General features: G+C 41.6%; 2 protein-coding genes and 1 pseudogene across 4 annotated transcripts; all 3 read left to right on the forward strand.

Annotated features, from left to right (window-relative positions):
* The first annotated feature begins 279 nt into the window (after positions 1-279).
* On the forward strand, positions 280-34,665 carry LOC129856995 (carcinoembryonic antigen-related cell adhesion molecule 5-like). Of its 3 annotated transcripts, XM_055924831.1 has the most exons (10): positions 280-560; positions 1,155-1,478; positions 13,455-13,739; positions 14,246-14,512; positions 20,168-20,443; positions 26,200-26,454; positions 26,607-26,721; positions 33,081-33,165; positions 33,483-33,515; positions 33,670-34,665. In XM_055924831.1, exons 1-10 carry the CDS (start codon positions 515-517, stop codon positions 33,670-33,672), a joined length of 1,689 nt encoding a protein of 562 aa, XP_055780806.1. In that variant the 5' UTR covers positions 280-514; the 3' UTR covers positions 33,673-34,665. The 3 variants fall into 3 exon arrangements, 2 of the variants coding, with proteins under 2 accessions (XP_055780806.1, XP_055780808.1); XR_008759848.1 differs by lacking the exon at positions 33,670-34,665 and having other exon boundaries at positions 33,083-33,165; XM_055924833.1 differs by lacking the exon at positions 33,483-33,515.
* Positions 34,666-45,853: 11,188 nt separating this feature from the next.
* LOC129856787 (HEPACAM family member 2-like) lies at positions 45,854-47,803 on the forward strand. Its single transcript, XM_055924501.1, has 5 exons — positions 45,854-45,899; positions 46,161-46,481; positions 46,639-46,914; positions 47,114-47,362; positions 47,725-47,803. Exons 1-5 carry the CDS (start codon positions 45,854-45,856, stop codon positions 47,790-47,792), a joined length of 960 nt encoding a protein of 319 aa, XP_055780476.1. The 3' UTR covers positions 47,793-47,803.
* A 4,948-nt stretch (positions 47,804-52,751) lies between these two features.
* Positions 52,752-57,345, forward strand: LOC129856788 (carcinoembryonic antigen-related cell adhesion molecule 6-like; annotated as a pseudogene).
* Positions 57,346-72,089: the final 14,744 nt, after the last annotated feature.

Consider the following 72,089-nt stretch of genomic DNA (forward strand, 5'->3'; position numbering starts at 1 on the left):
AGATGTTCAATAGGGTTCAAGTCCGTGCTCTGGCTGGGCCCCTCAAGGACATTCAGGACAAAGAGTTTGAATTGTATTTTGTAACATATCATATGAAATGGGTGATGGACATCCACAAATTAATACATACCATTCAAAACATAACATATCATACTATATGGAGTGTCTCGGATTTACGTACAGAATAATACGAAATGCTCTGTGACCAGGTTGCAAGACCAAAGTCCACTATGTTAATCAGTCAAAGCCTGCAAAGCAGTAGAGTGCAACATTGTTAACAGGCTCATTAAATGGAAAACCCCACACAGTTAGTTTTAGTGGAAGTAGCGCAGTATGGTAATTTGTTCCTTCATGCAGCGATTTACCTCATGAAAATAGTTCCTCTCTATTTCTTCCTCATATCAGATTTTGGTGTTACTGTAGATCGTTTTTATTGAAGCCCTGTCTCCTACTTAATACTTATTTGTAGAGACAGAACTAGTCTGAATCACAGACATTTGTTACATCAGAAGAGATGGTGGCAGCTGCATTCATCTTTCTTACCATGGGAATACTCTCAGGTGAGACCTTATGCTCTCAATAAAATAAAGGCATACATACTGTAGGTAAACCCTAAAAGCACTAACTGGGGTCAATTTTGACACCAAGGAGTAAAACATTTCAATTTCTAAGCTCTTTGGATCCTTCTGAAATGTTAGGACCATGATTTCTGTGTTAATGTAATATATTCTTCTCTACTCCCATGACAGTAGGAATTGTTCTTCAATCAATAGCAGGTTCTTTGTCAATAGTCATAGACATGGTTTCAATTATGTTAATATCTATCTCCAAGGCCAATTGCTGTCACACCTTGTCCATAGACCACTTACATGGTAAAGAAACCAAATTTAATTTTGTCATTTGGGTAAACTATCCCTTTAAGGTGGTGACACATATTCCCATTAGTCCATCTTAATGTTTGCTTGCAAACAATATAGTTATTCTACTAGGCAGAGTGGCTTCTACAGTGACTTCCAAAATTGTCTTGGTAAAATAATGATTCTGTAAGAACTATAAAAAAAGAATTTGGAAACTTTCCACTAATATCTTTAGTCTGCTGAATTTTGTGTTTATTTTCTAAACATTATAATCAAGCCCAGTTGTTGTTTCATCAGGATATTGTGCTGGTCAAGATGTGTTTCCACCTGGACCTGTGAATGGAACATTGGGAGGAAATGTGATTTTCAAAACCACCATCAATCCAACCACACTTCTTACAATCATCTGGACTTTTGGTGAACCCCCTGTCACCGTTGTTGACTTTGTCAGTACTGCAGGTCCTGTGATCGGAGTGGGATATGTTGGTAGGATCAGTCTGGACAATAGCACTGCATCTCTGGAGCTCAGGAAACTGACCCGGATTGACAGTGGGACATACAGAGTGAACCTAAGAACCACTGCTTTTTCTCAGGCGGGATCTACTTCACTGATTGTCTATGGTGAGTTCCAAATGTTGCAGGGTAAGGTATGTACATAAAGTTACATTCACAAATGTTACGTTCACGAAGAGTGATACTGGGAGAACAATTGTCACAATGCGTGGATAACGGCACCGTCAGTGTTTTCTTTGATCAACTAGTCAAACTAGTTAAGACAATCTAAGCAAGACTTAGAACTTGTTCTCAACTTGCCTACCTGGTTAAATAAAGGTGAAATAAAAAAATAAAATAAAAGGCTGGCTGAGGTCCCTAAGGTTTAGACAGCGTATGAAAACAACCGCTCACTCATTTAGGTCAACTACCAGTTCAGGGTCAACACCTGGCGTTTTGAAATGGTTTTGAGCATTGTTGCAATATAGGCTGAACACAATGCTCTATAATTTGACCATTTACATTACAAATGGTATGTTCTCGGTTTTCCCCTTTTATGAGAGGATTGTTCTTAGGTTGTACCTGGGTTATCTACTTTGAGAATACATTTTTATTTACTTGAATTGCAGTTAATAATTTTTTTTAAATGTCAAGGTGTTTTCAGCACTGAAACATAGAATGTGACAGGCCAAAATATAATTTTGTATCAATTGGTAAACCTAAACAATTTTGCAATAGTGTGGTGCAATAAGAGGTCTTTCGATAGCTGGCTTGTCATCACTGGTTAGGTGGGGCTGTTGTGAACAAGGTATTGTAGCAGACGAATAGACAGGGATGTGAACCCAGATCACTGGCAGGATAGGAAAACACCCTACACATTTATGCCAATAGGGTGTCCTCAGTGGGAATTGTAATGTGGCTTATTAGCAAAGATCACTACAGTATCTTGTCCCCCAATCTAGAAGACATTGACAGATGAGTGTATTTGCTTATAATGTATGCAGTGTGCCAACAATGTGTATGCTGCTACCTCATGTGGCGGAGAGTGGAAAGAGTCAATATTGCAAATGGTGAGCCATGTACCTGGTTGGGGTAATTACTAGCATGCCTAAACCTGACAATGTCTTAACCTACATTTACCCTAACCTTAACCTTAACCACTTGCTAGCATGCCTAAACTAAATGTGTGCAAAAAGACATGTGCAAATACACAGTGAGTCTGCAAGGAATTATTTATCTATGCTCGAATCGTTATTATTATGTGCCTGTTCTTTTGTAGCGAGCAATAGTGTTTTGTAAATAAAGACCATGGTGTTCTGAGTAATTTTAGAATGAAGTGGCTGCAGATCCGAATTCTCTTGAACCCTCTTCTGACAGCTAAATGTCCGTGGCTTCTGCCCATGTTTGGAATTCTCTACTTTTTGCACACTCTGCTCTACTCATTTGGCTGCCCAGAGAACAGACTACTCATGGTAAATGTCAGAGATGAATGGTGCTCTTTAAATTAAGTTAGTTCAAAGCAGAATCAATGTCTGCAAGATCACATAATGATATTATTCTACATAACAGAACTGAATATATACTGAACCAAAATATAAACGCAACATGTAAAGTGTTGGTCCCGTATTTAATGAGTTGAAATAAAAGATCCCAGAAATGTTCAATACACACAAACTATTATTTCTCTCAAATGTTGTGCACTAATTTGATTACTTCCCTGTTAGTGAGCATTTCTCCTTAGCCAAGATAATAAATCCACCTGACAGGTGTGGCATATCAAGAAGATGATTAAGCAGCATGCTCGTTACACAGGAGCACCTTGTGCTGGGGGCTATGAAATGGCACTCTAAAATGTGCAATTTTGTCACACAACACAACGCCACAGATGCCTCAAGTTTTGAGAGAGTGTGCAATTGGCATGCTGATTGTAGGAATGTCCACCACAGCTGTTGAAAGATAATTGAATGTTAATTTCTCTACCATAAGCAGCCTCCAATGTCGTTTTAGAGAATTTGGCAGTATGTCCAACTGACCTCACAACCGCAGACTACCTGTAGCCACGCCAGCCCAGGACCTCCACATTCAGCTTCCTCACCTGCGGGATTGTCTGAGACCAGCCACCAGGGCAGCTGATGAAACTGTGGGTTTGCACAACTGAAGAAACTGTCAGTAACCGCCTCAGGGGAGCTCATCTGCGTGCTCTTAGTCCTCACCAGGGTCTTGACCTGACTGCAGATCCGCGTCATAACCGACTTCAGTGGGCAAATGCTTACCTTCGATGGTCTGCTGGCACACGGTGCTCTTCACGGATAAATCCCGGTTTCAACTGTACCGGGCAGATGGCAGACAGAGTATATGGCGTCGTGTGGGCAAGCAGTTTGCTGAGGTCAATGCTGTGAACAGAGTGCCCCATGTTGGCGGTAGGGTTATGATATGAACAGGCATAAGCTACAGACAACAAACACAATTTTATTTTATCAAAGGCAATTTGAATGCACAGTGATACAGTGATGAGATCCTGAGGCCCATTGTCGTGTGTCATGACGTTGCCTGTTTAGGTACATAAAACCCATCCCCCTCTCCCTGCCTCCCCCTTTCCTCCTTCAACCCATGCTGTGGTCACAGAGAGACGTGGTAAATTCCTGAGAATCTCCTCATGGCCAAACAGTATTAGAGAGAGGGTAAACTTTCAGGACAAAGGAAGTTTCTTCCACCTCACAGAACTTGAGGTATGAACAGATTTCATGTTCCGGGAAAAGTATAAAAGATCGGTGAAAAGTCCAGCTATTAACCGGTCCGTTCGTCACAATGTGGGAAACTCATGAGAGACTGTGGCTACATTACCATACCGCTGTTTGTATAATAACCTCAGATATGAGGCTTACATCTGTTTGTTGTACAAAATGAATGAGTGAGTATGATACTGTTTGTATAATTGTGTAATATGATTTTGGACTGTTTAATGAAGAAAAATACAAATCCCTTTTGATTTGAACTAAATCCAAGGACCGCCCCTGAGCCCAGTTAGGGTCAGACATCCTGGGACAGCCCCTTTCTGAAATTCCGTATAAAGACCCAACTCTGAGAAATGATCAACAGACCATGTTTTTCTCCATAGGAGGAGAACGAAGGTTAAGTACCATTGCTGAATCTTTAACCATACCACGTGGTTAAACTCTTAGACGAATAAGAACAAGTCTTTGATATTGACTACTAGTCTGCAGCTAGGAATTCGGTATCATTGAACGCGAAGAAAGACAACCGCCGAAACATCCATTCTATAATGAATGTCACTCTGAATTATCCACAATAACCGAGACAGAAGGAACTCCAAAATAACTAACTTTTCTCCAGCGGTGAAGACGACACACTGAGCGTAAATATATATATATTGATTGCAATTGTTCCCGAATGAGTGAGCGTTCATGTGTAAAGGATTAGCATGTCAATTGTTATAATTATGGACTCTGTAGTGACTTCCTAGTCGAACCCAATTTTCCCCTTTGTCTAACAAGCCGCCATGCCGGTCCAGCCCACTAGGGCATATTTCTCCCATCATTTCGTGTAACCATTTTAAGTTTGTTTGTTTGTTTGTGCATTTCTGTGAATTACTTAGTTAGTAATAAATAAATGATTTAAGACAATTGATGTATGGATGACTCATAGTGAAGACTGGGTTCGTGCAGATAACCAACAATTTACGACGTTTGGAATGAGACTAACGTGAGGTAAAATAAATAAATCATTCATCAGAAGACTACTGATCAGATATGAAAATATCTGAAAGGTTATATTGGGAAATTATAACTTTGTAATCTGACTACTTTCCCTGGTGCCCTCAAATTCATAGTTAATTAGTTACGTTATTAATCAGTTGATTGCGTAATAACTAATTACAGGAATCTTTGATGTAAACTATAAGTCTTCAATTTAATGATAGCAAAGACACGACACGTGCCATTCATCCGCCTCCATCACCTATTTTTTTCAGAATGATAATGTACGGCCCCGTGTCGATAGGATCCGATAGGAGGTTGCGTTTTATATTTTTGTTCATTATACTGTATATTTTAATGGAGACAATCTCAATAAGTGAAAATTCACAAATGATCCAGTGGATTGTTAATTTTGGGGTAAAAAAGTAGAGATGACAAAACATACTTGCTCCATGTCTCAGGCATATAGGCTAGGCAGAATGCTGTTTTGCTCAGTAGCAACGTGCGAAGTGGAAGAACTTTGCAGATGTTTCTGCATAGTAAACAATGCCATGCTGGTGGGTGGTAACATTCTTATGAAACCTGGCCCTGTAAAATAAACGTACACTGAAAAGTATTAGTATGTCGTACAATAGAGGAAACACATGGCATTGCCACGGAAAATTCCCCACTTCGGATTTACCACGTCAAGCCCAAGTATATCATAATTTGACGTATTGACTTTAATCCTTGTGCAAAATCAAGGGTAAGCTCTGGGCTTCGCTTTTTCAGTTGAAAAAGGGCAATTTACACTTCTGGGCCTTTAAAATATTTGAGGATGATTTTAGTGAATGGTCACATTTTTCTGTCATTTAGACACAACTCAACAGCGAGCCCCACTAGGCAAGATACAGTATGTGCTTTGATTGAAACACAACACAGGTATGCTCCAGTTTAATACCATCGGCTCTAAATTTAGATCACATAATTCAAAACAACACTGTACTTTAAAACAACACAGTACATAACTCAAAAATATTTAAATGCTTATATTCCCATTAAACTAATCAAGATCAAGTGGTTGGCATGCAGATGCTGCGTGGACGTTTCACTTGTAAAACGATTGACAGTGAGAAATGTGAAGGAAGAGTGACCACAAACATTTCTGCATAAACTAGAGGTAATGATATGCATACACTGAATGCAGTGGTGGTCAGGGCTGTTTATGATGAAGGAGCACCATTTTTTTTTTCAGGAACATGGCCTTATTTCTATTACAGCATGTTGGATGACTGTCATTCATATTTCATTCACCCAGTTAAAAGTAACATCGATAGGTTTACGCTACTATATGATACTCAAATGTTCCCTATATCCATCATGAGGTTGCTACAACCTAGCCTATGAATGAAAGTTTACAATGTAGATGCACACAGGTTGAGAGAAAAATTTGAGATGACAGACAGTGACATATTCAATACTGCCTTGCACAGTTTCGTCTGCATTTAACTTATCTAGTGTGTAATCATTAGTCCAACAGTTGCAAACGAGAGTTTCTATAGGACAAATTCAGGTATTTTTATCACAGTTTCATTTGCTTCCATTTAAGAAACGTTTTTCACACATAAACAGGGTTCACTTTCATAGCAGCCACGTTGTATTCTTTCTAGCCTCTATGCACTTTCCACCTCTCACTTGTTCCCTTCGTTTGTGGACTTCAATGAACAACACATCAGCTGTATGTGGCCAGGCGAAAAAACCTTTCCAAGACAAACCTTGTGAATTGATTGCCCCCCATCTATCGTCAGAGTTCATACTGCTAGGTGACCTAAATTGGGATATACTTAACACCCCGGTCGTCCTACAATCTGAACTAGATGCCCTCAATCTCACACAAATTATCAAGGAACCTATCAGGTACAACCCCAAGTCCGTAACCATGGGCACCCTCATATATATCATCCTGACCAACTTTCCCTCTAAAAACACCTCACTGTCTCAATGTTTGCGTCCGTTATGGGTCCGCGGTCAAACGACCACCCCCATCACTGTCAAATGCTTTCTAAAACACTTCTGCGAGCAGGCCTTTCTAATCGACCCGTCAGTAGAGGATGCCTGGTTGTTCTTTAAAAGTGCTTTCTTCACCATCTTAAATAAGCATGCCCCTTTCAAAAAATGGAGAACTAAGAACAGATATAGCCCTTGGTTCACTCCAGACTTGACTGCCCTTGACCAGCACAAAACACCCTGTGGCGTACTGCACTAGCTTCGAATAGTCCCCGCGATATGCAACTTTTCAGGGAAGTCAGGAACCGTTACACACAGTCAGTTAGGAAAGCAAAGGCTAGCTTTTCGAACAGAAATTTGCATCCTGCAGCACTAATTGCAAAAAGTTTTGGGACACCGTAACGTCCATGGAGAATAAGAGTACCTCCTCCTCCTGCCCACTGCACTGAGACTAGGAAACACTGTCACCACTGATAAATCCACGATAATCGAGAATATCAATAAGCATTTCTCTACGGCTGGCCATGCTTTCCACCTGGCTACCCCAACCCTGGCTAACAGCTCTGCACCCCCCACAGCAAGTGGCCCAAACCCCCACCCCCACTTCTCCTTCACCCAAATCCATACAGCTGATGTCCTGAAAGAGCTGCAAAATCTGGATCCCTACAAATCAGCTGGGCTAGACAATCTGGACCCTCTCTTCCTAAAATTATCCGCTGCCAATGTTGCAAACATTGTTGCAAACTACTAGTCTATTCAACCTCTCTTTCCTATCGTCTGAGATTCCTAAAGATTGAAAAGTGGCCGCGGTCATCCCCCTCTTCAAAGGGGGAGACACTCTAGACCCAAAATGTTACAGACCTATAGCCATCCTGCCCTGCCTTTCTAAAGTCTTTGAAAGCCAAGTGACAAACAGATCACCGACCATTTTGAATCCCACCGTACCTTCTTCGCTATGCAATCTGGTTTCCGAGCTGGTCACGGGCGCACCTCAGCCACGCTCAAATGATATCATAACCGCCATCGATAACAGACAGTACTGTGCAACCGTTTTCATCGACCTGGCCAAGGCTTTCGACTCTGTCAATAACCGTATTCTTATCGGCAGACTCAACAGCCTTGGATTCTCTAATGACTGCCTCCCCTAGTTCACTAACTCCTGCTCAGATAGAGTTCAGTGTGTCAAATCGGAGGGCCTGTTGTCCGGACCTCTGGCAGTCTCTATGGGGGTGCCACAGGGTTCAATTCTCGGGCCGACTCTTTTCTCTGTATATATCAATGATGTCGCTCTTGCTGCGGGTGACTCTTTGATCCACCTCTACGCAGACGACACCATTCTGTATACATCTGGCCCTTCTATGGACACTGTGTTAACAAACCTCCAAACAAGCTTCAATGCCATACAACACTCCTTCCGTGGCCTCCAACTGCTCTTAAATGCTAGTAAAACGAAATGCATGCTTTTCAACCGATTGCTGCCCGCACCAGCCTGCCCGACTAGCGTCACTACTCTGGACGGTTCTTACTTAGAATATGTGGACTCTAAACTATAAATAACTAGGTGTCTGGCTAGACTGTAAACTCTCCTTCCAGACTCATATTAAGCATCTCCAATCCAAAGTTAAATCTGGAATCGGCTTCCTTTATTACAACAAAGCCTCCTTCACTCATGCTGCCAAACATACCCTCGTAAAATTGACTATCCTACTGATCCTTGACTTCGGCGATGTCATTTACAAAATAGCCTCCAACACTTTACTCAACAAATTGGATGCAGCCTATCACAGTGCCATCCGTTTTTCCACCAAAGCCCCATATACTACCCACCACTGTGACCTGTATGCTCTCGTTGGCTGGTCCTCGCTACATATTCGTCACCAAACCCACTGGCTCCAGGTCATCTATAAGTCTTTGCTAGGTAAAGCTCTGCCTTATCTCAGCTCACTTGTCACCATAGCAACACCCACCCGTAGCAAGCGCTCCAGTAGGTATATTTCACTGGTCATCCCCGAAGCCAACACCTACTTTGGTCGCCTTTCCTTCCAGTTGTCTGCTGCCAATGACTGGAACAAATTGCAAAAATCACTGAAGTTGGAGACTTGTATTTCCCTCACTAACTTTAAGTGTCAGCTGTCAGAGCAGCTTACCGATCGCTGCAGCTGTACACAGCCTATCTCTAAATAGCCCATCCAACCAACTACCTACCTCATCCCTATATTTGTTTTTGTTTATCTGCTCTTTTGCACACCAGTATTTCTACTTGCACTTCCTCATCTGCACATATATCCCTTCAGTGTAAATTGCTAAATTGTAAGTACTTTGCCACTATTGGCCTGTTTATTGCCTTACCTCCTTACTTCATTTGCACACACTGTATACAGATTTTTCTATTGTGTTATTGACTGTACGTTTGTTTATCCCATGTGTAACTCTGTGCTTTTGTCGCACTGCTTAAAAGAAATCTTGGCCAGGTCGCAGTTGTAAATGAGAACTTGTTCTCAACTGGCTTACCTGGTTAAATAAAGGTGAAATAAATCAAATCAAATAACCGCTACACACAGCCTACATCGTTGTGCCCATATTAGCTAAAGTAACGTCCTAGTCAACATTAGCTAATATAACTAATACGTTAGTAAACCCGCTACAATCATGCAGTATCATTACAGTGTATAGTTAGTAAGCAGTTAGACCGGCAGGCCTCGGTGGCTTACCTTGACTTGGAAGAGTTCCAATGTTGTGTTGGATAGTCATAGCCAGCTAGCTAACATAGCATTCCTCTGTTTAAGCCAGGTGTTTGGGTAACTAAACTAGCCAGCTGCATTTGCTAGCAAGTCGGTGAAACTGAATGTGAAAAAAATGACACTCTCTCTCTTTCTCTTGCTTCTCCTCCATTTTTGAAGAAATGAATTTGTTGAAAACTGTTCAACTATTGTCTTTCTCTCTCTATGAGTCAGCTACTCTGCACATTTTATGCACTGCGGTGCTAGATAGCTGTAGCTTATGCTTTCAGTACTAGATTTATTCTCTGATCCTCCTGAAGTTGTCATAATTACTGTGTAAGTCTATGGAAGGGGGTGAGAACCAAGAGCCTCCTAGGTTTTGCATTGAAGTCAATGTACCAAGTGGAAGACGGAAGCTTGCTGTCCTCCAGCTACACCATAGTGCTACTTTACAGAGTGTTGTTGAGGCTACTGTAGACCTTCATTGCAAAACAGTGTGTTTTAATAAATTATTTGCTGACATGAAAATATTTTGTATAGTTTTGTCAAAAAACGATGACTTAAAAAAAAAATATTTTTATGAAATTCACTGAGGAGGTTAGTCCTCCTCTGAGGAGCCTACAATGACAGAATGTGATTTGGATCTTCAGCTGGGGAAAAGGCTTCCACGGAGCGGTTACCTTCGAATCCACAGACTGTGCCATTTTAGAACGCACAGTAAACCAATAGAAGCCACGGCAGGTTTTGTACCACCATGAGAACTTTACTGTGGCAATCTGGCAAAAAATGCTATGTTTACCTCCTGGTTGGTGTTGAATTTGGGTGAATCACCAGCAGAGTGTGTTTGGGGGTGCTTGGTACTTTCTTGTTCATACAAATGACTAGCAACATCTAGCCACGTTTTATGAGAGATATTGTGTGGCTAGCGGTGCTGTTTTCAGGTTACTGTTCAAATGTCACAAAATAGCATTTAAATAACCTTTTGGATTATAACCTAGAGTTGATTTAATGAACCGGTGCGTCAATATAATTAACATAATACAAAAATCCCTAACAAAATCTGTCAATTTAAGCTAGAGACACGTCTCAGTCCACCGCATCCGCCGATGTTGCACTTCCGCATCTGCTTTGAAAGGTGGCAGAGTGGTGTTTGTCAGACCATGACACATCCCGAAAATCGGTCTACTCACGAAAACGCATGTAGCATCTGACGGTTTGGCCTAAAAACTATTATGACCACTCTATGGAAAGGGTAGACTCTCCCGATGGTGTTCACCGTTTTAATCTATGACCCCCACAAGTGTCACGAGACTCATCTGAAGGTAACCAGTACCGGTTTTAAAATTCATTCTCTCAACCAACTTCAAGAGGTAGTCACCTGGAATGCATTTCAATTAACAGGTATGCCTTGTTAAAAGTTAATTTGTCTAATTTCTTTCCACCTTAATGCATTTCAGCCAATCTGTTGTGTTGTAAGAAAGTAGTGGTGGTATACACAAGATAACCCTATTTGGTAAAATACCAAGTCCATATTATGGCAAGAACAGCTCAAATAAGTGAACGGAAACGACATTCCATTATTACTCTAAGACATGAAGGTCAGTCAAAGAAAGTTTCTTCAAGTGGAGTCGCAAAAACCATCAAGCGCTATGATGAAACTGGCTCTCATGAGGACCGGCACAGGAAAGGAAGACCCAGAGTTTCCTCTGCTGCGAGGATAAGTTCATTAGAGTTACCAGCCTCAGAAATTGCAGCCCAAATAAATACTTCACAGAATTGAAGTAACAGACACATCTCAACATCAACTGTTCAGAGGAGACTGCGTGAATCAGGCCTTCATGGTCAAATTTCTGCAAAGAAACAACTACTAAAGGACACCAATAAGAAGAAGAGACTTGCTTTGGCCAAGAAACACGAACAATGAACATTAGACCGGTGGAAATCTGTCCTTTGGTCTGATGAGTCCAAATGTGAGATTTTTGGTTCCAACCGCCGTGTCTTTGTGAGACGCAGAGTAGGTGAACGGACAATCTCCGCATGTGTGGTTCCCACCATGAAGCATGTAGGAGGATGTGTGATGATGTGGGAGTGCTTTGCTGTTGACACTGTCTGTGATTTATTTAGAATTCAAGGCACACTTAACCAGCATGGCTACCACAGCATTCTGCAGCTATACGCCATCCCATCTGGTTAGCGCTTAGTGGCACTATCATTTGTTTTTCAAGGGGACAATGACCCAAAGCACACCTCCATGCTGTGTAAGGGCTATTTGACCAAGAAGGAGAGTGATGGAGTGCTGCATCAGATGACCTGGCCTCCACAATCTTTTTTTTTTAAGAAACCTTTTATTTAACTAGGCAAGTCAGTTTAGAACAAATTCTTATTTACAATGACGGCCTGGCCACATCTGCAGTCCTCATGCCTCCTTGCAGCATGCATAATGCACATTCATGCAGATGAGCAGGGACCCTGGGCATCTTTCTTTTGGTGTTTTTCAGAGTCCGTAGAAAGGCCTCTTTAGTGTCCTAAGTTTTCATAACTGTGACCTTAATTGCCTACCGTCTATAAGCTGTTAGTGTGTTAACGACCGTTCCACAGGTGCATGTTCATTAATTGTTTATGGTTCATTGAACAAGCATGGGGAACAGTGTTTAAACCCTTTACAATGAAGATCTGTGAAGTTATTTGGATTTTTATAAACTATCTTTGAAAGACAGGGTCCTGAAAAAGGGATGTTTCTTTTTTTGCTGAGTTTATACGATATAACGTCAGCTTACACTGCCAAAAATGCAAGGACAGAAAATTCATGTTTTTTCACATGATTTTTGACAAATCTGTCAAGACACCAGCCGTGATCAACCCGTGAATTAAATGTAATATACAGTAGCTATGATCCTACCTTATATCTTAATGTAATGACAAACAAATTGGCTGATTATTATCAATGATGTATCAACAGCTGTAACAAGTTGTCCAGTGTAGGAAATCCTCACTGGTACCCTAGTTTATATAGAAAGACGCCTAATTCAAAACAACGCTGTACTTAACTCAGGAAGATCAAAATGCTTATATTCCCATGAAACTAATCAATGTCAAATGGTTGGCATGCAGATTCTGCATGGATGTTTCACCGGTAAAACTTGAAGAATTATCATTCACAATTGACAGTGAGAAAGGTGAAGGGAGGGTGACCACAAGCATTTCTGTGTAAAGTAGAGGAAAAGAAACCTGCGCAGAGCGTGATGTGGATCTTCATCTCTGGGGAAGAGGTGGGCCGAAAAGTCCGGCCATTTTAGAAAGCACTGGAATGGAAGGTCAGTCCACCAATGCACTCTTTTCACCACCACGTTAAAATTAACTGCAGCTATCGGGCAAAAAATGCAATGTTTACCTCTGCCACCTTCTGGTTCGCGGGTGTTGAATTTTGGGTGACTCACCAGCAATGTGTGTTTGGGGGTGCTTGGCATTTCCTCATTCAAACAAATGACTGGCAACAGTATTTTATATATAGCCACATTTTATATGACAGCCAACAGTATTGTGAGGGTAGCAGTGCTGTTTTCAGGTTACTGTTACAATGTCACAATCATGGCTTTAGACACCTTGGAACACCTTGCTTTAGACACAGGCATTTGTACTGACACAAACACGTTGATAGATGTCATCTACTCTCTCACCCACAGAGACCATTTCAAACGTGACCCTGAGGGCCAACGTCATTGATCTAATGGAACTGAATGACACTGCCATTTTCTCCTGCTCTGTGTCCTCTGGCTCCTCCCCCTTCTCTTACCGCTGGCTGAATGGCAGCTCTGAGGTCACAGCCAGATATGGAATTCAGCTTGGTGATGGAGGCCGTACTCTCACCATAGCCAATGTGACCCGGTATGACCAGGGGCCATACAGGTGTATTGTGTCCAACCCCGTCAGCAGTAAACCCAGCCAGAATCTAACCCTCATCATCAGCTGTGAGTCGCTAACCAGCATGTCTAATATATCTGTATGCAGAGAAAGTAATTTATGTAAACGTTGTTTACCTTTCACCATGTACTTCGCATACAGTGCTGTAGTTATATCTTGCAGTACTTGTCTGCTTAAGAATAACTACACATATTGCTAATTAAATCAGATTCTTAGGTTACAATGTCATTGCCTGTTCTGCATATCACTAACACCTGCTTATGAAAGCAGTCCTGTGGCATGTCTTAATGTTTTATCACTTCTTCCTTTTGGCTCTAAGCTGTTGCTTATATTTCTATTGAATCCAGCTTGCCTACTGTATGTGTTGGGTGGCTAATTGCTGGTGATGGGACATTTTGAAGCTAGATAGATAGATGGATGGATAGATACACACACTAATGATAACATGACACATCTTAAATGGGTCTCTTGAACATGTTCTAAAAAGTATAATTACATCACGGTCAACCTCCCCTCTTTAATGCTGGTGTTGAACATGGACCATTCATTACAGATGGTCCAGAAAACACCACAATGAAGGTGACCCCTCTAGATGTACTGTATGGATCAGGGTCAAACCTCACCCTGTCCTGCTCAGCTGAGTCCAGTCCGTCTGCCCAGTTTCAGTGGCTTCTGAATGGAACACTGCTGTCCAATAACGGACCAGAACTCAGGCTGGAGAACATCCAGGCCAATCAGAGTGGTAGCTACAGCTGCTGGGCCCATAACACCAGAACCCTGAGGTACCAGATATCTGAGCCCTCTGACATCACTGTGCTGGGTAAGTGGTAGAGAGGAAATGGAGACAGTTATGAGAGGAAAGAGAGACTGACAAATACAACAGTTATACAACATCTTTAACCTCTTGACGCTAAAGGTCAGATTTCTTTTTTAAAATAACGTTCCCAAGGTAAACAGACTATTTCTCAGGTCCAGATCGTAGAATATGCATATAATTTACAGATTAGGATAGAAAACACTCCAAAGTTTCCAAAACTGTCAAAATATTGTCTGTGAGTATAACAAAACTGATTCTGCAGGCGAAAACCTGAGGAAATCTAACCCAGAAGTGATTTTTAATATTTTTTTTCATCTGTGTTTCCTTGCCCGTCTTTCTTCCATTTAAAGAGGTATCAACCAGATTCCTTTTCCAATGGCTTCCTCAGGCTGTGACCAGGCTTTAGGCATAGTTTCAGGCTTTTATTTTGAAAAATGAGCGTGATTTTTCAAAACTAGTCAGGTGTCCTTTAATTAGCTCTCCATTTTCTCTCTCTCTTTTATTGAATAGGTTACGGTCCGGTTGAAATATTATCGATTATGTTTGTTAAAAACAACCTGAGGATTGATTATAAAAAACATTTGACATGTTTCTACGAACATTACGGATACTTTTTGGAATTTGTCGAAACGGAACGAGGCTTTGGTTTTCTGAACATAACGCGCAACCCAAACGGCGTTTATTTTGTTATAAAATTAATATTTATCGAACAAAAATAACATTTATTGTGTAACTGGGAGTCTCGTGAGTGCAAACATCCGAAGATTATCAAAGGTAAGCCATTCATTTTATTGCTTTTCTGACTTTCGTGACCATGCTAATTTGGGGCTAGCTGTTCCAGCATTGATTGATACACTCACAAAAGCTTGGATTGCTTTCGCTGCAAAGCATATTTTCAAAATCTGACACGATAGGTGGATTAACAACAAGCTAAGCTGTGTTTTGGTATATTTCACTTGATTGTATGATTATAAATATTTTTAGTAATATTTTGCGCCCTGCAATTCAGCGGTTGTTTAGGAAAATGATCCCGCTAAAGGGATCCGTAGCGCAGAGAAGTTAATTGACCCTCTCATTCTCCTTAATTGCCATCCTCAAAATGTTACGGAAAGAGATTAACTGTATAGGAAGCTCTTGGGACAGGTCATCTGGATACTGGACTGATGCAAACAGATTATCATATTTAGCGGACAACAGTTCTTGAGGGCTTAAAAAAAAAGGTAGTTTGCCATTTTTTTTGCAAACTGGTAATCCACCGTTTGAGTTGTGTGGTTGCAGTATCAACAGTCCCTTATCTCTGGTATATCTTGTGTAGTGGAAATTCTAATCAAGTGAGAGAGACTGTAATTTCTTTAACCAATCAATCTTTATTTGATATCGATATAATTATTGCAATAATGGAGCTGGTCAAAGAACCCATGTAGGTGATTCATTGAGAGCCCAATGATCCGGGGTTGGGTCTTGCCTTATATAGCCCAACCTTGTTACATTTCCTTAATCAACCACAACTGTCTCAATGTGTCGAACCAACCGATATCTACTGGATGAGGTGGCCAAATATTCGGAGTCCTCTGTGTTTTCCTGTCAGTACTAAGAACTATTTGTTCTTAAAATAAAGGATAAGGAGAGACTATGATTGGAACAGAGACACCTCGTTACAAACATGCATGTTTCAGAGTACAGAGAGTGGGGTAAGAACACGAGATGTGGATTAGGTACAGAGTTATGTGAAAACAGCAATTTACACAACCAGAGTAACAGGATTGTACACACCTATAATTTATATAAACCTTGAAGTAATGCTAATACAAATGTTTTTTTCACATTCCCCTCAAGAGACTCCGTTTCCTCTTTAAAAATGGAAGGGTACGGCCTCCCGGGTGGCGCAGTGGTCTAAGGCACTGCATCGCAGCGCCAGCTGCGCCACCAGAGACTCTGGGTTTGCGCCCAGGCTCTGTCGCTAGGTTTCATCCTAGGTTCTGGCCTTTCTAGGGAGTTTTTCCTAGCCAGCGTGCTTCTACACCTGCATTGCTTGCTGTTTGGGGTTTTAGGCTGGGTGTCTGTACAGCACTTTGTGACATCAGCTGATGTATTTGATTGATTTGGAAACTGAATGATTTCCCTGACTACTTCTCTGATGAGGACACCAATCCTGCGCATAAAGACCCAGATGTAGAGCTCATGTTCCACTCTGTGTGCAAGAAGTGACCAAAGAGGGGACTCTGTCACTGGTGTAGGAAGGGCTCTAGGGGAGACAGACATTTTCATCATGCTGACCCCTATCACAGTGCACATTTGTGGCCTGCTGGAGGTCATTTTGCAGGGCTCTGGCAGTGCACCTCCTTGCACAAAGGCGGAGGTAGCGGTCTTGCTGCTGGGTTGTTGCCCTCCTACGGCCTCCTCCACGTCTCCTGATGTACTGGCCTGTCTCCTGGTAGCGCCTCCATGCTCTGGACACTACGCTGACAGACACAGCAAACCTTTTTGCCACAGCTCGCATTGATGTGCCATCCTGGATGAACTGCACTACCTGAGCCACTTGTGTGGGTTGTAGACTCCGTCTCATGCTACCACTAGAGTGAAAGCACCGCCAGCATTCAAAAGTGACCAAAACATCAGTCAGGAAGCATAGGAACTGAGAAGTGGTCTGTGGTCACCACCTGCAGAACCATTCCTTTATTGGGGGTGTCTTGCTAATTGCCTATAATTTCCAACTTTTGTCTATTCCATTTGCACAACAGCATGTGAAATTTATTGTCAATCAGTGTTGCTTCCTAAGTGGACAGTTTGATTTCACAGACGTGTGATTGACTTGGAGTTACATTGTGTTGTTTAACTGTTCCCTTTATTTTTTTGAGCAGTGTATATAGAAGTATGAAACTTCAACCAATTTGGAGTAGTTTCAACCATTACCATCATCGCTTTTTTTTCCATTTACAGGCAGGCATGTGAAAAAATATATATTTTCATATTTAACACATCAACTCACATTGACTCACATGACTCACAACAAACATCTGTCTGCAACAGGCACATTTCTAAGTATGCAACAGGTCAAATATCACTGTCTTCAGCAGTAAAGGGTAGCTGTCTGTGTCATTGTCCAAATCACACAGGACTATTGCTAAATTATAAACTGTTTCCTAATCATTAGTGTTTACCCAAACTATAAAATTAAGTAATTATAATTGGAAATTGTCAAACGTCTCTTACAGCCCGCTCTAGCCCAGCGGGCACCATATGCTTTCGCCAGCGGCTTATCTAATTGTCAGTCTCAAAGCTCAATCCTTCTATTCATTATTTAACCTTGTATTGAAACCTCAGCTTGTCCTCAGGGACAATGCAAATAGTCTGGGTAGCCATTAGATTAGCTGTTCAGGAGTCTTATGGCTTGGGGGTAAAAACTGTTGAGAAGCCTTTTAGTCCTAGACGTGGCACTCCGGTACCGCTTGCCATGCGATAGTAGAGAGAACAGTCTATGACTGGGGTGGCTGGGGTCTTTGACAATTTTTAGGGCGTTCCTCTGACACTGCCTGGTGTAGAGGACCTGGATGGCAGGCAGCTTAGCCCCAGTGATGTACTGGGCCGTACGCACTACCCTCTGTAGTGCCTTGCGGTCAGAGGCCGAGCAATCTTTCCCACAATTGTTATTTTTTTAACCTTTATTTAACTACTTACTTATCTTGCCAATGAAAAATGTGGGTAGAAGCTGTTAAGAAGACTTTTAGACCTAGACTTAGCGCTCAGGTACCACTTGCCGTGCGGTAGCAGAGCAAACAGTCTATGACTAGAGTGGCTGGAGTCTTTGACAATTTTTGGGCCTTCCTCTGACACCGCCTGGTATAGAGCTCCTGGATGGCAGGAAGCTTGTCCCCAGTGATGTACTGGGCAGTACGTTCTACCCTCTGTAGTACCATGTGGTCGAATGCCAAGCGGTTAGCATACCAAGCGGTGATGCAGCCAGTCAAGATGCTCTCGATGGTGCAGCTATAGAACTTGAGGATCTGAGGACCCATGCTAAGTCTTTTCAGCCTCCTGAAGGGGAAGAGGAGTTGTCATACCCTCTTCACGACTGTGTTGGTCTGACCATGATAGATCCTTAGTGATGTGGACAACGATGAACTTGAATCTCTCGACCCGCTCCGCAACAGGCCTGTTTCCTGTAGTCCACGATAAGCTCCTTTGTCTTGCCCACATTGAGGGAGAGGCTGTTGTCCTGGCATCACACTGTCAGGTCTCTGACCTCCCTATAGGCTGTCTCATCGTTGTTGGAGATCAGGCCTACCATCGGAAAATTTAATGATGGTGTTTGAGTCCTGCGCAACCACGCAATCGTGGGTAAACGGAGTACAGGAGGCCACTGAGCATGCACCCCTGAAGGTCCCCGTGTTGAGGGTCAGCGTGGCGGATGTGTTGTTGCCTACCCTTACCATATGGGGGAAGTCCAGGATCCAGTTGCAGAGGGAGGTGTTCACTTCCAGGATCCTTAGCTTAGTGTTGAACTTGGAGGGCACTATGGTGTTCAACGCTGAGCTGAAGTCAATGAACAACATTCTCATGTAGGTGTTATTTTTGTCCAGTTGGGAAAGGGCACTGTGGCGTGCAATATAGATTTGTGTCATCTTTGGATCTGTTGGGGCGGTATGCGAATTGGAATGGGTGTAGGGTTTCTTGAATGTTGATGTGAGCCATGACCTTAATGTTGTTGGGCACAGGGACTATGGTGGTCTGCTTGAAACATTTAGGTATTACAGACTGGGGCAGGTTGAAAATGTCATTGAAGACTCTTGTCAGCTGATCAGAGCATGCTTTGAGTATGTGTCCTGGTAATCCGTCTGGCCTTGCAGCCTTGTGAATGTTAACCTGTTTTAAAGGTCTTACTCACATCAGCTATGGAGAGCATGATCATACAGTTACCCGAAACAGCTGGTGCATCACACACAGTTCAGTGTTTCTTGCCTTAAAGAGAACATAGAAGGAATTTAGCTCGTCTGCTAGGCTTGCGTCAATGGCCAGCTCTCGGTTGGGTTTCCCTTTGTAATCCGTGATAGTTTGCAAGACCTGCCACCTCCGAACGTCAGAGCCGGTGTAGATTTTAGTCCTGTGTTGACGCTTTGACTGTTTGATGGTTTTTCGGAGGGCGTAGCATGTTTTCCTTCAAAGTGGCAGCTCTAGCCTTTAGCTCAGTGAGGATGAATCAAGATGTTGTCATAGCTTTGAGAGCTCTTCTGTAGCTATTACACTTCTAAACTTAATAATTCATATTTATGCAAATGTTTTATATACTATGTGTGGGCCTTTACTTACTTTATCGTACACAAAGTTTAACATGTTGCATTTTCATTTCACTTGTGCTTTGTGTTTACAGGCAAGTGTTACTGTTTGACAAAATAAAACAATCTACATTATAAACTGGGTGGTTCGAGCCCTAAATGCTGATTGGCTGACTGCCGTGGTATACCACGGGTATGACAAAACATGTATTTTTACTACTCTAATTACGTTGGTATGCAGTTTATAGTAACAATAGTGCACCTCGGGGGTTTGTGGTATGTGGCCTAAGAACATTCCTTAGCTGTGGTATATTGCTTAATTGTAATCTAGGCTACAATCTGTATTATCAATTCATATAATTTATATAACCATTTTCCTTCACAGAACCAATATCTGGTGCTAACATCACTACTACCCCAAACTCTTCAATCATCGAGGGAGGCTCTGTGAACTTAACCTGTGATGCTTCTGGCGCCATCATCACCAGAGAGTGGATGAAAGATGGTCACCCTCTGTCTGCTGGTGGCAACATAATCATCTCTGAGGATAAGAGCATGCTGTCCATAAACCCTGTGAAGAGAACAGACACTGGAGAATACCGGTGTAGAGTCAGCAACCCCATCAGCACCGCTAATGCTAAACACGGTCTCATTGTAAACTGTAAGTAGGCCTACTCTGCTATAAGCCTGGGGTTACAATTACAGTTTTTTAACCTTTTTTTGTTGCATTTAATATCTGACAGTCAGTGTAAATGCTGGATATGCAAGATATAATTTTTTTAATATATTTTTTATTTAAAAAAGAAACGTCCGCTCACCTTCAACTGCGTTTATTTTCAGCAAACTTAACATGTGTAAATATTTGTATGAACATAACAAGATTCAACAACAGACATAAACTGAACAAGGTCCACAGACATGTGACTAACGGAAATGGAATAATGTGTTCCTGAACAAAGGAAGGGGGGGTCAAAATCAAAAGTAACCGTCAGTATCTGGTGTGGCCACCAGCTGAATTAAGTACTCCTCCTCATGGACTGCACCAGATTTGCCATTTCTTGCTGTGAGATGTTACCCCACTCTTCCACCAAGGCACCTGCAAGTTCCTGGACATTTCTGGGGGGAATGGACCTAGCCCTCACCCTCCGATCCAACAGGTCTCAGACGTGCTCAATGGGATTGATCCGGGCACTTCGCTGGCCATGGCAGAACACCGACATTCCTGTCTTGCAGGAAATCACTCACAGAACAAGCAGTATGGCTTGTGGCATTGTCATGCTGGAGGGTCATGTCAGGATGAGCCTGCAGGAAGGGTACCACATGAGGAAGGAGGATGTCTTCCCTGTAATGCAAAGCGTTGAGATTGCCTGCAATGACAACAAGCTCAGTCTGATGATGCTGTGACACACCGCCCTAGACCATGATGGATCCTCCACCTCCAAATCGATCCCGCTCCAGAGTACAGGCCTCGGTGTAATGCTCATTCCTTCGACGATAAACGCGAATCTGACCATCACCCCTGGTGAGACACAACCACGACTCGTCAGTGAAGAGCACTTTTTTGCCAGTCCTGTCTGGTGTAGCGACGGTGGGTTTGTGCCCATAGGCGACGTTGTTGCCGGTGATGTCTGGTGAGGTCCTGCCTTACAGCAGGCCTACAAGCCCTCAGTCCTGCCTATTGTGGACAATCTGAGCACTTATGGAGGGATTGTGCATTCCTGGTGTAACTCGGGCAGTTGTTGTTGCCGTCCTGTACCTGTCCCACAGGTGTGATGTTCGGATGTACCGATCCTGTGCAGGTGGTGCTACACGTGGCCTGCCACTGCGAGGACGATCAGCTGTGTGTCCTGTCTCCCTGTAGTGCTGTCTTGGGCGTCTCACAGTACGGACATTGACATTTATTAGTCAGTAGAAAGGCCTCTCTAGTGTCCTAAGTTTTCATAACTGTGACATTAATTGCCTACCGTCTGTAAGCTGTTAGTGTCTCAATGACCGTTCCACAGGTGCATGTTCATTAATTGTTTATGGTTCATTGAACAAGCATGGGAAACAGTGTTTAAACCATTTACAATGAAGATCTGTGAAGTTTGGATTTTTTGGATTTTTTTACTAATTATCTTTGAAAAACAGGGTCATGAAGAAGGAACGTTTATTTTTTTGCTGAGTTTATATATGTTTGTTTCTATATGTGATATTTCATTTTTTTGATGTCTTCACTATCATTCTAAAATATAGAAATGTCCTTATTTTTGAAAGAAAAGCCATTTTTTTGGTCCATTTAAAATAAGTGAAATACGGTGTAGACATTTTGTGTTGTAAATGACTTTTGTAGCTGGAAACAGCTGATTTGTAATGGAATATCTACGTAGGCGTACAGAGGCCCATTGTCAGCAACCATCACTCCTGTGTTCCAATGGCACGTTGTGTTAGCTAATCCAAGTTTCTCATTTTAAAAGGCTAATTGATCATTAGAAAACCCTTTTGCAATTATGTTAGCACAGCTGAAAACTGTTGTTCTGAATTAAAGAAGCAATAAAACTGGCCTTCTTTAGACTAGTTGAGTATCTGGCGCATCAGCATTTGGGTTCGATTACATGCTCATAATGGCCAGAAACAAATACCTTTCTTCTGAAAATCGTCAGTCTATTCTTCTGAGAAATTAAGGCTATTCCATGTGAGAAATTGCCAAAAAACTGAAGATCTTGTACAATGCTGTGTACTACTCCTTTCACAGAACAGAGCAAACTGGCTCTAACCAGAATAGGAAGAGGAGTGGGAGGCCCCGGTGCACAACTGAGCAAGAGGACAAGTACATTAGAGTGTCTAGTTTGAGAAACAGACGCCTCACAAGTCCTCAACTGGTAGCTTCATTAAATAGTACCCGCAAAACACCAGTCTCAACATCAACAGTGAAGAGGCGACTCCGGGATGCTGGCCTTCTAGGCAGAGTTCCTCTGCACAGTGTCTGTGTTCTTTTGCCCGTCTTAATATTTTCTTTTTATTGGCCAGTCTGAGATATGGCTTTTTTATTTTTTTATTTTTTTGCAACTGCCTAGAAGGCGAACATCCCGGAGTCGCCTCTTCACTGGTGTTTTGCGTGTACTATTTAATTTTACAACATTAACAATGTCTATACTGTGCTTCTGATCAATTTGATGGTATTTTAATGTCCCAAAAATGTCTTTCAAAAACAAGGACATTCCTAAGTGACCCCAAACTTTTGAACTGATGTGTGTGTATATTAGAGGTCGACTGATTATGATTTTTCAACGCCGATACAGATTATTGGAGGACCAAAAAAATCCGATACAGATTAATCGGTTGATTTATATATATTTGTAATAATGACAATTACAACAATACTGAATGAACAAATAAACCCTTTTATTTTAACTTAATGTAACACATAAATAAATCAATTTAGTCTCAAATAAATAATGAAACATGTTCAATTTGGTTTAAATAATGCAAAAACAGTGTTGGAGAAGAAAGTAAAAGTGCAATATGCGCCATGTAAAAAAGCTAACGTTTAAAACCTCTACGGACCCCCCATCCATTCTCATCAGAAACGCTGACTAGAATAGCCTAGCCTAGCGCCACAGGGATATCATAAAATATAATTTAATGAAATCACAAGTCCAATACAGCAAATGAAAGATAAACATCTTGTGAATCCAGCCAACATGTCCGATTTTTAAAATGTTTTACAGCAAAAACACAACATATATTTATGTTAGCTCAACACCATATCCCAAAAAACACAGCCATTTTTTCACCGGAAAGATAGCTTTCACAAAACCCACAAAGAGATAAAATGTATCACTAACCTTTGAACAACTTCATCAGATGACAGTCTTATGACATCAAGTTATACAATACATTTATGTTTTGTTCGGAAATGTGCATATTTATAAACAGAAATCGTGGTTTTACATTGGCGCCATGTTCAGAAATGGCTCCAAAATAGAGAAAGTAATTACAGATAGCAACGTGAAATACAGAAATACTCATCATAAACTTTGATGAAAGATACATGTTTAACATATAATTAAAGATACACTGGTTCTTAATTCAACCGCTGTGTTAGATTTAAAAAATAACTTTAGTAAAAAGCACAGCATGCAATAATCTGAGACAGCGCTCAGCCATTCTCCGCCATGTTGGAGTCAACAGAGTCAACAGAAATACGAAATAACATCATAAATATTCCCTTACCTTTGATGAACATTCATCAGAATGCAGTGCCAGGAATCCTAGTTCCACAATAAATCGTTGTTTTGTTTTATAATGTCCATTACGTCTGTCGAATTAGCAACTTTGGCTAGCATGTGTAGCTCACGTGTCCATACACATTTGCGCAATGAACAAAAACTTCAAAAAGTGATATTAAAAGTCGAATAAACTGGTCAAACTCAGTTGAGAATCAATCTTCAGGATGTTTTTCTCATATATATCCAATAACGTCCCAGACGGAGAATTTCTTCATTTCTATCTAACGCATTGCAGACAAAGAAATGACATTCCCAATGTGCGCGGCCAAGTACTGGCAATCTGCCTGACCTGTCACTCCACAAGGCTCTCATTCGGTCCCACATTAGGCTAGACGCTTCATTCCACGTTCTATTGCCTGTTGACATCTAGTGGAAGGTGTATGAAGTGCATACAGATCCATAAATATAATGCAATTGAATAGGCGATGCCTTTCACAGCGACCCATTTCAGAATTTTCACTTCCTGTTTGGAAGTTTGCCTGCCATGTGAGTTCTGTTTAACTCACATATATAATTCAAACAGTTTTAGAAACTTCAGAGTGTTTTCTATCCAATAGTAATAATAATATGCATATCATATGATCTAGGACAGAGTACGAGGCCGTTTAATTTGGGCGTCATTCATCCGAAAGTGAAAATGTCGCCCCCTATCCCAAAGAAGTTTTAAGTTCCTTGCTGTCACGTCCTGACCTTAGAGATCATTTATATGTCTCTGTTTTGGTTGGTCAGGGCGTGAGTTTGGGTGGGCATTCTATGTCTGGTGTTCTATGTTGTCCGAGTGTTGTATTTCTGTGTGTTTGGCCTGGTATGGTTCTCAATCAGAGGCAGCTGTCATTCATTGTCTCTGATTGAGAATCATATTTAGGTAGCCTGTTCCCACCTGTGTTTGTGGGTGGTTGTTTCCGGTTTAGTGTTTGTGTCACCTTTCAGGACTGTTCGTTTGTCGTGTTTGTTGTTTTGTTTAGTGTTGCATATTTTATTAAATTATATGAACACTTACCACGCTGCACCTTGGTCCTCTTCTTCTCCTCCAGACGACAAGCGTTTCACTTGCTCAGAACATGAGAACATTTGATGGTGGTTCAATATTCCCAGTTCTTCAATATCCCCAATTAAGAAGTTTTAGGTTGTAGTTATTATAGGAATTATGATGTGTCGACAATTTCTCTCTATACCATTTGTATTTCATATACCTTTGACTATTGGATGTTCTAATAGGCATTATAGTATTGCCAGCCTAATATCGGGAGTTGAGAGGCTTGAAGTCATAAACAGCATTGCTAAGAGCTGCTGGCAAACGCAGTAAAGTGCTGTTTGAATGAATGCTTACGAGCCTGCTGCTGCCTACCACCGCTCAGCCAGACTGCTCTATCAAATCATAGACTTAATTATAATAAACACACAGAAATACGAGCCTTTTGGTCGTTAATATGGTCAAATCCGGAAACTATAATTTCAAAACATGTTTATTCTTTAAGTGAAATACGGAACCATTTTGTATTTTGTCGAACGGGTGGCAACCCTAAGTCTAAATATTACTGTTACATTGAAAGCCTTCAATGTTATGTCATAATTATGTAAAATTCTGGCAAATTAATGACGGTCTTTGTTAGGAAGAAACACAGTTCGCAACGAGCCAGGCGGCCCAAACTGTTGCATATACTCGGACTCTGCTTGCACTGATTGCAAGAGAAGTGGCACAATTTCCCTAGTTAATATTCCCTGCTAACATGCATTTATTTTAACAAAATATGCAGGTTTAAAAAAATATTTGAAAACAGTTGGAAAACCATTCCAGGTGAAGCTGGTTGAGAGAATGCCAAGCGTGTGCACGCTGTCATCAAGGCAAAGGATGGCTACTTTGAAGAATATATACTACATGATTCCATATGTGTTATTTCATAGTTTTGATGTTTTCACTATTCTACAAAAAAATTATAATAATAAAGAAAAACCCATGAATGGTTAGGTGTGTTCTAACCTTTTACTGGTACTGTGTATGTATGCATGTATTATATGTATGTATATATATGTATATATATACATATATATATGTGTATATATGTTTGAGTGTGTAACATCACACTGATTACCAACTAACGAACACATGGCTACCTCTAATTGGAACTGGTGATCTGTGTTACAGATGGACCTGATGGTATGGAAATAATGGGTCCATCTGAAATAGAAGTAGGACAGAAGATTACATTGACCTGCTCTGCTGACTCCATACCGACTTCTAGTTACACCTGGGTGCTTAACGGGACAGAGATACCTGGACATTCACCTGAGTTCACTAAAGAGAAGAGTGAATACTCTGACAGTGGGGATTACACCTGTACAGCAACAAATAATGTCACTGGAAACAAAACATCTGTGGTCCATAAACTGTCAGTAAAAGGTAAAGTTAGCAGCTTTTAAGACAATATGAACATAGTAGGTGTCTTTATTGTGTTGTAACTGTCACTCAGATGCACTGTAATGTGCAGTACTGCTTGTTCATTGTGTGAAGCCTTTCTCTAATCTGTATTGTTCTATCTCTGGTCTCTGCAGCGAAGGGCTCTCTAACTCCAGGTCTGTCTGCTGGTGCCATCGCTGGGATTGTGATTGGAGTATTGCTGGTTGTGGGAGTGGCAGTTGGTGTTACAGTGTTCATCAATAAAAATGGGTGAGTTTAAAAAAAAAAGTGTCAAAGATGTTAATATTGTTAATGTTTGTCAACTTAAAAAAAATAATAATAATCATTTAATTTCAAAAGTGAATTTTCTATCACTGGTAGTGGAAAACAGGCTCTATTTTCACATTGATCCAAATTGGTCACTAAGAGGGCCTTGGTGTATTTCAAAAGCTGTTAATAAAAGCATAATGTTCGAATGACTTTCTTAACAGCAACCTTTCAATTTGTGTTTCTTGTTGTATATAAAACCAATGCTGACCCAATGCATCGAAGAGGTAAGCATATACTCTATCTTAAAAGTCGTCATAATTAATAATGTCTTTCAAATTTTTGCTTACTCCACATTTACATTTATCATTTAGTAATTTAGCAAACACTCATATCCAGAGTGACTTACAGTTTCCACAAAGAAATTAAATGGATTCAGACAGCAGAAAAACACCATTGTATATGACAAAGCTTAAAGCGCCAATCAGCCGGCATTCACCCGCCCCGTTTTGGTAAAAAGCTAAGGGATGGGACTGGACAAATGTAACCACTCTCAGATTCATAGACCGAGCTATGGATGCAAGGGCTGACCATCCATTATATCAACATTATAGTTGTAACCATGTTATGAGGCTATATTGTGTTTGTTTACATTTACTTTGTTTAGAAACATTGGAGTAAAGCAAGATTATATTTTGGGTTATGATGGGGTACGACAGTTGAACTAAGCTCATGAGACATTTATAAGTAATATTCCTCAAGAATCAATGGGTACACATTCATTTATACAAAATTCAAAAGGCACTCGCACATCTGAGCAATCTTATTTGCAGGTGCATGGAAACAATTGAACAAGATGAAGGAAAAAGGAAACCGCACACTGCTCTTGATAGTATCACCGATATTTAATAAGCTTACGTATCCGCCACACAGCCTTCGTTAAAGTTTTTGTGATTTTTTGAAAGTTGCACCCTTATGTAGAACTGGCCCCACCCACATCCTTTCTACACGTCGAAGGGGGTTGGAGGCAAAGGAAAAACAAATAAGTGCTACCAAATATAACAATATGCATTTCATAAATATTACAAAAGTGTATAAATAAGGCGTATTGAACACGTCTGTAAAATCTCAATGAGGACATAGCAAGTTTTCATTAGTCATTGGGTACATCATACGAAAAACGTCAGAATAATCTACAAGAGACACATATTTCATGTTCAAATTCACAACATAACATACATAGGCATTTCATCATTAAGTCCTTTAGGAAATAATGTCTGGAGGGTGAAAATCCCAAAACATTCTCTTTTAATCAGAGTATTATTAATATATCCTCCCCTGTCTGATATCTTAACTTTCTCTATGCCACCAAATCTAAAATTGGAAATGTCATGCTTCGGGTCATTGAAATGTACAGCGACTGGATAATCCCTGTCGTTTCTCCTGATTGAACTTTTATGTTCACTAATTCTCTGTTTGAGAGAGCGGGTGGTTTTACCGACATAACAGAGCCCACATGGACATTTAATCATGTAAATAACATGGGTGGTGGAACACGTAATAATGTCATTTATTTGGAACCGTTTTCCTGTGTGTGGGTGGCAGAAATATTTACACTTCATCATATTGTTGCACTGTGCGCATACTCTGCATTTATAGCTACCATTTGGTAGAGGGCGTAAAAGAGCTTGGCAGATTTTCTTTTGTGGCTGGCAGTTGGCATGAACCAATTTATCGCGTAAATTACGACCTCTCCTATACACAATATGTGGTGGATATTTAAATTCAGCCGGCAAAGCTGGGTCCAATGATAAAATATGCAAATATTAAATCCCACTTTTCACGAATTCAAAGTATATGTAGTTGTGAACATTACGGAGTGTTCTTTGGCTTTAGCGGGTCTTTTTTGTAGCAGTTCATCTCGTGTTTTTTCCAATGCCAAATTATGAGCTCCATCCACACATTGTGACAAATAGCCTCTTCTTAGAAACCTCATGCGCATCTCCGCTGCTTTTTCTAGATAATCCTCTGTGGAGTGGCATATACCGCATACCGCGCAGTCTAAAAAATTGGCTTCTTGGAAGTCCTCTTTAAAATGGCTCAGGGTGGAAGCTGTCACCCTGTAATAGAGTATTTCTGTCCGTTTCTTTTCTATACAGAGTTGTAAACAGGGTTCCATTTGATTTCTCAATCCACATATCGAGATAATGAACACGTTGAGTGTCACGTTCAATAGTGAATTTGAGATTAGGGTCAATGTCATTGAGTAGTGCCATAAAATCTGACAGTTCTTCTTCAGTTCCTTCCCATATACAAAAAATGTCGTCAATATATCGATACCACTTCAGGACCTTATTCAAAAATTGATTCTCGTTTTCATTATTAACAAAACGTTCTTCAAAAAGACCCATATAGAGGTTAGCATAGCTCGGAGCAAATGTAGAGCCCATCGATGTTCCATTCGTTTGGAGGTAGTATTCATCATCAAACCTGAAATAGTTATACGTCAAAACATATTCAGCCAACTCTAGAATGATGTTTGTTGGTGGATATTCATTAGTATCTCTGTCTCCCAAATAGTGTGCTGGTGCTGCCGGCCCCGCCCCGCTGTATTTCCCAATGGACTGCCCATTCTCAAACAGAGAATTAGTGAACATAAAAGTTCAATCAGGAGAAACGACAGGGATTATCCAGTCGCTGTACATTTCAATGACCCGAACCATGACATTTCCACCTTTTAGATTTTGTGGCATAGAGAAAGTTAAGATATCAGACAGGGGAGGATATATTAATAATACTCTGATTAAAAGAGAATGTTTTGGGATTTTCACCCTCCAGACATTATTTCCTAAAGGACTTAATGATGAAATGCCTATGTATGTTATGTTGTGAATTTGAACATGAAATACAGGGGCGAAAATCTGATATCAACCTTGGAGGGGACAATTACATTACATTTTCTCAAGAGCAATTCCTGAGGGGGACACCAAAAGTAGTGCTGTAACACATAGCCTACGTTGTAATATGTTAAATGTATATTGAGGAACCATAATTCCTACAACTGAATAATTGATAGGTACAGTAGTTAACTGAAGGGTTTAACCAACTTGTTCAAATGTTTAAATCATTATAATACTACTACTAATAATAGTTATAGCAGTGCTCCTTACCAGTCCAGTATGTATGCAGGTATTCGTACTTACAACTAGCAATATCAAGAAAGGCCAGTAGGTAGCAATGGTACTGTACACTGTATGGGTGTAGTTTTCATAAATACAATGAACATGGTGTGATCTCATCTAAAATAATCTCCATTGAGAACCATCACAAAGTTAGTCTCCGTATTGAATTGACCTTTTAATTTGACTTTTTCTGATACGTTTATATAGTCATTAAATGTGCCACTGGCCTGAGTCTACTACAATATCTTTACAAGAACAAAAAGCTTAAAATAAGTACAGTTCTAAAAGCAAAATAACTACTTCAATGAAAAACCCAAATAAATCAAACAAAATATCCTTCAGTCAGTGTCTCAACTCTTCAAACAGCAGCTATGGACAAGTATGTCGCACAAAGTATGCAATTTTAAATAAAATAACATGAAATAAATAATTTGTAAGTGTACTGTCGTGTACTGTCATGTACTAAAAACTACTCTCCTCTAGGCTGCTTAGTACCCGCTCATACTGCCCTAGCACAGCTCTAATAGCAGTATTCCGCACAGTCCACCTTGTTGGACATAGGGGTTTCCGGGTGGGCAGATGTGTTTCTTTGGACGTGGCAATTGATTCAAACATGCTCTTAAACTTTCCTGACTGGTCATAGAGGACACCTAACTGATGGACCCAAGAAAGGGAATCCCGGATCAGTGGGGAGGCTGAGCAGCCAGCCTGTGTAATCAGATTTACACAGTGTGCTCCACAATGGACATAGAGGGCTAATGGCTGCTGCCTTCTCACAATTGCCTGTGCACCTGTGTATTTTCCTGCCATGTTTGAGGCACCATCGTAACTCTGCCCACGTAAGCCAGACATGGGCAAATTGAGCCTCAACAACACTTCAGTTGCCACTTTCGCAATGCCCTCGCCTGTTGTCTCCGACACCCTGTATAGCCCAATAAACTCCTCGTGAGGGACAAGGTCATGGTCAACATAATGCAAAAAGACACTCTCCTGTTCAGCACCAGAGACATCTTGAGTACCATCAACAATTAATGAAAATTGTACAATCGGAAGAGATCTAATCTCAGCTGCAATGCCTCGAATGATTGTATTGGCCATGATGTTCAGAATTTCATTCTGTGCTTTGGGGCCTCTTGAAACGTCAACACTCTGTTGGCAAGAGTTTGCAGTTCAAAAATTGTGGGTGTGGCTGATATGGTTTTGTGCCATCACTGAGGTAACTGGACAATGCTGTGCCACTGTCCCCTATACTGGTGCTGCTGGCAACAAGGGTGACACCTGGTCCTGCCGTGGCTGTGACATTGTTCTCTGAAGTCTCTCTCCCTGGCTCTTTCCCTTTCACCACCCTCACTGACTCAGTCTGTCTCCTAGAAAAGAAATAAGGTGTTTGCCGTACTCCTAACTACCGGTACCCAAAACTACACAATTAATCACAACAGCAATACCATTGCCATAAACAAATCTTAGTTTAGTCATCAGTTTAAGTTGAGAGCGGGGGTATCCATGGCATTTTCCAATTATGTCCCTATTTTACAAGTAAAAAAAATTGAGAACCTTTCATAATGTTGCCAAACAAAGACTCAACAAACTTACCTGAGACTCCCTGTCTCTGCCAGTCTGTCCCTGCCTATCTGTCCCCAGCTCTGCTGTCTGTGTGCCATCTGTTGCCTGCTCTGCCTAATGACATCATTGTGAAACATTCCATTAGCATTTCACTTCTTTCTTATGAACATTTTATCAACTCGTCTTTGGGATATTAGGCTACTAGAGTTCTTACTTTGCGTTTTGGTGTACTGGAAAATACTCTGATGTCCGTCTTTTTACTTTTTTCTGCCATTTTTCTACCTGGCTGGCTGGCTGGCCGGTCTAGCTGCACACACACACATTTACACAACATATGCTACAACCTTTTCTAATTTTAATATAGTTTGTTTCATATTGGCTGGCTTCCAACAATAGCTGAATTTGTAAAGCTAGCGAGCACCAACTCCGTTTCTGTGGTGTTTGCCATAATCTTAAAAAAAAAAAGGTGAAATAAAATAAATGTAAAAAAGTTCACTAGCGACAATTTAGCTTTTGCAACGAGACCATTAAATATATTTAAGACAATGGTATAAGAGAGTGTAGTTCTGTTCAGTTTGGACTTCAGTTTATCGCCAACCTTATCACAGGGACTTTGAAGCACTACAGCTGCTGATCTTGGAATAAACTAACGATAGCAAAGATTCCATCTTTGACGACGCCACATTAATGGAATAGGTACTAGCTAGCTTGCTAGTTAATGTTTGCTTTAGTTTGCGCGCTAGCTCTGCAAATTCAGCTAGTGTGTGAACCCTGCCAACATAAAAATGTAAACATTGCTATGGCGCGATTGACTGGATTAACCTCACGTCAGTTACGTACATGTGCCTTTCAGACAGTAGATACGAACCCTCTATTACCTTGCCAGCTAAAGAACTGGCAGTGGATCAAACCATTGTGAGGCAAAGGGAGGGGTGGTCGCAATCTTTTGAAACTTAAAAAGGCGCTATTAAGTGTCTATAATCAGCACAACTGCTTTCATTGCGTATTATTAATATTATTGAAATTACATAGTTATGTTTACAGTGATAGATTGGGGGGGACAAATCATATTTTTCCCAGGATGGGGGGGGTCGTGTCCCCCCCGTCCCCCCTGGGATTTCCGCCTATGATGAAATATGTGTCTCTTGTAGATTATTCTGATGTTTTTCGTATGATGTACCCAATGACTAATGAAAACTTGCTATGTCCTCATTGAGATTTTACAGACGTGTTCAATACGCCTTATTTATACACTTTTGTAATATTTATGAAATGCATATTGTTATATTTGGTAGCACTTATTTGTTTTTCCTTTGCCTCCAACCCCCTTCGATGTGTAGAAAGGATGTGGGTGGGGCCAGGTCTACATAAGGGTGCAACTTTCAAAAAATCACAAAAACTCTGACGCAGGCCGTGTGGCCGATACGTAAGCTTATTAAATATCGGTGATACTATCAAGATCAGTGTGCGGTTTCCTTTCTCTTTCATCTTACACATTCATTTACAAATCCAAGAATGGATGTAGTAACTGCTGATTGTCCCTTTAACACTGTAACAATGCTTATACAGACAAGATAGCAGCATTTATACCATCCCCTCTACTTGTGCATCTCTAACAGGCTCTCAACAACCTGTACATGACAACCCATCACCTGTGTATGAGAACACAAGACAAAATCAATCTCCACCTCTACCCCTGACAGTAAGTAACACCTGGTCACCTGGGATGTGTCTGTGCATGTCTGTATTCTACTACAATCTTACTATTCATGAACAAGATGACTTTGCTTAACAGGATGTACAGTGTAAAAATACTATGCAAAGACTGTTTGCCTATGATAGTGTATTCCAGTAAGTTTCTGTTTTTAACTTAATGGAAGTTATCAGTTTCTGGCCTATTTAGGTTATTCATTAACATATGATAGCTGTTTTTTTTGTCATGCAACTGTTGGTGTGGCTGTTGCCTTCTATCTAATGGCATTTTTTATTTCTGCTTTTATCCCAAATTATGAAATGAAGGATTTAAATAATACCTATGATACTAGGATAATGGTAAGTTTGTGTTAAGACAACAGGGCACCAAGTGACTGCAATACGATCAAAAGAATTGATGTCTTATTTTGTAAAATGATCTTCATTCTGTGTCATTGCTGATACATAGATGTTAATGTACCTTTTCTTTTCTCCCTCACCTTCAATCTAACAGTAAGAGAAGTCAGTGGAAAATATCTCCATTCAACCACCGTTCTCCAGTTTCCCCATCAACACATAAAACCTGCCATGATAACACCCAGTGTGGATCTGTAATATAATGTACATAATCAATACATTTATCTCATGTTTGTCTGCTTGATTGTGTACTTTATTATTTGACAACAATAACCTTTTTAATGAAAGTATATAACAAAATTTATACTGTAACTTAGCTAAATGAAGAATAATGTGGGGGATGCAATGTTAACAATGTAAGGACCACCCACTTGGGAGCCAGGCCCACCCGCTTGGGAGCCAGGCCCACCCGCTTGGGAGCCAGGCCCACCCACTGGGGAGCCAGGCCCAGCCAATCAGAATACGCTTTTCCCCAAAAAGGACTTTATTACAGACAGATATACTCCTCACGCGACCTCACGTGGTCTGCGGTTGTGAGGCCAGTTGGACATACTGCAAATTCTCAAAAATTACATTTGAGGTGGCTTATGGTAGAGAAATGTACATTAAATTATGTGGCAACAACTCTGGTGGACATTCCTGCAGTCAGAATGCCAATTGCATGCTCCCTCAAAACTTGAGACATCTGTGTCATTGTGCTGTTTGACAAATTTTGGAGTGGCCTTTTATTGTCCCCAACACAAGGTGCACCTGTGTAATGATCATATTATTTATTCAGCTTCTTGATATGCCACACCTGTCAGGTGGATCGATTATCTTGGCAAAGGAGAAATGTTTACTAACAGAGATGTAAACAAATGTGTGCATAAATTTAGAGAGAAATAAGATTTTTGTGCGTAATGAACATTTCTTTTATTTCAGCTTATAAAACACGAGACCGACACTTTATATGTTGCGGTAATATTTTTTTCAGTATATAGAACACTATTGTGAAGTGTGATGGCAAAAGGGGAAAAAAGCTGGAGTACTTTATTGCTTTTCATGATGTAAAAAAATTATTATTAATAAAGATCGCCATCCATTTTTTTATCAACTATTGTTCTTTGATCAGTATTGTGTTATGACATTCAGTTACTTCATTCCTACAACGCTGGCCATTGGTTCTAAATGATCCTACAATTATGTTAGTGTTAGAGAAGGAGTATAAAACACATATGTGTATTTTTAAGCAATAAGGCCCGAGGGGGTGTGGTATATGGCAAATATACCACGACTAAGAGCTGTTCTTATGTGCAACGCGGAGTGCCTGGATACAGGCCTTAGCCGTGGTATATTGACCATATACCACAAACCCTGAGGTGCCTTATTGCTATTATAAACTGGTTACCAACGTAAATAGAGCAGTACATTTATAAACAGAGCTATGGATTCAAGGATTGACCATCCATGATAACAAAATTATAGTTGTAACCATGTTTTGAGGCTACATAGTGTTTGTTTACATGTACTTTTTTTTAACAAATATTGGAGTATGAGAATGGCGCCGAAGGAGAAGGCTGCCGTTTTACAATCCCGTAACCAATTGTGCTATTGTGTATGTTTTTTCATGTTATTTGTAAGTTATTTTGTACATAATGTTTCTGCAACCGTATCTTATAACCGAAAAGAGCTTCTAGATATCAGGAGATGGATTACTCACCCCATACTGGAGGAATACTTTTTCTTCAACGAGTCGGACGGGAAGGATTTACTTCAGACGCCCGACAAGGACCTGATCCCCGTCATTCGCAGGAGAACAAGACGGAGGTATCGTGGACGAAGATCCGGGTGCCTTGTTAGGATCCAATGCCGAGAGGGTAATCTACCTTTACCATCGGTCCTATTAGCCAACGTACAATCAATCGATAATAAAATACACAAACTACGATCACGTATATCTTACCAACGGGACATTAAAACTGTAATATCTTATGTTTCACCGAGTCGTGGCAGAACGACGACATGAACAACATACAGCTGTATGTTGGCGGTCTATGTATATTTGTAAACAGTAACTGGCGCATGAAATCTAAGGAAGTCTCAAGGTTTTGCTCGACTGAGGTAGAGTATCTCATGATAAGCTGTAGACCACACTATTTACCAAGAGTTGTCATCTGTATTTTTCGTAGCTGTCTGCATACCACCACAAACCGATGCTGGCACTAAGACCGCACTCAATGAGATTTATACGGCCATAAGTAAACAGGAAAATGCTCATCCAGAGGTGGCACACGTACAGTTGAAGTCAGAAGTTTACATACACCTTAGCAAAATACATTTAAACTTAGATTTTCACAATTCCTGACATTTAATCCTAGTGACATTCCCTGTTTTAGGTCAATTAGGATCACCACTTCATTTTAAGAATGTGAAATGTCAGAATAGTAGTAGAGAGAAAGATTTATTTCAGCTTTTATTTCTTTCATCACATTCCCAGTGGGTCAGAAGTCTACATACACTCAATTAGTATTTGGTAGCATTGCTTTTAAATTGTTTAACTTGGGTCAAACGTTTCGGGTAGCCTTCCACAAGCTTCCCACAATAAGTTGGGTGAATTCTGGCCCATTCCTCCTGACAGAGCTGGTGTAACTGAGTCAGGTTTGTAGTCCTCCTTGCTCGCACATGCTTTTTTTCAGTTCTGCCCACAAATGTTCTATGGGATTGAGGTCAGGGCTTTGTGATGGCCACTCCAATACCTTAACTTTGTTGTCCTTAAGCCATTTTGCCACAACTTTGGCAGTATGCTTGGGGACATTGTTCATTTGGAAGACCCATTCGCGACCAAGCTTTAACTTCCTGACTAATGTCTTGAGATGTTGCTTTAATATATCCACATAATTTCCCCCCTCATGATGCCATCTATTTTGTGAAGTGCACCAGTCCCTCCTGCTGCAAAGGACCCCCACAACATGATGCTGCCATCCCCGTGCTTCACGGTTGGGATGGTGTTCTTCAGCTTGTAATCCTCCCCCTTTTTCCTTCAAACATAACGATGGTCATTATGGCCAAACAGTTCTATTTTTGTTTCATCAGACCAGAGGACATTTCTCCAAAAAGTACGATCTTCGTCCCTATGTGCAGCTGCAAAGCGTAGTCTGGCTTTTTTATGGCAGTTTTGGAGCAGTGGCTTCTTCCTTGCTTAGCGGCCTTTCAGGTTATGTCGATATAGGACTCGTTTTACTGTGGATATAGATACCTTTGTACCTGTTTCCTCCAACATCTTCACAAGGTCCTTTGCTGTTGTTCTGAGATTGATTTGCACATTTTGCACCAAAGTACGTTCATCTCTAGGAGACAGAACGCGTCTCCTTCCTGATCGGTATGACGGCTGGGTGGACCCATGGTGTTAATACTTGCGTACTATTGTTTGTACAGATGAACGTGGTACCTTCAGGCGTTTGGAAATTGCTCCCAATGATGAACCAGACTTGGGGAGGTCTACAATTTTATTTCTGAGGTATTGGCTGATTTCTTTTGATTTTCCCATGATGTCAAGCAAAGAGGCACTGAGTTTGATGGTAGGTCTTGAAATACATCAATAGGTACATCTCCAATTGACTCAAATTATGTCAATTAGCCTATCAGAAGCTTCTAAAGCCATGAAATCATTGTTTGGAATTTTCCAAGCTGTTTAAAGGCACAGTCAACTTAGTGTAGTAAACTTCTGACCCACTGGAATTGTGATACACTGAATTATAAGTGAAATAATCTGTCTGTAAACAATTGTTGGAAAAATGACTTGTGTCATGCACAAAGTAGATGTCCTAACCAACATGCCTAAACTACAGTTTGTTAACAATACATTTGTGGAGTGGTTGAAAAACGAGTCTTAATGACTCCAACCTAAATGTATGTAAACTTCCGACTTCAACTGTATATACAGTGATAGAGTGGGGATTGGAACCAGGTCTGTGAAATGATGATGAGACGTCCGGGGTTGATGAGTGAAGGGCGTTTGCAAGCAGCAGGTTAGGCAGCAGCTAGAAGGCCGGCGACGCCGAACGACTGAGCTAGACAGGAGGGGGGGCCAAAGCGAAGTCTGGTGTGACAATCATCACCAGAGAGTGGATGAAGGATGATCAGCTTCAGTCTGATGGTGACAATATTTTGTTCTCTGGGGTATAAAAATGGGTTATCAGTCCTATGAATAAATACCGATGTAAACTCACCAACCCCCTCGGCTCCGCTGAGGCTGAATACAGTTTGACTGTACACCGTAAGTAGTCTGCTATAAGCATGTTAGTACTGTGTTTTCACTCATTTTGCTTTAAAATCACAGAATTTATGTTTTGCTAAATATTTCTGAGCGTAAATGTGTGAATGCACTCTATTAGTAATATGTGGATAATGTTCACGAATAGTAGGATTCACACTTGTGTTTTATAATTTATGAATGAACACATACAAATGTGTCACGGCCGTCGTAAGAAGTGGACCAAGGTGCAGCGTGGTAAGCGTACATTTTCCTTTTATTTTAGAAATGTCGCCAACAAAACAACAAACGAAAGAAACAACCGTAAAGCTTACAGGGCATTAGTGCTACAAACAAAGTTAACTACCCACTTTGAAAGGAGGGAAAAAGGGCTACCTAAGTATGGTTCCCAATCAGAGACAACGATAGACAGCTGTCCCTGATTGAGAACCATACCCGGCCAAAACATAGAAACACAAAATCCTAGAAGTAAAGGACATAGAATGCCCACCCAAATCACACCCTGACCAAACCAAAAAGAGACAAAAAAAAGGCTCTCTAAGGTCAGGGCATGACAAAATGTCAACATTTCATGTTCAGTATGTGTAGGCTTTCTCTCATCTCTGGCATATAACACCAGGACTGTCTGCGGGGGCCATCGCTAGAAATGTGATTGCTGTATTGGTGTCACGCCCTGACCTTAGTATTCTTTGTTTTCTTTATTATTTTGGTTAGGTCAGGGTGTAACAAGGGGTGGTTTGTTTAGTTTTTTCTGCTCTAGGGGTTTTTGTATGTCTATGGGTTTTTGACTAGTCTAGGTAGTTATATGTCTATGGTTGCCTAGATTGGTTCTCAATTAGAGGCAGCTGTTAATCGTTGTCTCTGATTGGGAACCATATTTAGGCAGCCATATTTCTTGAGTATTTCGTGGGTGATTGTCTATGTATTAGTTGATTGTGTCTGCACTTTTTATATATAGCTTCACGTTCGTTTTATTGTTTTGTAAGTTTATTCAGTGTTATTCGTTAATAAAAGTAACGATGTATTCATATCACGCTGCGCTTTGGTCTCCTCACTACAACGAACGTGACAGAATCACCCACCACAACCGGACAAAGCAGCGTGGTAACGGGCAGCAGCAGCAGCAGCGATCGCAGGACTCCTGGATCTGGGAGGAGATTCTGGACGGCAAGGGACCCTGGGCACAGGCTGGAGAATATCGCCACCCTCGGGAAGAGCTGGAGGCAGCCAAAGCCGAGAGGCGGTGGTATGAAGAGGCAGCACGAAAGCGCGGCTGGAAGCCAGAGAGGCAGCCCCAAAAATGTCTTGGGGGGGAGGCACACGGGGTGTGTGGTTAAGTCAGGTAGCAGACCTGAGCCAGCTCCCCGTGCTTACCGTGGAGAGAGAGGAACCGGGCAGGCACCATGTTATGCCGTGAGGCGCACGGTGTCCCCGGTGAGCAGGCATAGCCCGGTGCGGTACATAGCAGCACCTCGTATCGGCCGGGCTAGAGTGGGCATCGAGCCAGGTGCCATGAAGCCGGCTCAATGCATCTGGTCTCCAGTGCGTCTCCTCGGGCCGGGGTACATGGCACCAGCCCTACGCATGGTGTCCCCGGTTCACCAGCACAGCCCAGTGCGGGCTATTCCACTTCACCGCACTGGCCTGGCTACGGGGAGCATTCAGCCAGGTAGTGTTGGGCAGGCTCGGTGCTCGAGACCTGTAGTGCGCCTTCACGGTCTGGTCTATCCGGTGCCACCTCCACGCACCAGCCCTCCGGTGGCAGCCGCCCGCACCAGGCTGTCTCTCCGTCTCCTCACTACAGGTGCTCCCGCCTGCTCAGTGCCGCCAGAGTCTTCCTCCTGTCCAGCGCCGCCAGAATCTTCCTCCTGTCCAGCGCCGCCAGAGTCTTCCTCCATTCCAGCGCCGCCTGAGCCGCCCATCTGTCCGGAGCCGCCAGAGCCGCCCGCCAGTCCGGAGCCGCCAGAGCCGCCCGCCAGTCCGGAGCCGCCAGAGCCGCCCGCCAGTCCGGAGCCGCCCCTCAGTCCGGAGCCGCCCCTCAGTCCGGAGCCGCCCCTCAGTCCGGAGCCGCCCCTCAGTCCGGAGGCGCCACTCAGTCCGGAGGCGCCCCTCAGTCCAGTGGGGCCCTTTATTAGGCTGCTGGTGTCAACATAACCATCTCTGAGGATAAGAAGACAGCATCTATCAATCCTGTGAATAAAGGTGACGCTGGAAAATACCTATGTAAACTCACCAACCCAGTCAGCTCTACTGAGGTTGCATACAGTCTGACTGTACACCGTAAGTAGTCTTCTATAAGCATGTTATGTTGTCCATACAATGTTTTCACTCCTTTTGTATTCAAATCAAACAAGCATAGAACAAATAGGATGAGTGATTATGAATGAACAATCTGGCAACACTTCAACATTTCCTGGTTAGTATGTGTAGTCTTTCTGTCATCTCTGGTTCTCTACATGGTATCTGCAGCGGAGGGGTATGTGCACCAGGTGAACTGTCTGCTGGTGCCATTGCTGGGATTGTGATTGGAGGGTTGGTGGTTGGGGGAGGGGCAATTGGTGGGGCAGTCTTCATCATCAAGAAAAAGTGGTGAGTAAAATTATGGAACCTAGAACTTTTCATATGTTAATACTTGCATCTTATAAAATTGTATTGTGTAAAATCAAGTTTCCATCCTGAACCTTCTTTCAGCTGTATGAACTCTCCAGTAGACCTGTACGAGAACAGGCCAGAGACATGGCACAATCTCCACATCTACCAGACAGGGAGATGAAAGTCATTATGATTAATCTATGTCTTCTATCTTTATCTTATCTATATTTCATATAAATGTACTGTATGTGTATGTATGTTTTTTAAATGTAATACACAAAGGTTTATCTTTGTTATATTTTGTTTTTACAACTGTTGTAGGTGTTGCCTTATAAATATGGTCTTTATACTGTATCATTGCTCAAGTATGAAAGTGAAGATTATTTTATTTTCTACCTCCACTTAAATCTACTGTAACAGCAAGAGAAGGAAAGTGGAAAGGAAGCTGTAAGGGAGCAGAAAGGGGACAGCAGTTAGAGTACTCTAATTCTGTTAATAATGTTGTTACAACTAAATAAGAATTCATAAAGGTTGCCTTCGGTTTTATGATCAACTGTGTCTTTTGTGTCAGACCAGCAATGAATAGTAATGCATCATTTGGTGGGTGCTTATATTTGTCCTATTTCAACTGTGTATTGATAGGCATAATGTGAATTGAAAATGTTGTTTTTTGCACATCCCAACACTCCCTTTATCAATAGAAGACTGAGGTATGACCAGCCGGTCACACAACCTTTAGTTGTCAGACCCATATACAACTCAGTGTTTGGCCTTTCCCCAGACGCTACATACTATCCCCTTCATCAACATTAATGTAGGTGTTATGACCTCCTAACAGTCTAGATTTTCACACATCACTGATCTGCACTTGGAGACAGATAGAGAACCTTTGGTCCCTCCATGATGGACTAGCAGCAGATCACCCTCTAGTGGCTTCACATCTCCTCTGCACTCAGGACTTAGTCTGGGGCTCTGTTCGCAGTCGCTAACTGGGTTCACAGTTTAAGAAGAGAAATAAACAATAACATTTTACTTTCAGGCATACTTGAAAAGTATTTAAAGGGAGTATACGTAATTTATAAGCTATGTGTTTCGACCTCGTATCCCTGGAGTCCACCCAAAACACAACACAAAACAGTCATACAGAGACAGAAGCAACAGCATAGATACACTAACATTATGACATATTGACCCCAATAAACCAGAAACTCTACTGTAGATGATTCACTTTAATCAGGCAGCAGACAATGCCTCCTCCACTTGCCAGGAGGGAGTAAGACAGGGGTCAGAGAGGGGGATCTGCCCTGATGGAACGCACCAAGATGTGTAGTAAACCTTGTATTGACGTTTCAAGCATTATATCTTATTCAGTTCCATTATCTACACTTATCAAATGAATGAGGTTGAAAAACAGCCACATAGTAATTCAAACCTCATAATGATGAGAATGAATAGACTGTAAATGGAGATAGCTCCACAAGCTTTCTCTTGCTATTACAGTAAAAAAAAACAGACACTCTTAACCAGAGTGACTTACAGGAGAAATTAGGGTTAAGTGTCTAGCTCAAGGGCACATCGACATACTTTTAACCTAGTCTGCTTGGGGATTCAACCCAGCAACCTTTCAGTTACTGGCCCCATGCTCTTAACCACTAGGCTACCTGCCACCAGTATTGCCTTTACACAAACATACTTCCATACAAAGGATTCAGCCACATTGAACTCACTGTCTGAAGTTGGCAAGTTGTGTGTGTGCGTGTGTTTGTGTTTAAGGAATGGGCACTAAAAGAAAGATTTTGTTGGTCAGTCCCATTAGACATAGAGTTCTCTGGCCCCATGCTTACTGTCTATAAAGCTATGTGTGTTGACTTAGTGTGGCCAGTTTCAGTAGATACTCTGAGGTGTGTATGTATAGTGACATCAGGGTGGCGCCAAGCTCCCACATAAACCCATGTCAGGAATTAGAGAACCAGGTGACACAGTTTACCTGGACAATTTAGACAAGGTGGAATTGTGCATTTATATACAATCAGACATGTTTTGTACCAACATAGCATTCGGAAATTATTCAGACCACTTGACTTTTTCCACATTGTGTTACATTACAGCATTATTCTAAAATGTATTAAATAAAAAATGTCCTCCTCAGTCTACACACAATACCCCATAATGACAAAGTGAAAACAGGTTTTTAGAAATTTTGGTAAAGGTATTAAAAATAAAAATAAACTGAAATACCTTATTTACATAAGCATTCAGACCCTTTGCTATGAGACTCGAAATTGAGCTCAGGTGCATCCTGTTTCCATTGATCATCCAGTGGTAAATTCAATTGATTGGACATGATTTGGAAAGGAACATACCTGTCTATATAAGGTCCCACAGTTGACAATGCACATCAGAGCAAAAACTAAGCAATGAGAATAAAGGAATTGTCTGTAGAACTCCGAGACAGGATTGTGTTGAGGCACAGATCTGAGGAAGGGTACCAAAACATTTCTGCATTATTGAAGGTCCCAAGAAGACAGTGGCCTCCATCACTCTTAAAATGGAAGAAGTTTGGAACCACCAAGACTCTTCCTAGAGCTGGCCGCCTGGCCAAACTGAGCAATCGGGGGAGAAGGGCCTTCATCAGAGAGGTGACCAAGAACCCGATGGTCACTCTGACAGAGCTCCAGAGTTACTCTGTGGAGATGGGGGAACCTTCCAGAAGGACAACCATCTCTGCAGCACTTCACCAATCAGGCCTTTATGGTAGAATGGTCGGACGGAAACCACTCCTTGACAGCCCGCTTGGAGTTTGCCAAAAGGCACCTAAAGGACTCTCAGACCATGAGAAACAAGGTTCTCTGGTCTGATGAAACCAAGATTGAACTCTTTAGCCTGAATGCCAAGCATCACATCTGGAAGAAACCTGGCACCATCCCTATGGTGAAGCATGGTGGTGGCAGCATCATGCTGTAGGGATGTTTTTCAGCGTCAGGGATTGGGAGACTAGTCAGGATTGAGGGAAAGATGAACGGAGCAAAGTACATAGAGATACTTAATGAAAACCTGCTCCAGAGCGCTCACAACCTCAGACTGGGGTGAAGGTTCACCTTCCATCAGGACAATGACCCTAAGCACACAGCCAAGACAATGCAGGATTGGCTTCGAGACAAGTTTCTGAATGTCCTTGAATGGCCTAGCCAGTTTTTTATTTTTAGTCAATTTGCAAAAATTTCTAAAAACTTTGCTTTGTCATTATGGGGTATTGTGTGTAGATTTATGAGAGAAATAAATATTTTATACATTTTAAAATAAGACTAACGTAACAAAATGTGGAAAAAGTCAATGGGTCTGAATACTTCCCGAATGCACTGTATGTACAATCACACGTGTTATAAAGGATACTTACAGTATGTACAATCGTGCATGTTCCTTTTGAGTGACCACAAGAAAGGAGTTAAGCATTTAAAGTTAACTTTGTCATACAGTATCTAAGTTTTGTTTATTGTGTAAACAATTCTAAATCAGTTTCAATACTCTTTCAAGGGATCCTACCATCAACATTGTTTCCTGGTTTTCGGACATACTGACACATTTTGCCCAAACCTAGCTGGTTTTCATGGTTGTCCTATAGAGAGAGACAAGTGTCTCCTAAATAAATCAGTGGAAGTTTTCTTGGTTGTTTGATGAAGGTTTTCATTTGCTCCGTATTGTGTCACCTGACCTTTGACCCTGTGCATTACCACTAGTCTAGTGTCTTTGATCCTCCTTGCGTTGGAATGCATCACCTGACTGACCCTGCTCAAACACAACTCCCAAACAAAACCTTGTAAACCTGGTAAACAGACTACTTCTGTTGTATGATTCACTGATGTAGGTAAATCTTGACTGAAATGTGTTTAAAGGCCCAGTGCAGTCACAAATTAGATTTTTATGTGTTTTATATAAACAAAGTGTCCAAAACATGACATACACTAACCAGGTGAATCCAGGTGAAAGCTATGACACCTTAGTGATGTCACTTGCTAAATCCACTTCAATCAGGGTAAATGAAGGGGAGGATTTTTAAGCCTTGAGACAACTGAGACATGGATTGTGTATGTGTGCCATTCAGAGGGTGAATGGGCAAGACAAAAGACTTACGTGCCTTTGAACTGGGTATGGTAGTAGGTGGCAGGCGCACCAGTTTGAGTGTGAACTGCAATGCTGCTGGGTTTTTCACACTCAACAGTTTTCTGTGTGTTTCAAGAATGGTCCACCACCCAAAGGACATCCAGCCAAATTGACACAGCTGTGGGAAGCATTGAAGTCAACATGGGCAAGCATCCCTGTGGACCGCTTTCGATAACTTGTAGAGTCCATGCCCCGACGAATTGAGGCTGTTTTGAGGGCAAAAGGGGGTGCAACTCATTATTAGGAAGGTGTTCCAAATATTTAGTACACTCAATGTATATTGCCACACTATGAGGTTGGAATAATACTGTGAAGTTGTGAAAATTATGATAATGCCCTTTTAGTGTAAGAGCTGTTTGAAAAGATCGCCTGAAATGTCAGCCTGTTTTGGTGGGATCGAGTTTTGGCCTGCCTGGTGACATCACTAGGTGGTAAATTAGTTAATAATAGACCAATAAAAAAAGAGAGTTCCATATCTCTCTGCCAATAACAGCAAGTTTTCAGTTTTCCCCTCCACCTCTCAGACCACTCCCAGACAGTCCTGGCAAAATTCTTACTTGAGAAAGTACTCTTTGCTAAGAAGGAATTATTTTATTCCTTTTCGATCATTTTAGTTGAAACCATTAGAGTAAGGTCCCTAATTGTTAGCCAGAAATGATTTGATATTGAGATAAAAAATGACTGCATTGGACCTTTAACCTGTATCTAAATAAAGTATACTATTTCCATTATGTACCAAATATCCCATTTTAGGATTCTATCAAGTATCTTCTTGATATTCAACACCTCTACTCTTTGATCATTATATCAATAGTTAGTAGACAGTGCACTGCAATAAGAAACAGCAGGGTTCATTTCATCTAGTTCCGTTTTAGGCTTTATTGAGTTAATTCAATTGTTGAAGCCTCCATTGATCATTTAGATAGACCATAGCCAATAGGAAGCAGAATGAATCATCAATGGGATAGGCTACTGTCTCAATGGTAAATGGTACAGATAAAGACCTAAAGAGGAAGTCTCTACAAAGCTATTGTTTGTTATTTTCCACTCATCAACATGACCTCCAATAACCTCTTAGAGTGGAAATGCCCTGAGGGCATTGTAATGTGTGTACACAGCTATATCATAAAGCTAGTTTCTGTTCTGTATCACTGAGTGGGGGGCCGGGCCTTGTCTTCAGAGGGGACACGCGGAGGGGTATAGGAATATAAAAGGAGTAGGGACATGGTCTGGTCAACACTACAGGTACTTCCATTAGACAGAGCCATCCTTCACCATGGACTATACACTTTTCACAGCAGCCATTGTGTTTCTAACATCAGGTATGCCTATTGCTACAATTAACATGCAGAACATAATGGGTTTTGAAGGGTGTTATTCAAATATGTTACCTGCTGAAACTATTTAACTAGCCATATCTATACTGGACTTAGAAATAAAAACATTATTTTGTGTATTTCACAAGCAACGTTTTTACATAAGCCCATTTCCTTAATTTAATTTAATTTAATATTTCAATGTATTGTTTTTATTTTCATGTATTGTTACGTCTTATGTGTACATTACTACATTTCCTTCCCCAGGTCTGTGTGTAGGTCAGAGTGTGTTACCGCCAGGACCATTGACTGGAGCCATAGGAGGGAGAGTGAAGTTCACCACAACCCTCAGTCCACCAGCCAAACCTTTTGTGTCAGTGAGCTGGACCTTCAACAGGGTCAACATCATCACCTCCACTACGGTCAACATAACTAATGCTGACCACAAAGACCGGATCAGTCTGGACAGAACCACTGGCTCTCTAGAGCTGTGGAGCCTGGGCCTGAGGGACCAAGGAGAGTACAGAGTCAGCATCATACCAGACGGGGCTCTGGAGCTACAAGGAGCTACCACTCTGGATGTCTATGGTGGGTCACAGTTCTATTCTTGGCAGTCACATCACCGTATCTTAGACTCACCAAGGCATTTTTTCAGCTATGAATATGAAAATTGTATACATTAAGACAGATTATTCAAATGTAATGTACCTGTCTTACTCTCCCCATACTGTTAACCTCTTTACAGTGTTGCTATCTGCTGCCACCATCAATAGCCCCCCAGCCACCCTGATAGCTGGCATAAGCTCCACCAACCTGACTTGTGAGGCTGCTGGCAACATCAGCTGCATACAGTGGATCAAAGATGGCCTCCCTCTGTGTCCCAGCAACAATATCACCTTCTCTGTAGACAACAGGACAGTCCATCTCAGTCCTGTTCAGCACATTGACAACGGAGAGTATGACTGTTTAGTCAGCAACCCTGTCAGCAACCGGACAGCATCCCACAACCTGACTGTCAACTGTGAGTACTGCTTACTAGATCCTAATTCCAGGAGTGATTGTGATTGTGCTTGGCAACCTTGTGTCAATTACCAACTCACTGGATGTTGCTGTTGGAGAAAAAAAAATGCTTGCCTTTGCTTTTCAGTAGTGTATAGACCCACGGAATAAGTATTTTGTTTATTTAGCATTGATCATTATTTTATTTGACCATGTTGCAGTTGGACCTCAGAACATATCAATAGATGGACCATTAGCAGCATCAACAGGATACAGGGTAACTCTGAGCTGTTCGGCTGACTCTATCCCTCCTGCTACATTCACCTGGATGTTCAACAGGACAGAGACGGGTGTTAACAACACCCTGTACGTCATAGAGAGGATGGAGGCGCTACACATTGGGAACTACACCTGCACTGCCACCAATAACATCACCGGACTGAAAGACTCCGTGGTCCACAAGCTGAGAGGTTAGTTACAGCTTGATGTTGCAGTTAGGATTCATGAAAAAATTAAGTGTATCCAAGATTAAGTACATAACACATACAGTATAAGTTAACAAAATAAATGTATTGTGTAAAGTAAGACATCTAGAACTTTGTGACTTGGCATTGTACCTTTACTTTGTATCCATATTCTGAGCCTGGATAATAAGTTGCAAACCTGATATTTTAGTCACTCTAATTTGTGTAAATACAAAGGGTTAATTCGTGCCTTACACTGCTCTGGAATTTCATTCGAATTGCTGGATAAGGTTTATCCCTGAGATCACTGAACTGACCTGACGTAGCTTCATACCAGAGCAGGTGATATGACTTGTTCCCCTCTACAGCCTCCTCTGCTGCCCCTATTGGGTCGTTTGCTTTGATGGTGACCAGTGTCCTGGCGCTGCAACTGTAGATGTCTGAAAGGAGAGAGAGGGACAAGAAGGGGCTGATGAAGGGTGAGGATGAATGTGATCATAAATATGATGAGTATGTTTAAATGTTTTAATGTTTAAATATAATTTTTTATTATGATAAGTCTTTGAATACAGAATTTTATGATATTATTATGTAATAATATTTTCATGAATTTATTGATAATGAATAATAATTCTATAATAATAGCATATTTGTTGTTGTTGATCTAATAATGGCCATGATTTTGTGTTGGTTACTCTGTGTAAAACATATTTGTTGTAAATATTTCTGTAGATTTGTCAACCCCAGAGCCTCTTTGCTGATGAAGGACAATCTTGATTTTGGAATCTTCTGGGCAAGAGGATATTGTATAGAATCAAACCTGTCGTTAGTTTTAATATGTAGAGATGTACTTTAGCCTGTCAAACTGCAATATTACCTGGGCTTTATATCAAATATTATGATTATATATATACAGTATATATAAATGAATCAAAGCAATCCATGGTACATGTCATGAAAGATTCCTGTACACAGAGCAAAAACATAAATGCAACATGTTAAGTGTTGGTGCCATGTTTCATGAGCTGAAATAAAACATCCCAGCAATTTTCCAGATGCACAAAAAGCTTATTTCTCTATTTTTTTTGCACATTTGTTTACATCCCTGTTAGTGAGCATTTCTCGTTTGCCAAGATAATCCATCCACCTGGCAGGTGTGGCATATCAAGAAGCTGATTTAACAGCACGACCATTACAAATCAAATCAAACTATATTTGTCACGTGTCAAATACAACACGTAACACTTACCTTGAAATGATTACTTACAAGCCCTTAATCAACAAAGCAGTTCAAGAAAGAGTTAAGAAAATATTTACCAAATAAACTAAAGTAAAAAATTAAAAGTAACACAAGTAAGTCACAATGACGAGGCTATATGCAGGGGGTACCGGTACCGATTCAATGTGCGGGGATACAGGTTAGTCGAGGTCATTTGTACAAGTAGGTAGGGGTAAAGTGAATATGCATAGATAATAAACAGCGAGTAGCAGCAGTGTAAAAAAAAGGGTGTGGGGGGGGGGGGGGCAGGGTCAATGTAAATAGTCCAGGTGGCCACTTGATTAGCTGTTCAGCAGTCTTATGGCTTGGGGGTAGAAGCTGTTAAGGAGCCTTTTGGTCCTAGTCTTGGCGCTCCGGGTGCAGCTTGTGCTGGGGACAATAAAAGGCCACTCTAATGTGCAGTTTTTTCACACAACACAATGCCATTTGTAATTGTAGTTATTATGGATCCCCATTAGCTGCTGCTGCTACTGGGGTCCGACAAAATTAAAGCAGTTATAAACAATTAAAAATATTACATTTCATAACACTTTTTGCAACACATTGTGTTCCCTCAGGCCACTACTCTACTATCACATATCTACAATACAAAAACCCATGTGTACATGTTTATAGTGCTTATGTTATCATGTGCGTGTATGCATGTGTCTGTGCCTATGTTTGTGTTACTTCACAGTCCCCGCTGTTCCATAAGGTGTATTTTTACCTGCTTTTTAAATCTGATTCTACTGCTTGCGTCAGTTACCTGATGTGGAATAGAGTTCCATGTAGTCATTGCTCTATGTAGTACTGTGTGCCTCCCATAGTCTGTTCTGGACTTGGGGACTGTAAAGAGACCTCTGGTGGCATGTCTTGTGGGGTATGCATGGGTGTTCGAGCTGTGTGCTAGTATTTTAAAGAGACAGCTCAGTACCTTCAGCATGTCAACATCTCTTACAAAAACAAGTAATGATGAAGTCAATCTCTCTTCCACTTCGAGCCATGAGAGATTGACATGCATGTAGTTAATGATAGCTCGCCATGTACTTTTAGAGGGCCAGCCGTGCTGCCCTGTTCTGAGCCAACTGCAATTATCCCAAGTCCCTCTTTGTGGCAACTGACCACACGACTGAACAGTAGTCCAGGTGCAACAAATCCAGGGCCTGTAGGACCTGCCTTGTTGATAGTGTTGTTAATCAAATAAAATCAAAGTTTGTTACGTGCGCCGAATACAACAGGTTTAGAACTTACAGTGAAATGCTTACTTACAGGCTCTAACCAATAGTGCAAAAAAGGTGTTAGGTAAGTAAAGAAATAAAACAACAGTAAAAAGACAGGCTATATACAGTAGCGAGGCTATAAAAGTAGCGAGGCTACATACAGACACCGGTTAATCAGGCTGATTGAGGTCGTATGTACATGTAGATATGGTTAAAGTGACTATGCATATATGATGAACAGAGAGTAGCAGTAGCGTAAAAGAGGGGTTGGCGGGTGGAGGGTGGTGGGACACAATGCTGATAGCCCGGTTAACCAATGCACGGGAGCACTGGTTGGTCGGCCCAATTGAGGTAGTATGTACAAGAATGTATAGTTAAAGCATATATGCATATATGATAATGCATATATGATAAACGCAGCAGCGTAAAAAGAGGGGTTGGGGGGGCACACAATGTAAATAGTCTGGGTAGCCATTTGATTACCTGTTCAGGAGTCTTATGGCCTGGGGGTAAAAACTGTTGAGAAGCCTTTTTGTCCTAGACGTGGCATTCCGGTACCGCTTGCCATGCGATAGTAGAGAGAACAGTCTATGACTGGGGTGGCTGGGGTCTTTGACAATTTTTAGGGCTTTCCTCTGACACTGCCTGCTGTAGAGGTCCTGGATGGCAGGCAGCTTAGCCCCAGTGATGTACTGGGCCGTACGCACTACCCTCTGTAGTGCCTTGCAGTCAGAGGCCGAGCAATTTTTCCCACAATTTTTTTTTTAACCTTTATTTAACTACTTACTTATCTTGCCAATGAAAAATGTATTAACGTAGTTGACAATATCAGTGGGTTTTGTGATGAGCCATCTGATTCAATGAATGAAGGAGCCGAGTTGGCTTTTTTTGGGTCATTGATAAGTCATTGTTTCAACGCAGCCTTGAAATGCAAGGACAGAGTCCAGGAGCCAAGATGGTTTGGATGGACTCCTGTAGAGAATCTTCTGTTTCCAGAAGGTGTCAACGTTATCTATAAAAGTGACTCCAGCAGAGCAACAGTAATCTTTTAGCCAGATGTGTAATGCCAGGAGCCTGCTGAAGCTATTAGTTCTTTAAAAATCTATTTTCAGATGTTCCGAGCTAGCCCTCCTGATGTCGTTTGACCCCACGTGAACTAAGACAGTGTCAGCTCCCGGCATCTGTTGTAGAGCAGTCGGAAGCAGCCTTATGTCCCGTACTCGTACTCCTGGCCATACATGTCTCAAGTTGAGGGAGCGTGCAATTGGCATGCTGACTGCAGTAACATCCACCAGAGCTGTTGCCAGAGAACCTAATATTAATTTCTCTACCATAAGCCGGTTTAGAGAATTTGGCAGTATGTCCAAGAGGCCTCACAACCGCAGACCATGTACAACCATGCCAGCCCAGGACCAAACTGTCTCATCTGCGTGTTCGTTGTCCTCACCAGGGTACCATGACAAGACTGCAGTTTGGCGTTGTAACCTGCTTCAGTGGGCAAATGCTCACCGTCGATGGCCACTGGCGAAGTGTGCCCTTCACAGATGAATCCTGGTTTCAACTGTTCCGGGCAGATGGCAGACAGTGTGTATGGCGTCGTGTGGGCGAGCGGTTTGCTGATGTCAACGTTGTGAACAGAGTGCCCCATGGTGGCAGTGGGGTTATGGTATGGGCAGGCAAAAGATACAGACAAACACAATTGCATTTTATCGATCGTAATTTGAATGCATAGAGATACCGTGACAAGATCCAGAGGCCCATTGTCGTGTCATTCATCCACCGCATGTTCCAGTTCCCGCCAATGCCCAGCAAATTCATACAGCCATTGAAGAGAAGTGGGAAAACATTCCACAGGCACAATAAACAGCCTGATCAACTCTACATGTAATGAACGCAATGGGAGACCGAATTGGTTTCGAACGCAGGTTATTTATTTGTAAAGGACCACAGGGGCAGGCAGGTAGCTGGGTCCAGGGGTAGGCAGAAGGTCATACACAGAGGGTCCAAAAAGGCAACAGTACAGGCAGGGAAAAGGCTAGTAACGTTGTCCGGAAGATCAGGCAATAGGTTGATAACAGGAAATCCGATCTGCTAAAATACAGACAGGGAATAGGCAAAAAGGCATCGTTAGTGAGGCAGGCAAAAACTATCATACATAGGAGGATTCCATTACAGGACACCCAGCACTTCAACTAAAAGGGTGTCACAAAACAAACAATACCTCACAATGACAGGGTGCAAAGAACTGAACTAAATAGTGTGTGATAATGACATACAGGTGTGTGAACAGGTGATCAGAATTCAGGTGATTAGGATCTGGAATGTGAGCTGCGTTCAGGGGATCTATGTGTTTATGTGTTTGAGAGTGTGAGTTGGAAGCAACGTTACATCACGCTGCATGAGGCAAATGGTGGTCACACCAGATACTGACTGGTTTTCTGATCCACGCCCCTACTTTTCTTTTTAAAGGTTTCTGTGACCAACAGATGCATATCTGTATTCCCAATCATGTTAAATCTATAGATTACAGCCTAATTTATTTATTTAAATTGACGGATTTCCTTATATGAACTGAAACTCAGTAAAATCTTTGTTTGTTGCATGTTATATTTCTATTTTTGTTCAGTGTATTTATAATAAAGGGAAATGTTACCAAAAACGTAACATTGTCTAACAAATGTGAGTAATTGGCTAATTGAGGGTGTGGCTTTCCAGGTAAAGACTGAATAAAGTTATAAGAGCCACAACTTGTTTGTAGTTCAAGTTCATGTTTGGGTTGACAACTAAACTAGAGCTTGTTTATTGGATTAATTAAAAGCTGTAGTTTTGGTCCTCATCCTTGTGCCCTAACTTCATTCCCGATCATGGTCCACAGCAAGGCCCAATCCTGAATGGCGAATCACATTAATGAATGACGATGTTAGGAAACGGTGTGTGTTTATCTGCCATGCAGATCATTATCCAGTTTACCGAACTCCTGTCCTTCATGTACAGTAAACCATGAATATCTGTATCAAAATAACATTACAGGGCCATTACCTGAACCAATACAAAGGTCACTGCAATGTGGCTTATGCTAAATGGGGAACTTCCTTGTCACCTTGTCACCGGAACTTCCTTGTCACCTCAGCCTATTCTATAGCATCATACTGTGAGTGTACTAGAAGCACTCTCTAAATCTGGAACAGAACAAAGTATTCCAACAGCAATGGAAACTGCAGTAGCCATCTCTCTCACTCTGTGAAACGCAGATATATTAGGTAAAGCATATATATTCTTTATCTCTTTAAACCTCGTTGTTACCCTCCTTGTAATTGCACGTAGCCCTAACTGCACAATAACTACACTCGTTGCTCATTTCATACAGCTACAGTTTCCTTTCATTGAAATTAAATTATTGTACTATAGATTACTGTGTACAGTAGAGTACAGTAATTACACTCTGATTACCAAAGTAGGGGAGAAAACTCTCTGTCACTGATCATGCCTTATTCAGTTGATTTATTAATGTATTTGTCAGACACCACGTGAAATTAGTAAAATGTTGATTCCACGTCCTATTCTCCTGTGTTTGAACTACAAATGTTGGCTACACCCTTTTTGTGCAAGACAGTCTGTCTGTGTTGTGTGTACGTATAGCTAGCTATGTCTGACTATTAGTGCTGTGTGATTGTTACTGGGCCTGTTCTCTGAGTCTGTCATTTAGAGCGGTCCTGGATGATGGAACGTTTTAGTGTACAGTGTGTACCTACATGTACAGTATGTTGTCTGAGCCCATGCTCTCTGCCGCCCTGTATTCCCTCCAGGTCTCTGTGGGTGTGTTACAATAAGGCCCTGTGAATGGAGCAGAAGGAGGGACAGTGATGTTCATCACAAATCTAAATCCACCAACCGATCGTTCAAAACAATATCCTGGAGGGTTGGTGGAGTCAGTATTATAACCTCTACCGGGGATGACTATAGGGTCTGGATACGGAGACAGGATCACTCTGAACAAAACTACTGGATCTCTGGAACTCAGGAATCTGAGCCTGGCTGACAGAGGAGAATACAGAGTGGCTATAACAACAGCTACAGCAGAAACAATCAACTGAACTGGTTGTGTATGGTAAGTCCAAGTGCCATGACAAAGAGAGTTAAAGCTCAAATCCTTAAATGAAACAATAACAAAGTGGTTGTGTTGCTTCAGTTTTGGTAAAAAGCTGAGATATGGGCCTGGTGAAATGGAACAATTCTCAAATTCATAGACAGAGCCATGGATTCAAGGACTAACCATCCATGATATCAACATTATAGTTTACATTTATACATATACAAACATTGGACTAAAACAAGCTTATATTTTTGGGTTATGATGGGATATAACTGTTGAACTAAGATTATGAGGCACATACATCAATTCAACGTAATTTCAGGTGCTAACAACATTAATTCAACCAGTGTGCCCAGTGGGAAGTTACATTCAATAATCAATGGGTATATGTCATCAATTTAGAAGTCAGAAAATGTATGTGGCAATAAGGATTCTAGCTTTAAGAGTTTAGTTACAATGAGGAAAGTTTGAAATAGATATTCACTTGACCTTATCAACATCAAAACCATAAAAATCATCATCATTGTGGTGTATTTGATATTCCTCAGTCTTTGGCTATATCGTCTTGTTTTACAGAGAATGTATCTGATGCCAACATCACAGGACCACCAAACCATCTGTTTGCAGATTGGAGATCCGCCACCTTAACCTGTGAGGCTGCTGGTAACATCACTACTATACAATGGATGAAGGAAGGTCAGCCTCCGTCTGCTGGTGGCAACAAATTATTCTCATTGGAAAACAGGAAAGTATCCATCAATCCTGTGAAAAGACATGACAGCGGAGAATATGTGTGTAAACTCACCAACCCTGCCAGCTCTGCTACTGCCTCCTATAATGTAATAGTGAACTGTGAGTAAAGGTCTACAACTAATATAATACTCTATGGGTTGGATTCTCAGACACAGATTAAGCCTAGTCCTGAACTAACAAGCACGCTTCCAAGTATTTTAAATCCAGGACTAGGCTTAAAGCTGCAATATGTAACTTCTTGGGCGAATCGACCAAATTCACATAGAAGCGTGAGTTATAGATCTGTCATTCTCATTAAAAACAAGTCTAAGAAGCCGTAGATCTGTTCTATGTGCGCTATTTCTATGTTTCCAGTTTTTAAATTCCATTTTTGCATCTTTTACTTTCGGTTTTGTACACCAGTTTAAAACTGCTGAAAATACTATATTTTTGGTTGTGGAAAATATATTTAAAAGTGATTTAGAAGGTTCAATGATTGTCTACACAATACTTGCTTGTTTTGTCACATAAACTGAAACTATTTGAATTTTAGCAACCAGGAAATGGCGGAGCGATTTCTGCATAGTGTACCTTTAATCTGTGTCTGGGAAAACTGCCCTATGAGATATTACACTCATAATGCCCAGTTCTTAGAGCCCACTTTTTTCCTGGTCAGGTCATGTGGTCAGGAAGAATTCTTGGCCATCATCATAGGATCGTAATTTGACTACTGTGTTGCAGGATAATTTTCCTGATTTGCAGGAAATTTAAAAAGTGTAGTGTATTGAGGTTTTAAAAGGTTTCTGAAGTTTGTAGTTTTTCTTTTGAAAATTCAGACTTGTTTTTCCTTTCGAAGAATTTAGCAACTCCTACGAAGATGTCCATTCGGTAGAGATACTCTGAATGATCGGCTATGAAAAGCCAACTGACATTTACTCCTGAGGTGCTGACCTGTTGCACCCTACAACTACTGTGATTATTATTATTTGACCCTGCTGGTCATCTATGAACATTTGAACATCTTGACCATGTTCTGTTATAATATCCACCCGGCACAGCCGGACTGGCCACCCCTCATAGCCTGGTTCCTCTCTAGGTTTCTTCCTAGGTTCTGGCCTTTCTAGGGAGTTTTTCCTAGCCACCGTGCTTCTACACCTGCATTGCTTGTTGTTTGGGGTTTTAGGCTGGGTTTCTGCACAGCACTTTGTGACATCAGCTGATGTAAGAAGGGTTTTATAAATTCATTTGATTGATTGATTGAAATTTGATTGAATTATAAAACAATAAATAATTGATAATTTTCCTGCTGTAGCATACTGGCTCAAATTAAGATCCTACATCTGTACATGTTGTGTTTACTAATACAGTCTGAGGGTCTTCTGCTCATGGGCTTACATGAGCAGAAGACCCAATACCAGATTCCAATACCATCCTGTGCCAACACATCGCTGAGGGGGAGTCATTCACCCTCATTTCCTGCTCTGTTCAGTCTGTACCGCCTGCTACGTTCACCTGGTTGTTCAATGGGCAAAGGACAGGTGTTCATGAAGCTGGATACATCATAAGGAGCGTCAGCTACAACAACAGCGGGGACTACAGATGTGATGCTAGGAATGATCTCACTGAAAACGTTGTCTCTATGGGCCACAGTCTGTTAGTTAAAGGTACTGGTCTCTGATACATTCACCATTAGATGTAGACCATCAAAGCTAACTAATGGCAAAAACGATCAACATCACATCAGCATCAGTTCTATAGGTTGTGTTTTGTTTATTGATTGAGTTCCTGTGTTGGTGCACTGCAGATAAAACCCCTCCACCCCTGAGCCCAGCGGGAGCAGCAGGTATAGCAGTCGCTGTGATGTCGGTAGTGGTTGCTGTGACTCTTGGTCTCTATTTCGGCATAACTCATCATCGGTGAGTCTATGAAACCAATGTGGTTGGTTTCGCCAATAAGTCATTTTTCTTCTGGTGTAACAAAAACTGAAAACCATTGATTTCAATAAAAAACATTTCTTCCATCAATTGTGGGGAAATAACAATACTTATAATATTTTGCAGACCATTTTGGCAGTAAATGTAAATGTTTTCTGTATGTTGTTTAGGAACAAGAAAGGGACCAACGAAGAGAAAGGTAAAATAAAACATTGTAATTGTAGTCTAGTACACGTTTATCATTTACTGTATGGAGATATCATTCATACATGCACTGAGATGAGTAGAGAGCCTTTCTGTGCTGCAGCTGATGACCACAGTTGTCCTTTATCATCCGTGATGTCCATCAGATACAGACGCACTGAGCAGATCGTCCCAGACAGAAGATATGTCCATGTCCAGCCCTGACAAAGGATGTGAGGGGCACGAACTGACTACCCAAATCCAGGACAGAACCCATGATCACAAGCAACCACAACCAGGCTCCAGCCATACTATAGCCACCAGCGATGCACCAGGAACTAAAGGTCAGAGAGAGGTTTGCGTATACAGTTTAGCAAACATTTGCAAGCTGACAACAATCTGTCTCGTTATCAACTTCATCAGCTGCTATTTTGTTTTTCCTCTCTCTCCACCCACCACATGCCCATACAGCTTCTGCAGGTGTACACGAGTATGAGGACGTAGGAAATAAGAAAACTGGAGCTCCAACACCACCTCCAAGAGTGAGTTTCCACCACAAAGTTAAATGAAACACTTATGATATTGTATACCTGTGGTTCCCACCATGTCCTGTATGAGTTAGTTACAGCGATAGCAGCATTGTGTGGGTGAAAGAATCAGACGCAGAGAGAGAGCCGCTTGGAAAAAATATTCCTTTTTACTACTTCACAAAAAAATGATAAGGTCGAACATACAGGGCGCAGAGAAACACTTGCAAAACACACGCACGTAACCAAAAGACAATGATTTATTAAATGAAGACGAAACACGAAGAACACTTGAATAAACTACAAAAACAACAAACGACGTTAAAACTTCTTATGGCTGCAAGGCAAAGTGTTGAGTAGCCAGTGAAATCGTGCCCATTTCAAACGGCCTCCTACTCAAATCTTGCTCGTACAATATGGATATTATTATTCTTTTTGGATAGAAAACACTCTCTAGTTTCTAAAACAGTTGGAATTATTTCTCTGAGTGAAACAGAAGTCCTTCTGCAGCACTTTTCCTGACCAGGAAGTGAAATGTCAGAAATCGATGCTCTTTTCAACTTGATGCCTATACATGGTCTTGACACTTAGGAGTCTACTTACACTCCATATGCCTTCCTCTGGGTGTCAAGATGATGTGAGAGAAGAAATTTTGTGTTTATCTTGGTCTGGGGTGGAATACAAGCTCTTTGTATGACGTGACCGTCCACTTCCGGTACTCTGAAGTGCGCGACTTGGAAGTGCGATTGCCTTCTGTTTTGCTGCCGTAATGGATGACTAACATCTCCGGCTCGGATTTTATTTGATACATGTGACCATATCATCGTAATGTATGTTTTTTCAATATAGTTTAATCAGATTATTGACATTTTTTCGGGAGTTTTGCCGTGTTCCGTCCTCTGACTTTGATTACGTTGGAGAGAATTGTGCCACTCGGCTAGTGCCAATGCTAATTGAAGAGGGAAATTTGCCATTCTGAATCCAAACAACGACTCATCTGGACAGAAGACACCTTGTTCAACATTCTGATGAAAGATCAGCAAAAGTAAGACCCGCTTTATGATGTTATTTCATATATCTGTCGTGCATGTGAACTGGTCGTGGGCGCCCAAGTATTTCTGTCTATTGTGGCTATGCTAATATAGCGTTACATTTTGTTTTCGCTGTAAAACATTTAATAAATCGGAAATATTGTTTGGAATCACAAGATGCCTGTCTTTCAATTGCTGCACACTATGAATTTTTCAGAAATGTTTTATGATGAGTAATTAGCTATTTGACGTTGGTGTCTGTAAATATTATGGCTGCTTTCGGTGCAATTTCTGATTGTAGCTGAAATGTAAACTATGGTTTATACATGAAATATGCAAATTTTTCGAACAAAACATATGCTATACAATAAATATGTTATCAGACTGTCATCTGATGAATTTGTTTCTTGGTTAGTGGCTATTTATATCTTTATTTGGTCGAATTTGTGATAGCACCTGATGGAGTAAGAAACTGATGGAGTTAGAAAAGTGGTGTCTTTTGCTAACGTGGTTAGCTAATAGATTTACATATTTTGTCTTCCCTGTAAAACATTTTAAAAATCGGACATGTTGGCTTGATTCACAAGAAGTGTATCTTTCATCTGGTGTCTTGGACTTGTTAATGTGTGAAAGTTAAATATTTAAAAAAAATATCTTTTGAATTTCGCGCCCTGCACTTGAGCTGGATGTTGTCATAGGTGTACCGGTGTCGGGCTGCAGCCATAAAAGGTTACAGACCTGAACTTGTGAACATAAAAAACAATGAACGCACGAACAGGAAATAACGAACGAGACGAGACAGTACCGTGTGGTGAAACAGACACAGCAACAATCACCCACAAACAAACAGTGAGAACAGCCTACCTTAATATACTCCACCTCTGATGAGACACTGGTCTTTGTACACCTCAGCCATCCAGCTATGTCTCATTGCTCAATGTAATATAGACCAAGTAACAGCAAAAACATCCTGTGGCGGACTGCAATAGCATCGAATAGTCCCCGCGATATGCAACTGTTCAGGGAAGTCAGGAACCAATACACGCAGTCAGTCAGGAAAGCTTTTTCAAACAGAAATTTGCATCCTGTAGCTCTAACTTCAAAAGGTTTTGGGATGCTGTAAAGTCCATAGAGAACAAGAGCACCTCCTCCCAGCTGCCCACTGCACTGAGGCTAGGTAACACTGTCACCATCGGACAAATCCACGATAATCAAGAATTTCAATAAACATTTCTCTACGGCTGGCCATGCTTTCCTCCTGGCTACCCCAACCCAGGCCAACAGCTCTGCACCCCCCGCAGCTACTCGCCTAAGCCTCCCCAGCTTCTCCTTCACCCAAATCCAGATAGCAGATGTTCTGAAAGAGCTGCAAAACCTGGACCCGTACAAATCAGCTGGGCTAGACAATCTGGACCCTCTCTTCTAAAATTATCCACCGTCATTGTTTCAACCCCTATTACCAGTCTGTTCAACCTCTCTTTCGTAACGTCTGAGATCCCCAAAGATTGGAAAGCTGCCGCGGTCATCCCCCTCTTCAAAGGGGGTGACACTCTAGACCCAAACTGTTACAGACCTATATCCATCCTGCCCTGCCTTTCTAAAATCTTCGAAAGCCAAGTTAATAAACAGATCACTGACCATTTTGAATCCCATCGTACCTTCTCCGCTGTGCAATCCGGTTTCTGACCTGGTCACGGGTGCACCTCAGCCACGCTCAAGGTACTAAACGATATCATAACCGCCATTGATAAAAGATTGTACTGTGCAGCCGTCTTCATCAACCTGGCCAAGGCTTTCGACTCTGTCAATCACCACATTCTTATCGGCAGACTCAACAGCCTTGGTTTCTCAAATGACTGCCTCGCCTGGTTCACCAACTACTTCTCAGACAGAGTTCAGTGTGTCAAATCGGAGGGCCTGTTGTCCAGACCTCTGGCAGTCTCTTTGGGGGTACCACAGGGTTCAATTCTCGGACTAACTCTTTTTTTCTGTATATATCAACGATGTCGCTCTTGCTGCGGGTGATTCCCTGATCCACCTCTACGCAGACGACACCATTCTGTATACATCTGGCCCTTCTTTGGACACTGTGTTAATAAACCTCCAAACGAGATTCAATGCCATACAACACTCCTTCTGTGGCCTGCTCTTAAATGCTAGTAAAACTAAATGCATGCTTTTCAACTGTTCGCTGCCCGCACCCGCCCGCCTGACTAGCATCACTACTTTGGACGGTTCTGACTTAGAATATGTGGACAACTACAAATACCTAGGTCTGGCTAGACTGTAAACCAGACTCATATTAAGCATCTCCAATCCAAAATTAAATCTAGAATCGGCTTTCTATTCCGCAACAAAGTCTCCTTCACAGACGCCGCCAAACATACCCTAGTAAAACTGACTATCCTACCGATCCTCGACTTTGGCGATGTCATTTACAAAATAGCCTCCAACACTCTACTCAGCAAACTGGATGCAGTCTATCACAGTGCCATTCGTTTTGTCACCAAAGCCCCATATACCACCCACCACTGCGACCTGTATGCTCTAATGGGCTGGCACTCGCTACATATTCGTCGCCAGACCCACTGGCTCTGGGTCATCCATAAGTCTTTGCTAGGTAAAGCTCCGCCTTATCTCAGCTCACTGGTCATGATAACAACACCCACCCGTAGCACGTGCTTCAGCAGGTATATCTCACTGGTAATCCCCATAGCCAACACCCCCTTTGGCCGCCTTTCCTTCCAGTTCTCTGCTGCCAATGACTGGAACTAATTGCAAAAATCGCTGATGCTGGAGACTTATATTTCCCTCACTGACTTTAAACATCAGCTCTCCGAGCAGCTAACCGATCAATGCAGCTGTACATAGCCCATCTGTAAATAGCCCATCCTATCTACCTACCTCATCCCAATATTGTTTTTATTTACTTTTCTGCTCTTTTGCACACTGTCACGTTCCTGACCTTATTTCCTTTATTTTGTCTTTGTTTAGTATGGTCAGGACGTGAGCTGGGTGGGCATTCTATGTTATGTGTTTCTATGTTGGGTTCTTTTCAATTAGCCTGATATGGTTCTCAATCAGGGGCAGGTGTTTTACGTTTCCTCTGATTGAGAACCATATTAAGGTAGGCTGTTCTCACTGTTTGTTTGTGGGTGATTGTTCCTGTGTCAGTGTTTGTACCACACGGGGCTGTTTCGTTTGTTTAGTCTGTTCCTGTTCATTGTGTTCTTCGTTGTCTGTAAGTTCACATGTTCAGGTCTGTTTACGTCGTTTGTTGTTTTGTAGTTTGTTAAGAGTTTTCCGTCTTCGTCTTTCTTTAATAAATCATTAATGTATTCAACCCACGCTGCGTTTTGGACCGATCCATGTTCCTACTCAGACAAGGAGGAAAACAGCCGTTACAGCACACATCTTGTATTCCAATATGTTTTAGCAGTGCAGACGTGTTTTGTTCGTCCTCTCGTGTACTTTTGTCTTTTTTGTATATATTTCAATTTTATTTTCAATCTCTCCTCCATTTTAGTTCAATTATACCTTCCGATAACCTGCCTCACCCAATGTGATACGGAACCGCTATTATTTTTTATTTTTAGACCTTATAGCAAGAACCATCTAGCCATCAGAAGCTAACCTGTCACGTTCGTCTATTTCTTCCTCCTCCTCGGATGAGGAGAGGCGAGAAGGATCGGACCAATATGCAGCGTTGGTTGAATACATAATGAATTTATTAAATCAAGACGATGAACACGAAGAACACTTGATAACTACAAAACAATAAACGATGTGAACAAACCTGAACTAGAGAACATATAACATGAACGCACGAACAGGAAGGAACACACGAAAATGAATGAAAGAACGAAACGAAACAGTACCGTGTGGTGCGACAGACACAGCAACATAGAACATAGACAATTACCCACAATCACCTAAAGCCTATGGCTGCCTTAAATATGGCTCCCAATCAGAGACAACAATAAACAGCTGTCTCTGATTGAGAACCAAACCAGGCAACCATAGACTTTCCTAAACCTCTCTACTGAACACAACCCCATACACTATACAAAACCCCCTAAACAATACACACACCCTAAACTAGACAAAACACACAAACATCCCATGTCACACCCTGACCTAACTAAACTAATAAAGAAAATCAATATAACAGAGGCCAGGGTGTGACATAACCAGCTAATTAGCTACAAGCTATTTAGTCATTGTTAGCCACTGCTAGCGGCCTTTACCTTCTGCACAGGTACCAGCCCTTTTAAAAATATTTTTTACATAATTTTGTTGTTGCCTGGATAATACTCGCCAGCCTACCAGTAACGGACTGTCTCTCCACTACAACGCCGGATTCCTGGCGTAATCCCTGGACCATTACTCCTGATCTTCACAGCTAGCCAGAACCCACCGAGTTACCCAGTACCAAAGCTATCCCCGAGGCCCACCTCCCGGCCTACTCAGTTGTTCACCCGGACTCCACCCAAACACGGCTAGAATCCACTACTCCACCGGATCCTTGCCGTAAGCTCTGGACCTTGGCAACGGATCACCGCTGCTACCAAGAGGCTATAGTGGCTAACGCCCCTGCCCAGAAGCTAGCACCAGTTAGCCGTGAGCCAGGCGCATCTCCCGGCTAGAAAACTATATTACTACAACTACAATACCTCTTTCGCCATCTGGCTTGGATCCTTAGTCGACACGGCGCTCCGCCGCACCACCACGACTGGTCTGCCGACGAATACTCCATCCGCTGTGCCTTCAACCGGCCTCCGTCAGAGCAGACGCTTCTACTAGCCCCGGGCTACTAACTTTAAACGCTGTGTCGCCCGCGTGCTAGCGTAGTAGCAACTACTCCGCGGCTTCCCTGTTCCATCTATTGCTGCCCCCTGGACCCTATGATCACTTGGCTACATAGCTGATGCCTGCTGGACTGTCCATTCAGTCCAGCAGGACTAATCAGCAGGACTAATCACGTTACTCCATTCTGTTTTTTTATTTTTATTTATCTGTCGGTCCCAGCTGCGAACTCAGGCCCTGTATGTAGTTAACCTACCCTCTCTGACCATTCATCGCCATTTTACCTGTTGTTGTTTTAACTGATTAGCTGTTGTTGTCTCACCCGTTGTTGTCTTAGCTAGCTCTCCATATCAACACCTGTGATTACTTTATGCCTCGCTGTATGTCTCTCTCATATGTCAATATGCCTTGTATACTGTTGTTTAGGTTAGTTATCGTTGTTTTAGTTTACAATGGAGCCCCTAGTTCCACTCATTATACCTCCTTTGTCCCACCTCCCACACATGCGGTGACCTCACCCATTATAACCAGCTTATCCAGAGATACAACCTCTCTTTTCATCACTCAGTGCCTGGGCTTACCTCCGCTGTACCCGCACCCCACCATACCCCTGTCTGCACATTATGCCCTGAATCTATTCTACCACACCCAGAAATCTGCTCCTTTTATTCTTTGTCCCCAACGCTCTAGGCGACCAGTTTTGATAGCCTTTAGCCGCACCCTCATCCTACTCCTCCTCTGTTCCTCGGGTGATGTGGAGGTAAACCCAGGCCCTGCATGTCCCCAGGCACCCTCATTTGTTGACTTCTGTGATCGAAAAAGCCTTGGTTTCATGCATGTCAACATCAGAAGCCTCCCCGCTAAGTTTGTTTTACTCACTGCTTTAGCACACTCTGCCAACCCTGATGTTCTTGCCGTGTCTGAATCCTGGCTTAGGAAGGCCACCAACAATTCTGAGATTTCCATAACCAACTACAACATTTTTCGTCAAGATAGAACTGCCAAAGGGGGAGGAGTTGCAATCTACTGCAGAGATAGCCTGCAAAGTTCTGTCATACTTTACAGGTCTATACCCAAACAGTTTGAACTTCTCATTTTAAAAATGAACCTATCCAGAAATAAGTCTCTCAATGTTGCCGCCTGCTATCGACCCCCCTCCGCTCCCAGCTGTGCCCTGGACACCATTTGTGAATTGATCGCCCCCCATCTAGCTTCAGCGTTTGTTCTTTTAGGTGACCTAAACTGGGATATGCGTAACACCCCGGCAGTCCTACAATCTAAGCTAGATGCCCTCAATCTCACACAAATCATCAAGGAACCCACCAGGTACAACCCTAAATCCGTAAACATGGGCACCCTCATAGACATTATCCTGACCAACTTGTCCTCCAAATACCTCTGCTGTTTTCAATCAGGATCTCAGCAATCACTGCCTCATTGCCTGTATCCGCTATGGGTCTGCGGTCAAACTACCACCCCTCATCACTGTCAAACGCTCCCTAAAACACTTCTGCGAGCAGGCCTTCCTAATCGACCTGGCCCAGGTATCCTGAAAGGATATTGACCTCATCCCGTCAGTTTAGGATGCCTGGTCATCCTTTAAAAGTAATTTCTTCACCATTTTAGATAAGCATGCCCCGTTCAAAAAATGTACCCGCACCCGCCCGCCCGACTAGCATCACCACCTTGGACGGTTCCGACCTAGAATATGTGGACAACTATAAATACCTAGGTGTCTGGCAAGACTGTAAACTCTCCTTCCAGACTCATATTAAACATCTCCAATCCAAAATCAAATCTAGAATCAGCTTTCTATTTCGCAACAAAGCCTCCTTCACTCACGCCGCCAAACTTACCCTAGTAAAACTGACTATCCAACCGATCCTCGACTTCGGCGATGTCATCTACAAAATAGCTTCCAATACTCTACTCAGCAAACTGGATGCAGTCTATCACAGTGCCATCCGTTTTGTTACCAAATCCCCTTATACCACCCACCACTGCGACCTGTATGCTCTAATCGGCTGGCCCTCGCTACATATTCGTCGCTAGACCCAATGGCTCCAGGTCATCTATAAGTCTATGCTAGGTAAAGCTCCACCTTATCTCAGCTCACTGGTCACGATAACAACACCCACCCGTAGCACACGTTCCAGCAGATATATCTCACTGATCATCCCCAAAGCCAACACCTCATTTGGCTGCCTTTCCTTCCAGTTCTCTGCTGCCAGTGACTGGAACGAATTGCAAAAATCACTGAAGTTGGAGACTTTTATTTCCTTCACCAACTTTAAACATCAACTATCTGAGCAGCTAACCGATCGCTGCAGCTGTACATAGTCCATCTGTAAATTGCCCACCCAATCTACCTAACTCATCCCCATACTGTTTTATTTTATTTACTTTTCTGCTCTTTTGCACACCAGTATCTCTACTTGCACATCATCATCTGCTCATTTATCACTCCAGTGTTAATCTGCTAAATTGAAATTATTCACTCCTATGGCCTATTTATTGCCTACCTCCTTATGCCTTTTGCACACACTGTATATAGACTTTCTTTTTTCTACTGTGTCATTGACTTGTTTATTGTGTTATTGGCTTGTTTATTGTTTACTCCATGTGTAACTCTGTGTTGTTGTCGGTGTCACACTGCTTTGCTTTATCTTGGCCAGGTCCCAGTTTCAAATGAGAACTTGTTCTCAACTAGCCTACCTGGTTAAATAAAGGTGAAATAAAAATTAAATTAAAAAACACTTGTATTTCTACTTGCACATCATCATCTGCACATCTATCACTCCAGTGTTAATTTGCTAAATTGTAATTACTTGCTACTATGGCCTATTTATTGCCTTACCTCCTCACGCCATTTGCACACACTGTATATAGACTTTCTTTTTTTTCTATTGTGTTATTGACTGTACGCTTGTTTATTCCATGTGTAACTCTGTGTTGTTGTTTGTGTTGCACTGCTATGCTTTATCTTGACCAGGTCGCAGTTGTAAATGATAACTTGTTCTCAACTAGCCTACCTGGTTAAATAAAGTTGAAATATATAAATTTTTAAATGTAGGTACATACAATTGTCATATCGGTTGAAAACTTGAATTATTGTTAATCTAACTGCACTGTCCAATTACAGTAGCTATTACAGCAAAAACATGCCATGCGATTGTTTGAGGACGGCGCCCCACATCAAAATATTTTTCCACCGGCACAGGTTTCATAAATAGCGATTTAAATATTCACTTGCTTTTTGAAAATCTTCCTCTGATTTGTCATCCAAAGGGTCCCAGCTATAACATGTAGTGTTGTTTTGTTAGATAAAATCCTTCTTCATATCCCAAAAAGTCAGTTTAGTTGGCTCCATTGATTTGAGTAATCCACTCGTTCAACATGCAGAGAAATAATCTGAATATCTACCCTTAAACTTTGTTTCAACAAGTCAAAATACATTTCTCTGTACTCCTCAGATACCCTAAAATGTAATCAAACTATAATATTTCTTACGGAAAGAAGTATGTTCAATAGGAAACCGTTTTTTAGCAGGTGCGTCCTGTCTTCATCGCGCATGCAAACACAAATTTCCAAGACTGTGTCCCTGTACTAAAACTGATATTTCTTATTCGTTTTGGATGTTACAAGCCTGAAACCTTAAATATAGACTGCTGGCACCCTGTGGATGCCATAGGAATTGCATCATGGGAGCTAGAATTGAGTATGCCCTTATACTTGCCATTGTAAGAGCATGGTCTCTCAAAACAGAAATTCTGGTTGGTTATTCTTTTGGATTTTCTCCTACCGTATCTATTGTGTTATATTCTCCTACATTATTTTAACATTTCTACAAACTTCAAAGTGTTTTCTTTCCAATGGTACCAATTATATGCATATCCTGGCTTCAGGCCCTGAGCAACAGGCAGTTTACTTTGGGCATGTCATTCAGGGGAAATTGAGAAAAAAGGGCCTAGCCCTAAGAAGTTTTTAAAGGAAAAAGTTTCTTCCTGTTCGCGGTAAGTTATTTTCGGTCGTAAGAGACGGCAGCAGCAACATTATGTACACAGTAAGTAAAAAAACAAGTTACATAAAACACAAAAAAAATTGCACAATTGGTTGGGAGAATGTAAAACGTCAGCCATGTTCTTCGGCGCCATCTTTGTGAAGCCTGCTATGCTAAATGAATGCAGATTTTCTAGTTCTGCTCTATTTATGCACATGTGCAAACACTTATAGGGCAAACAGTTACCAGATTTATCTGTATCTTCTTCCTGCTGGCCCTGTCATGCATCTTATTCCTGTTCAGCAATATCAACATTCTGGAGGTAGGGTAAATCCATCTGCACTCAAAACAAGTTACAGGTCAAACATGATTCATTTCTCACATGGCTTCAATCACAATTTACCTCCTTTACCACCCTCTCCCCCTCACATGGGAGCTACACTGGGGCTTAGCGAAAACTGTAGGTTTTTAGCTGCTTTTTTTTTTACGCCAGCATGAGCAGAGCGCAAGCCACTTTACCAAATGTTCTCGGGTGTGAAGAGCGCAAGCCACTTTACCAAATGTTCTCGGGTGTGAGCCATGTGTCATTCTTGAAAACAGAAAAATAGCGTCATTTTACAATGAACAGCGCTAGCCTCTCACGGAGTAATGCTGCTTACGTCCAGGTATAATTTAAATTAATTTGAGCGTAGCACTTTCTGCAAAATGTATGCTTCCAGGGTTGGAGGACCACCTTTTTTTGTTTATTTTCCTTAATACTAAATGGATTATTACTAAACTCTTTAAGTTTCCCCCAAGTTTTCACCATTGTGCAGGTAGCTCAGTGGTTAGAGCATTTGGCCAGTAATTAAAAGGTTGGTGGATTGAATCCCTGAGCTGACAAGGTACAAATCTGTTGTTCTGCCCCTGAACAAGGAAGTTATTAAAGATATATTAAATATCAGCTTTAATATTGTGGGTTCTAGAACTCTTGTGTTAATATGGTAACACATCTAGTATAAACTGAACAAAAATATAAATGCAACAATTACCAAGATTTTACAGTTCATATGAGGAAACAAGTCAATTCGAATAAATGCATTAGGCCATAATATATGGATTTCACATAACTGGGAATACAGATAACAGATATGCATATGTTGGTCACAGATACTGTACCTTAAAAAATATGGGCCGGTATTTCTGTGCCTTCAAATTGCCATCAATAAAATGCAGTTGTGTTTGTTAACCATAGCTTATGCCTGCCCATACAATAACCCCACAGCCACCATGGGGCATTCTGTTCACAACGTTGACATAAGCAAACCGCTCGCCCATGTGCTGGGTCTGCGGTTTTGAGCCTGGTTGGACGTACTGCCAAATTCTCTAAAACGACATTGGAGGCTGCTTATGGTAGAGAAATTAACATTAAATTCTCTGTCAACCGCTCAGGTGGAAATTCCTGCAGTCAGCATGCCAATTGCACGCACCCTCAACTTGAGACATCTGTGACATTGTGTTGTGACAAAACTGCATATTTTTAGTGGCCTTTTTAGGTGCACCTGTGTAATGATCATGCTGTTTAATCAGCTTCTTGATATGCCATACTTGTCAGGTGGATGGATTATCTTGGCAAATGAGAAATGCTCACTAACAGGGATATAAACAAATTTGTATACCAAATTTGAGAGAAACACGCTTTTTGTGCATATTGAACATTTCTGGGATCTTTTATTTCAGCTCATGAAAGATAGGACCAACACTTTACATGTTGGGTTTATATTTTTGTTCTGTGTAATAGTCAAATCATAGTGTAAAAGCAGGTGAGCTGGTTCTACTATTTTTTCTGTTGCAATTTTGTGGTGGGAAACTGAGTGTGTTGAGAATACAGCAACACATCAACCCTGTTAGCCATGGATGGATGGATGGGCTGGAAATGTTGTAAGTTCCAATGTTTTGTTAAGCTTGCATTCAAATGCCCCTCCCGGTTGCACACAACAAGCTTCCATTACCCCTTTCACAAGAGAAGTTTGGCTGATTGTAATAGGAAGTTGTCATACCCTGTTACGGTCAACTCTGTTACTTTAATTGTCACCTTTTTAGAGTTATTTTTCTTAATTTAAGCTCTGGAGATGTTTGATTATAAAATTGAATGTGCTTTTTATGACAATGTTAAAATTAGGTGAAATAAATAGGGGCTTTATTCAATCTGTAAAGATATTGCACTAGAAATGTAAATGTAGTTTTTCAATTGAGACAACATATACAGCGCTCACACTGGATGCAGTCTCCACTAAAGTGGGAACATTTCCTTTAAATTTCAATCACTCTGTAAAGCTGAACTTCTGTGATTCGGATTGAATAGAGCCCTTATTCTTTAAAAAAATTATACTACCAAAAAGGCACTATTTATGGAACGACCTAGCTAAGAGGGATAACGCACAAACAAATAGGTGCTCTGCCTGAAACTCAGAAACATACAATAAAAGACAGACTTTCATATACACAAGTGTACACGCACAGACACAAACAGAAGTGTACACGTACAGGCTCACGCATCTACACAGACGCACACATCGGAACATTTTAACACAGGTACAGACAATACATCATGCCAGCTTGGACAGTTTTAATGTTTTTTTATTCCAAATGAGTGTGTGACTCTATAGGCTTTAACACTAGCTGGTTGCTATGGAGAGGACGTACCCGTCACCCCTCACCTATATCAACCCGCCCCATGGAGATACATGGCCCAAATGTATGTGGACACCTGCTCGTCAAATATCTCATTCCCAGAGCATGGACATTAATATGGAGTTGGTCCCGCCCTTTGCTGCTATACCAGCCTCCACTCTTCTGGGAAGGCTGTCCACTAGATGTTGGAACATTCCTTCCCAAGTTGGAAGCACATAATCATCTAGAATGTCATGCTGTATGCTGTAGTGTTAAGATGTCCCTTCACTGGAACTAAGGAGCCTAGACCGAACCATGAAACACAGCCTCCTCCTCCACCAAACTTTACAGTTGGGTCCGGTAGCGTTCTTTTGGCATCCGACAAACCCAGATTTGTCCGTCGGACTGCCAGATGGTGAAGCGTGATTCATCACGCCATAAAACTAGTTTCCACTGCTCCAGAGTCCAATGGCGGCAAGCTTTACACCACTCCAGCCGACACTTGGCATTGTGCATGGTGATCTTAGGCTTGTGTGTGGCTGCTCGGCCATGGAAACTAATTTCATGAAGCTCCCGACGAACAGTTCTTGTGCTGACGTTGCTTCCAGAGGCAGTTTGGAACTCGGTAGTGAGTGTTGCAACCGAGGACAGACAGTTAAGAAATGATCTTGCGTTGCAAAAATATTTGAATAACTGGCAAACTCTCAGCTAAGAACTTTTTAAACGTCAAATGATATTATTGTGTACCAGCCTGGTTTTAGACCTGGACATACAGTAGCACTGTTTCAGCAGCTATTATTGTCTTAAATTATATATTCAATTGCTTAGATCATAGGAATCACTGTGCTGCCATATTTATAGACCTATCCAAGGCCTTTGACACTGTCAACCATTCCCTACTCGTCTTGCAAGTGGTTTGGGAACCATCTGTCAGACAGGACACTACGTGCTTTCTGATGGTGTCAAGTTACCTTAATATTACTGAAGGTGTCCCAAAAGGGTCGATTTTGGGACCTGTCCTCGTTACTACTGATATAAATTATTTTAACCTGTAACATTAATCTGCAGTTATGTATGCTTTCGCCCCTATGGCTGACCAGGCTATGTTGGAGCTGCAATCTGATTTTGTCATCTTGCAGAAAGTTCCTGTTGATTTAAAAATTGGTAGTTTAATGTCTAATTCTCGTAGAAATATTTCAGATGGCTTACACATTTATGCATTGAATGGTTCTTTCATCGAGCAGGTTCCCGCCTATAAATATCTGGGCTTTTGAATTGACAATAATTAGACGTTTAAAAAACATACGGATGAGCGAGTTAAGAAGCTGAGATTTAAACTAGGCTTATTTTATAGAAATACTATAGACCATGCCTCTCCCTAAACAGAAGGAAGCAGATTGTACAATCAACCATGGTGACCGTTTATCGGAACGCAGCAGCCACTACTCTTAAACCTTTGGATGCGTCTACCATAGCACCCTTCACTTTATCACTTTGCTTACTGCTCCCAGATGACACAATCTCTGTTGCAATCAACACTGCCCTTTCCACCTGGACAAAAGGAACACCTACGTGAGAATGCTATTCATTGACTACAGCTCAGCGTTCAACACAATAGTGCCCTCAATGCGCATCACTAAGCTAAGGACCCTGGGACTAAACACCTCCCTCTGTAACTGGATCCAATCCAGGTGGTAAGGTTATGCAATCCTCATTCTCATCGACGGGGCTGTAGTGGAGCAGGTTGAGAGCTTCAAGCTTCTACATCACCAACAAACTATCATGGTCCAAACACACCAAGACAGCCGTGAAGAGGGCACGACAACGCCTATTCCCCCTCAAGAGACATGGGTATGGGTCCTCAGATCCTCACAATTCTACAGCTGCACCATCTAGAGCATCCTGACTGGTTGCATCACCGCCTGGTATGGCAACTGCTCGGCCTCCAACCGCAAGGCGCTACAGAGGGTAGTGCGTACAGCCCAGTACATCACTGGAGCCAAGTTTCCTGCCATCCGGGACATCTATACCAGGCAGTGTCAGAGGAAGGCCCTAATAATTGCCAAAGACTCCAGCCACCCTAGTCATAGACTGTTCTCTCTGCTACCGCACGGCAAGCGGTACCGATGCACCAAGTCTGAAACCAAGGGGACCATGAACAGCTTTTACCCCCAAGCTGTAAGACTGCTAAATAGTTAGTAAACCAAATAGCTACACAGACAAATTAACAATCTAAATTAACCCTTTTTGCACTAACTTTGTTGACTCATACGCTGCTGCTACTGTTTATTATCTGT

Source organism: Salvelinus fontinalis, chromosome 6, assembly GCF_029448725.1.
Source record: "Salvelinus fontinalis isolate EN_2023a chromosome 6, ASM2944872v1, whole genome shotgun sequence".
Classification (NCBI taxonomy): domain Eukaryota; kingdom Metazoa; phylum Chordata; class Actinopteri; order Salmoniformes; family Salmonidae; genus Salvelinus; species Salvelinus fontinalis.

Excerpts from the sequence above, each read along its gene's own strand:
- LOC129856995 (XM_055924831.1), top strand. The coding sequence starts at position 515 with ATGGTGGCAGCTGCATTCATCTTTCTTACCATGGGAATACTCTCAG. Across the intron at positions 14,513-20,167 it reads CTCTGACATCACTGTGCTGG|AACCAATATCTGGTGCTAAC; the intron begins GTAAGTGGTAGA and ends TTTCCTTCACAG. Across the intron at positions 26,722-33,080 it reads GTGTTCATCAATAAAAATGG|AGGCTCTCAACAACCTGTAC; the intron begins GTGAGTTTAAAA and ends TGCATCTCTAAC.
- LOC129856787 (XM_055924501.1), top strand. The coding sequence starts at position 45,854 with ATGGACTATACACTTTTCACAGCAGCCATTGTGTTTCTAACATCAG. Across the intron at positions 45,900-46,160 it reads CATTGTGTTTCTAACATCAG|GTCTGTGTGTAGGTCAGAGT; the intron begins GTATGCCTATTG and ends TTCCTTCCCCAG. Across the intron at positions 47,363-47,724 it reads CGTGGTCCACAAGCTGAGAG|CCTCCTCTGCTGCCCCTATT; the intron begins GTTAGTTACAGC and ends TCCCCTCTACAG.